General features: G+C 36.5%; 1 protein-coding gene and 1 long non-coding RNA gene across 2 annotated transcripts; both read right to left on the bottom strand.

Moving 5' to 3' along the window:
- Positions 1-19569: 19569 nt before the first annotated feature.
- Positions 19570-20304, bottom strand: LOC117666291 (SCAN domain-containing protein 3-like). Its single transcript, XM_087871541.1, has one exon. The coding sequence runs from the start codon at positions 20302-20304 to the stop codon at positions 19570-19572; it is 735 nt and encodes a 244-aa protein (XP_087727667.1).
- An 8329-nt stretch (positions 20305-28633) lies between these two features.
- On the bottom strand, positions 28634-70050 carry LOC117671127 (uncharacterized). Its single transcript, XR_004592783.1, has 3 exons — positions 69924-70050; positions 31349-31417; positions 28634-28907 (listed from the first exon to the last, which is right to left on the bottom strand). It is a non-coding gene; the product is annotated as an uncharacterized LOC117671127 (long non-coding RNA).
- Between the last annotated feature and the right edge of the window lie 2039 nt (positions 70051-72089).

The following is a 72089-nucleotide window of genomic DNA, read 5'->3' as shown; positions in this document are numbered from 1 at the left end:
GGCGTTCGGGTGAAAGATACACCATGCCTTGGCCCGAATCTATAATTGCTCCCAGATGCAATATCCTCTTTGTGGGCACTAGATGACTCTTGTCCCAATTTATCGTAAGTCTGTGGTCTTGTAGGGATTTGATCATCCATTTTCTGTCCAATTGTGCTTGATCTATTGTTGCAGATAATATTAGAATGTCGTCCAAATAGCAGACAATTTTGACTGACTTCTCCCGGAGAGTTGCTGCCACAGCTGCCATCAGCTTCGTGAACGTTCGAGGGGCCGACGAAAGGCCGAAAGGCATAGTCCTGTACTGAAAATGTTGGTTCCCGTAAGCGAATCTGAGAAATTGTCTGTGAGCTGGATATATCGGGACATGAAGATATGCCTCCTTTAGATCGATGGATTGCATGAAATCGTTCGAACGAACACAACCTAGGAGCATCCTCAAGGAATGCATTTTGAAGCGGCAGTACCTCACATGAAGATTCAGCTGTTTCAGATTGTTGTGGCCCCGCCCTCTGAGCCTATCCCATCAGAGGAAGAAAGCTCCGAGCATGAGGAAGAGGAGTCAGCCAGGCCTCCCTCTCCAGGCCCCTCCCCTCTGGCACTGTCTCAGGTGCCGGCCGAGGGAGAGGAGATTAGCCGGGAGACAGGTGTCTCGGATGAGAGTGAAGGAGAGACATCATTCCTGGACGCACGCCTCCGAAGGCGTGATAAACGATTGCAGCAGCTCAGGAGGCGTGTTAGGGATTAGAACTGAGTCACTGGACCACACCCCAGAGACTATATAATAGAGGGTGTTGGCCAGTGATCCTTGTGACGAACAAAAATAAACCTTGGATAGTCACTAAAGCATCGTCCGGAACTGCTGAGAGGAATATTATTTTCTGTTGGACTCTTGTACGCTGAGTATATTATCTTTCTGTTTCTGTGGAAATAAAAGCACTTGGCAGACGGTGTGTATATCGCTGCCAAGTTGGAGATAAAGACCTGGGTGTGTGCCAAGTGCTTCCTTAACCCTCGGCTGGCTGTGTTTGTGTGTGTGTGTGGACGGGGACAGATCACAGATTGAGGATACCTCGCCATCCACCCGAGCTTTTGGACACAAGAAATAAGATCGAATAAAAACCCATGCCCACCTGATGCCGGGGAACAGGTTCGATGGCTTCTATCTCCAGTAAATGCTGGATTTCCAAGTCCATGAGATGTTGCTTGGACGGTAGAGATGGGACTGGACACCGAAGATAACAAGAAGGGGGAGACGACAAGAACTCCAACTGAAGGCCGTCTGTCACAGTCCGAACAATCCAATTGTCTGTTGTTGACATTTCCCATTGATAATAAAACAGTTGAATTTTGCCGCCAATGGGAAGAGACATCAAGGAGTCATTTTCCACGACAGAAGGAACGATAACTCGTTCCTCTGAAGGGGCGTTTGATCCCAGTCTGGCGTCTTCCTCTATCATGAAAGGAAGACCTGTCCGTAGAATTGTTGTATAGTTGGGAAGCGGGGCGTGGAAAATAGGATCCACCGGGCCCCTGCTCTGGGCGAAATGGCTGACGAGGAAAAGGAGAGAAATGGCGATCCGGGCGCCTGTAAATTGAAGGTAAGACTTTCTTCTTATCTCTTCCTTCCACTAGAATGGAATCCAATGATCTACCGAAGAGTGATTGCCCTTGATATGGTGCTGTTGTCAGGCGCCATTTTGATTTCATGTCTGCGCGCCATTGGCGCAACCACAAGAGACGACGAGAAGTTACTGCCGATGCAAGTGCTCTAGATGCAAATTTTGTGGCATCTAGAGAAGCGTCCGCAGAATATTCCGCAGCCGCAATTAATTTGGCCATATCCTGTTGAAGACGGCTATCTTGAGGCGGGACTCTGTCCTTCAGTTGTCTGAGCCACACGAGCGAAGCTCGATTAAAAAATGATGCGGAAGTAGCTGCCCTGATTGCCCAGGCTGCAGCTTGGTGGGTTTTCTTAAAAGTTAGTTCCGCTCGCTTATCTTCCTGTTTCAAACCATCTCCCTCATCTCCAACCAATACCGATGGCGAGTTGAGTTTGGCTACAGGCGCATCTACAGATGGTACTTGGAGGAGAGCATCTAATTCAGGAGATGCACAATAAAGCTTCTTGTCAAAGTTATTGGGAGCTGACAGAACTCCTGGGCGTTCCCAAGGCTTTTGAACTACTTGGGCAAATAGATCAGGACATGGAACAAAATCACAATCAGTAGAAGGAACTGGAAAAAGGTTACTAATCTTCTTAGTTGGATTACTGGAGGCGGTAGCCTGACCAGGACCATGTTCCATTTTCGTAGCCACCTTTGCTTTGCGTAGGAGTGACTTAAACAAAGCTGGTTTAAAGAGGCCTTGAAAGGCCAGCTTATCTGCTACCTCCCCATCATCATGGGACAATTCAAAATCTTCTAGGTAATCCTCCCCTGGGTCTGTCAGATCTGCAGGACTGTAACCTTGAACCGAATGCTGATGGTCACTTCTAGATGCTTGGCCTTGTCCCGCGGGTACAGCCACAGGTTCTATAGGCACAACAGGGAAGCCAGACTGTTGCAATCCCGCCTGGAAAATTCGAGTGAAGGTCTGGACCAGAAAGGCCTGGAAGTCTATGGCCTGGCCAGGCAAAGGATTCTCCTCAACTCTAAGCCCTGCCACAGTCGGCGTAAAAGAGGCCTCTGAGACCCTCTGGGGCAATCTTCTAATAAATGGAACATCTTGTAATAATCTTGTAATAAATGGAATTTGTACCTTTTTGGACCTCAGTGGTTTAGGTGAGGGAGCCCTGGGAGGAGATGGGCTTTGTTCTAAATCCGAGGAAATTGCCTCATCTGTCATATTCTCTAACCCAAACCTCCTTAGTATAGTATAAAGAAAAGTAAAGGTTGATACTTTCCTGTAGGATGTGAATTCCTGTGTATCTTCAGATAGGTAGTATGAAGGACCCAAGCCAATCACTGGTGCAGTCCTTCAAATTCTTACCACCAGCCTCAATCCTAAGAAAGAGTATGTGGTGGGATAAGGGCGCCAGAAACCGTCTCGATGGAATGACGGTTAGGCGCAAAAACGGCTGTTGAAAATGGCGGCGCTACTGAATCTCCTCAGAAAAAGCGCCCACTGAGCCATCCCAAATGCCGCTGGCTTTTTTTCGCTTCGAAAACACCGCCACAGTAATCAGCTTCACAGAAAAAACCCCTGCTGTTAATTGTTTGTCGGCAAGGCAGGGACTTCAAAGCCGCTCATTAACAGGAAGGGAGACAGAGAAGCTACGAGAGCGAGGGTGGTTCTGCTGGCGCGCCAGTTAACCAGCTCCTCGCTCACGGCAAATAACTGCTGAGGAGAAAGTCCTGACTTCCCTCAAGCTCTGACAAGCCTGTGAAATTAAAGCGGCAGCAGGCGCCCCAGCCGGGAAATGCCTGATCACGCAGCGCACTGAAATCACCAAGAAATTGTAACTCTCTGCAAACTAAGTCTCCAGTCCAAATTTCACAAAGTTAAGTTTAGAAATAGTCGCTAAAGCCTACAGAGAAAGGGCACTCCAGTCTGACCACCAGCGACTGAGTGAAAAGACTGGACATGCGCAGTTAGAGTGGAGGGGACCAAGGTGTGGAGGAAATTTTGAGTGGCACCCAGTCGGTCTAATGATGGTGAAGAAGAACCCATTGAGTGGAGTGTCGGAGCAGCGAGGAGGAAAAAGAATTTGTGCTCCTTTCAAAAAGAAAATTTTGATTTCGAACCAAAAGCCTTTCTCCTGGGAATTTTGAAAACTGAATATGCAAAAAAGAAAAAGTATTTAATTATACATATCCTGACAGCCGCTAGAATTTCCTTTGCCCAGTATTGGAAAGAAAAACAAATACCACCTCAAGAACATGTTATTGGAAAAATATTGGAGTGCGCCGAAATGAACAAATTGACTTCAGAAATTAATGACAGAGAAGATTCGGAATTTTATAGCGTGTGGGACATGTGGTACGAATGGATGGGGAAAAGAAATAAAGAAGGAAATAGAGATTAAATATTAATTAATTAACAAAATTCATATGAATAGTATTATATTTAGTCTTAGAGATTTGAGCACTATTATCTTTAAGTGTTTTGAAATTAAATCTAGCTTTAAGAAACAATATCAAATAAAAGACAAGTAATAATGTATGTAGATGTATATATGTATATAATCGCACCAATGAACCGAAAATGTACCGAATGTATCACTATGTGTTATAATAAAAATCAAATTAAAAAAAAAAGTATACTGAAGATGGATTGTATTGAAGGATATATGGGATGCTAGGTACCAATATATATATATAGAGAGAAGTCACCAATACAAGAGGGCATAATCCAGGAGAAGAAAAATGCTAAAATTAGAAGTGTCGTAGAACACTTTTCTAGAATACTCTAAGACAGAAAATAGATGGAAAAATAGATGAAGAAATGTTTATATGTCTGAGGATCGTAGCTGAAGCAGTGCCTATTTATTTGCATTTGAAAAAAATAAACAAATATTATATTACAGCATTCATGATAATCCATGCTAATAGAGTTAAAACAAAAAGATGTCAACATGTCATAGGCAAAAAAGTTCATTCTTACTATGGTATTTCATATATACTAGATTATCATCAGAATCAAGAAACTAGTATGCAAAATGCTAGAAAAAAGTCAAAATAAGACAATATATGTTCTAAAATATGTATGTATGATATTTTAAATAAATAGAATAGTTTTCTGTTCTTTGTATCAAAATTATCATTATGTGTGTCTATGTATATCTATGTCTATGTCTGTCTATCTATCTATCTATCTATCTATCTATCTATCTATCTATCTATCATTTAGATAGATGATAGTATAAGATAAATAATAGATATGAAATAAGAATTTATTAATAATTGTATACTGTTTCAAAATCATACATATTCCTTAAAATAGCCAAACGAGTGGTTATATTGAACTCTCAGCTCTCAAGCCCACAGAGGAACTTCAAAGCATTTATATAAGAATATCCACACTTCTCCAGATATTATAATACAGTTCACACTTTAAAAAAATGTGCTAATTTTACTTGCAGGAAAATGATATGAAAAAAAGTTAAGTATTTTGTACACCAAAATGAACCACAAAAAAAGAAAAGAATCGAAAAATAGATATGAATTTTGATAGAGATTAGTTCAGTGGTGAAATTCATTTTTTTTTACTAGCGGTTCTGTGGGTGTGGCTTGATGGGCATGGTATGGCTTGGTGGGCATGGCTTGGTGGGCGTGGCAGGGGAAAGATACTGCAAAATCCCAATTCCCTTCTCACTGGGTGAAGGATGTTGCAAAATGTCCATTCCCACTCCACTCTGTGACCAGCCAGAGGTGGTATTTGCCGGTTCTCCGAACTACTCAAAATTTCCGCTACTGGTTCTCCAGAACCTGTCAGAATCTGCTGGATATCATGCCTGGATTAGTTTAAAAATTAAGCACATGTTAAACAGGAAGCCAGTGTAGATTTGGAAAAATAGAAATCTACCGGTAAGTGAAATTAACTTTTTCATGTTTTATTTATATTTTAATAAAATATAATATTTAGATTGTTGAAACTTATGTAGCGGTCACTCTATTTTTTCCATCAAGAACATCAAAGAAGGTAGTGAGTGTAATTTTTAAAATGGTAAACCAATTTTTGACATACTTATTTGCTTAAGGTGTTTATTATTAAGAATCATATTATTTAGCAGTATAATAAATACATTGTCTTTTTCTTTTATTTAGATTAAAAACTGAACTTAATATCTTCTTGAGATATACAGAGGATCCCTTTATCTTGAAGTAAGACATAATATTTTATTCTTAAGACCTATTGTCTCCTTTTCCCCATTATTCAGATGTTATCATTTTTTAAAGGGTTAATATAATGTTAATAAATTCAATTTCTTACTTTTAGCTTCTTAACTGAGACAAGAAGGGAAAAAACATAGTAGCTACTAGGGAAAATAAAATATAAAACTGGGTTACTAGAATAACATTGAACAAAATATATGTATAAAGAAAGATCAAACAGGAAAAATAGGAAATGGGAAGGAGAAAAGGGGAGATACAGAATCCCAAAATCTAGGTGATGACAAATAATTGTTCTAAAATGCAGGGGGAAATGCCATATACACTATAATTAAAAATGTGTAAGGTATATTTCAGCTATGAGAAGCAGACTATTCCCTTTGCAGGTAGTCATGACTTACCAACCATTTGTTCAGCAACCATTTGAAGTTACAACATTGCTGAAAATCTTTCAGCAAATTTATGACTCTTTATGACCTTCATATCACATGATCATCATTACAGTCAGTATGCATTATTCTGTGCATGATTTATAGTTTTTTCTTCCAACCCCTCCATTGCAGAGTAGAGATTGGAGACGAAAGGACTGCAAGAGAGTTAGCTCTTTGCTGTTCTATACATCAAAAGCAAAGCAATTGCACCAGGAGACAGAAATAGACAAAAGAAAAATTGAGTAGAAAGTTGGATCTTACAGCCATATGATTCTATGATTCATTCTTCCTAAAAGCCAGTTTAATAAAGGCTGATTATTTTTTCAGTTTTATTAAAGAGACATGTTGGTTCCTAGGTAACTGTAGGATATAGATAGTTTGTACTAAAAGCTACAATTATATCTTTAAATTAGATATGGGCAAATTTATCAATATTTTGATTTTACTAGTATTCTCATTTTATGATGCCGAGTTTTGGGCCCGTTTTTGCATCAGTTCCTAAATATTGCATTTGAAAGCATATTGTACCATCAAGTCCATAATTATTTGTCCTTAATCTGGTCTTTTATGTCTTCCTATTGTGCACTCATCACTACTGTAACTGATTTCATCCACTTTGCTGATAATCATCCTCTTCTTTTCTTTCTATCTATCCATCTTTCTAGAATTAGAGCCTTTTCCAGAGAGTGAGGTCTTCACTTAATTGTAGGATTTTTTGAACTTGCTCATTAGTACCACAAGTGGGTGATTTGTTTGATGATCCATTAGTTTATTTTCTTGGCTGTTCATGGAATCCTCAGGAGTATTCTCCAATACCAAATCTCAAAAGTGTCAATGTTCTTCCTATGCAATAGACTACAGTGAAGTAGCAATTTTTCAGGAAAGAAATAGCACATTCTGGGGGTGGGGGTGGAGACAAAACAAGAGGCAGCATAGCCTGGAGCTAGATAGGAGCAGACAAAGAAATTTAGGATAGCCCTTGCCTAGAATCTCCCAGGGTTTATTCTTTGGGTGAGATTAGTAATTTTTTTTTTTTTGCAAGATTTTGTCTTTTGGATGTAAGTAATTAAAGAACTGAATGTTGGGTTTTTGTATGGCATTCGTGGGCTGAGTTTGACATCCTAGCCTGCTTTTTTAAAGTCCAACTTTTGGTTCCATAGGAAACAACATTGCTTGCACTATTCTCCCTCCCTCCCCCCCCCTCTCTCTCTCCATATAGGAACATACACCGATTCTTTCACATATTTCCCCTATTTTTATATAGTTGGACATTCTTTGTTTAATCTACACATTTTTACAAGTTAATTAGCCATATATATGTGTGAGTGTGTGTGCGTGTGTTTGATTTTTTTTTCACAGTTTTCTTTATCATTCAGTAGTTATATAATTAGGCTCACAATACTGTGTCAGAGAAGCAGTTATAGATCCTGATGTAACATGTTTAAACAGAATAAGGATATGTTCAAATCCTTCTCACTATGTCTATAGAGAATAAATACTGGTAGAATTTATGACTAGTTTGAACTAGATTTTCATTAACAGATATCGTATTGTCACTTTTCACCTTGCAATGTGAGCCTTTGAAGCAAGAAATGGGAGGTTTCTCATGCATAAAACAGCAGCCACAAAGTGGGTCATGAAAATATGTAAAGCTATAAAAAGTTGCACTCTTCTCATTTTTAAAATACAAAAATTGAAGTTTTCTCTGAATCAAAGAGTAGTAAGCTTGATAAGGAAGCTTCAAGAAGTAATGTTGGCTATATATTCAATTTGATTAATTGATTTATTTAAATATGGTTGGTCTCCTCTTTATTTATATATTCATAGGCATATTTGCTAGCATATGAAAAGCATTTTCAATGATTTATATCCTTCAAATTGTCACCATTTTTCATGCCCACTTTAAATCTAAGTGTCTTAAATACTGCATCAAGAGCCGAGGTGGCGCAGTGGTTAAGAGTGCAGCACTGCAGACTACTTCAGCTGACTGCTAGCTGCAGTTCGGCAGTTCAAATCTCACCGGCTCAAGGTCATATCAGCCTTCCATCCTTCCAAGGTCAGTAAAATGAGGACCCAGATTGTTGGGGGCAATATGCTGACTCTGTAAACTGCTTTGAGAACGCTATAAAGCACTGTGAAGTGGTATATAAGTCTAAGTGCTATTGCTATTGCTATCTAAAGAAGCTGAAGCAACAATGGACCACCTAGTTAGCTGCTGCAAGAAGATCACACAGACTGACTGTAAATTTATTTATTTATTTATTTATTTTCAATTTATATACCGCCCTTCTCCCTGAGGACTCAGGGCGGTGCACAGCCAGAATTAAAAACATGAAATACAAATATTAAAAACAATTAAAATCTATTTAAATTTGGCCCAAAATTTAAAAAAAACCACAAACCAATTAAACATTTAAAAATCTTAAAAAATTTCTTCCTAAGCCAGCCTGGCTTGCTGGAAAAAGTGGGTTTTAAGGGCACGGCGGAAGGCACTGAAGTCTTGGATTCTCCTTATCTCTGGGGGCAGCTGATTCCAGAGGGTAGGTGCCCCCACAGAGAAGGCTCTCCCCCTGGGGGTCACCAGCCTACATTGTTTGGCTGATGGCACCCTGAGGAGGCCCTCTCTGTGGGAGCGCACGGGTCGCTGGGAGGTCGTTGGTAGCAGCAGGCAGTCTCGAAGATAGCTAGGCCCTATGCCATGGAGCGCTTTAAAGGTGATAACCAACACCTTGAAGCGCACCCGGAAGACCACCGGGAGCCAGTGCAGCTCGCGCAGGAGCGGTGTTACATGGGAGCGCCATGCTGCTCCCATCACTACCCGCGCTGCTGCGTTCTGGACCAGCTGGAGCCTCCGGGTGCCCCTCAAGGGGAGCCCCATGTAGAGAGCATTGCAGTAGTCAAGGCGAGAGGTGACGAGGGCGTGAGTGATTGTGCACAGGGAATCCCGATCAAGAAAGGGCCGCAACTGGCGAATCAGGCGAACCTGATAAAAGGTCCCCCTGGTTACAGCCGTCAGATGTTCCTCCAAGGACAGCTGCATATCCAGGAGGACTCCCAGATTGCGAGCCCTTTCTGTGAGGGCCAAGGACTCGCCCCCAATAGTCAGTGATGGAGTCAACTGACTATATCAGGATGCCGGGAGCCACAGCCACTCAAGTCTTGGAAGGGTTGAGCTTGAGCCTGTTCCTCCCCATCCAGATCCGCACAGCCTCCAGGCACTGAGACATCACTTCAAGGGCATCGTTGGGGTGGCCTGGGGTGGAGATGTACAGCTGGGTGTCATCAGCGTACTGATGGTATCTCACCCCGAAGCCACGGATGATCTCGCCCAGCGCCTTCACATAAATGTTGAACAGAAGGGGCGAGAGGACCGATCCCTGCGGCACTCCACAGACGAGAGGCCTCAAGGTCGACCTCTGCCCCCCTGCCAACACAAACTGCGACCAGTCGGAGAGAAAGGAGGAGAACCACCGCAATACGGTGCCTCCCACCCCCAACTCTTCCAGCCGGTGCAGCATGATACCATGGTCGATGGTATCAAAAGCCGCTGAGAGGCCTAACAGGACCAGAACAGAGGAGCAACCCCTGTCCCGAGCCCTCCAGAGATCATCAACCAATGCGACCAATGCCGTTTCCGTGCTGTGCCCAGACCTGAAACCCAACTGGAACGGATCTAGATAAGATGTTTCCTCCAGGAATTGTGGAAACTGTCGCGCGACCACACTCTCAACAACCTTCGCCATAAAGTGAAGGTTGGAGACAGGACGATAGTTGGCCAAAATTGCTGGATCCAGGGACGGCTTCTTGAGGAGAGGCCTCACCACCGCCTCTTTCAAGGCAGCGGGGAAGTAACCCTCACTCAACGAAGCATTGATAACACCCTGGAGCCAGCCTCGTGTAACCTCCCGGGAAGCCAGTACCAACCAGGAGGGACACGGGTCCAGTAAACATGTGGCCGTACTAAGTCTCCCCAAAATCCTGTCCACATCATCGGGAGTCACAGCATCAAACTCCTCCCAGATAACATTCTCAAGACTATTCCTCGTCACCCTGCCCTGATCTACCCAGTCAGAGTCCAAATCCCCCTGGATCTGAGCGATTTTGTCATACAGGTATTGTCTGAAATCCTCCGCCCTGCCTTCCAGGGGATTCTCCTGCACTCCTGGATGGAGCAGGGAGCGGGTCACCCTAAACAGGGCGGCCGGACGATTCCCTGATGACGCAATAGAGGCGGAAAAGTAATTAAACTTTGCCGTCTTTATCGCCAGTAGGTAGGCCTTAATATGCGACCTTACCAGTGTTCGATCAGATTCAGCGAGATTGGCCCTCCAACCGCTCTCCAGGCATCTTTTCCGGCGCTTCATTTCCCTCAGCTCCTCAGTAAACCAAGGAGCTGCGCAGGATCGGCACCGGATCAGAGGCCGCAAAGGCACGACTCGGTCCAAGGCCCCACCAGCCGCCCGGTCCCAGGCGGCTACCAGGTCCTCAGCCGAGTCATGTGCTAGATCCTCAGGAAATGGCCCAAGCTCCATCTGGAACCTATCAGGATCCATCAGGCGCCTGGGGCGGACCCATCTTATTGGCTCCGCCTCCCTGTGGCGGGGTGTAGCGGTTCGAAGGTCCAGGCAAAGGAGCGAGTGATCTGACCATGACAAGGGTTCCATGTCTATATCCCCTATAATAAGATCACTCAACCACTGGCCAGAGACAAAAATCAAGTCCAGAGTGTGTCCCCCCCTGTGGGTGGGGCCATGAACTAGTTGGGTCAGGTCCATGGCCGTCATGGAAGCCATGAACTCCCGAGCCGTCTCAGACGTTTCACCGATGGATGGCAAGTTGAAATCACCCATGACCATAAGCCTGGGTGTATCAACTGCCATCATGGCTATCACGTCGAGGAGCTCGGGCAGGGCCGTTGCCGCGCGGCAGGGAGCCAGGTACGCAAGCAACAAGCCCATCTGAACCCCATGACCCCATCTCACAAAGAGGGATTCACATCCGGCAATCTGTGGCACAGTGGTCTCCCTCGGACTAAGACCCTCGTTAATAATAACCGCCACCCCCCTGCCCCTCCCCTGGGCCCTCAGCTGATGGAATGGTCTGAAGCCTGGTGGGCACATCTCAACCAGAGGGACCCCTCCCTCCGGGCCCAACCAGGTCTCCGTAATACCCGCCAGGTCCGCTCCCCCCTCCTGTATAAGATTGTGAATGAGGGGGGCCTTATTTACCACGGACCTGGCATTGCACAGCATCAGCCGAAGGCCCAGGTCCTGAGTATCTGAGCCACCTAGTATCCGAGGGGAGCCTTGGAGACCGGGGCGCGCAATAGCTCTCAAACAGCAAGTGCGCACCCCCGACATGTAATATGGTCTCCTGCTCCCGCCATATCTGCCCCTCCCATCCATCATAATGGCATGACAAAGGAACAACAATAGTGCATTGGAAGATCTTCAAGAAATACCACTTGCCTGCAAGCAAGAATGGTGGGACTACAAAATAGACAAAGTAGTAGAAAATGAAGAAGTAAAAATGCACCATGACTTCAGAATTCAAACAGATAAGCACCTGCCTATAACGGCCAAGATCTAACAATTGTCAGCAAGAAAGACAAAAAGCCTGTATAGGTGATATGACAGCATCTGGAAACAATATAATAGAATAGAAAGAACTGAAGAAATTCACAAAAGACAAAGATCCATAAATAGAAGTAGAATGACTATGGCAAAAGAAACAATAGATAGCACCAATAGTAATAGGTGCCTTGGGTGCAATCTCCAAAAAATCGGACCACCAGTTGAAAACCTTCAGCATTGACAAAAATCACCATCAGTCAATTGCAAAAGCAACTTTCCTTGGAACAGCTTACATCCTGTGACAATACTTTAACATAATCAAACATTACCTATCTCAGTCCTCAGAAAGACTTTATGATAAATCCAATCTAAACATGTGACTTACTGTGTGATGAACCATAATAATAATAACTCATCTGCTCTCACAGCACCTTTTTCATCCCTCTCACATTGAAGTAAACTTACATTACATATATTTTAAATGCACTTTCCACTTTTGTACTTCTTTAAATTTTGAAACTAATTTAGAATATATGGGGGGAAATTAAAAAAAGAAGAATATTTCAGGTACATCTCTATATCCTGATTCATATTCAGTCCTAGAAAGAATAAACTGAATGAATGATCCAAATATATATCACCACAAAGCTATTTCCATGAACTGCAACTCCTGTTTATTTTCTGATTTCAGATCAGAAATAAGAGAAATAAAACCTCTATGAAAGGGATTCTTGACTAAATATTAAGAGGCATATCATAAAGATAAGAGATACTAGGAAAACCAATTTACTGTTTCAGAAATTATGATTTTTCTTAGGGAGGGAGGAAAGCACAGACTTCCAGTGAATTAAAAATAGTTTTGGTTTTCTGCTCTATGGGCAGTAAGGTCACAGCAAGCACTGTAGCCAGAATTGGATTATTGATGTGGAGGCAATAGAATGCAAAGGCAGAAAGGCAATCTTGCTCTGTTTGTGAAGCAGCCACAGTGCTATAGTCTTAGATTCTACAGATGCCACCAAAATATGTTTTTATCTTTTTGAACTAGCAAAATCATACATCTGAACCCCAAAATTGCTCATCCCTGATTTATAACATGTCAACATCAGTCCAAAAATTGGGTAAAACCAATCATTCTCATAGGAATCTGGAAATGTCAATATCAAAATAGTACCTCATGTTTCGTTTTCCATTTCTCAAAATTAAAGTTCAAAATTTAACATTTGACTGAATGCATTCTCCTTTCTATTATATAGTTTGAAAAACATTTCTCATTTTCACTGCTTCTCATGCATTTGAGACAAAATCTTATATTTGGGGCAAACACTATTTTAATAATAACTAAAATTTGTGATACATGATATGAAGTAAAATGACCCTTCCTTTTATAAACCATTATAACATTACAGAACAAGCAGATATTAATAATAATGTAATATTCTGGGTATTATCAATATTATAAAACAAAATTGCTGTGTTACCTATACTTGTAGAAATAATATATATTTAATCTGGAAGATATTAAAACAAGAGGTTTACTGCTTCCAAAAGTACATTTAATATTTTCTCAAGTTAAATGTGCCTCTGAACTTCAGGATACAACAACTCCTAATTCTAAATTACTTGTTATTGTTGAAATTAATAACACTAGTTGGCAATCATATTATCAGGTTTGGGCTCAATAGATTTTCTCTTTTTTTACCTCAACAAAACATAAATATAACTGGCATTATTCATTTATTGCTACTGGTACTGGAGAGATAAATGAAACCCTGCTGAAAATTAATGTATTAACTCTGAATACATATTCAGAAAATATTTTTTAAAGAAATTTTTCTATTTGGATAGACATTTTATCAGCCCTGGATGGAGACATATTAATAGATTTTCTGTTTGTATATTGCAGTAATAAGAAATTTAATTAAAAACCATGGCTAATAAAAGTGTAGAGAAGCTAGAAACAATAGCCATAAAATAGCAGTTAACTTTTAATCAGATGATGAATCAAAGAAGGAAATGGAAGCCTTAAATAACTTTAAAATGAAATGACTTTGTACGGAATCCTAAATTTTTTGCAAAATGATACTTTGGGTATTTCTTGATAGTTTTACATAAATTGAGAAACAGATGTAGTTTGCATATACTTTAGCAGACACACTTTTGTATTAATTGCTATCTTGTCATCTGAATCTACATTGGGACATACTAATAAGTGATAACCATTCTGCTTAAAAAAACCATTCTGAGAACTGATGAACCATTTTTGCTTAAAAGTTCTGTGGGAATTTCATTTGTCTGCATATCATTGTAGATAAAATGAGAAAAGGTAAGGGTTGGCACATAGATAAGTTTCATTGTCCTAGATCCTCATGGCACCAGCTATCTTTTATTCAAATAAGAGAACCCTTTTCATATTCTTATACTGAATAGTTAGAGTTCTAAAAGTTTGGAAAGCAACTTTCTATAGAAACCCCTGCCCTATGGAATGCTCTTCCCCCTTAGGTTTGGCAGGCCTCTATCCTCCTGCCCTTCCGAAAAGCAAAGATCTGGGTTTTCTCCCAAGTGCCGGAGTAGAATGAAGTGACTGCACATCAGAAGCTTGACTTCACACCAGATTTTTGTTTTTAATGTCTATGAATTTAATATTTTTATGTTGTTTTAATTCTTAATTGGAAGCCATCCCAATTAAGAATTTGGTACAAGGTGGGTGGATTATAAATGCAACAAACAAACAAACAAATAAATGACAGCTAGGTATTTGGGATAAGGATGATAAAAAATAGCTCTTGCATTCCACTTTAAAGTTTAACTGCTCCTATAGATAGGAAAATACTAAACAGATCTGTATTAAACTTCCCATCCCTTAAATCTCATAAAAATATAAAGCAGACTTACTAGCCCAGGAAGATAAATCTATCTCAGCATCTACTTCTGTCCTAATACCAGAGCACCATTGAAAGTGTCCTGACATACGGCATTCTTGCATGGTATGGGAACAGCTCTGTAGCGGACAAAAAAGCTCTACAGAGAATAATTAAAACTGCCCAGAATATTATCAGACTCCAGCTACCAGCCCTGGACGACATCTTCGAATCTCGCTGTTTGAGAAAGTTGCATAACATTCTCAGAGACTTCCTATCCTGCTTACAATCTTTTTGGACTGTTGCCTTCTGGCAGAAGATACAGAACAATTAAAACTCAGACCACACATTTTCTGAATAATTGAGCTATAATTGCACTCAACAATGAATTAAAGGTGAGTGAGCTGTTGGACAGTATTACTTGTTCTGTTGTGTGGATGTTTGGGTGGTTTAGGGGTGGAGAATTGTGGTGGGTGGGAGTGTGTTTGGGGATTGTTATGTGTGTTGGACCTGGTCTTTGGATGTTAAGTGAATTTCGTTGTATGGGTATGCTGTGTATACATGTACAATGACAATAAAGTTATTTATTTATTTATTTAGAGCTCTGGGTACATCTCATCAAAAAGCACAATACTGAATCCCAGAATAATGTGTACATCCTAGAGATAAAACAAGTGGATGTGAAAACTACGTACCCTAGAAAATGAAAGAGGGAAACCAAAGAGAAACTTTATCCCACCTTTCAAGGGTAGGGTGCCTTAAGATCAAAATGTCTCTGTCTTTTAAAAATGTATGACCTTTATTTTGAAGAAAGAAAAAAAAAAGACCTGTAGGACTAAATCTTCAATTCCTGATCAAGAACATGCTATGAATTTGAATTAGACTACACAAACCTTTCTGCTGAAAATTGTTTCTGCACTTTTACTTGGAAGTTACAGTAACAAATAGCAGCGAAGGGCAAAGCACGTTTTGGCAGAAAATTGGTATAGAAAATCCATACATAACTCATTTCAAATCATCTCTATTTTTTTCTTCAAAATAAATAATACAATGGCTCTATTTTGAACTTGTATGTTTGTCTTTCATACCGGTACTTATCTTCATTGATGCGCTGATACATAACAATTTGTTTCCTAATTAATCTACCTGTATTGAGAAATACCTACAGTTCAGTTTCCTGATTCTGATTGTCCACATCAATACACTGTATTGATGTGGACAAAAGACATTTTGGCTTGATTGAGGCAAACTGAAGATTTCCATAGGGCTCTATATTTTTCAACATGTTAAAATAAGAAATAAGAATATTTAATTATTTAAATAATTTATTGGCTGCCCAAAGTTATGAATCTGGACAGGCCTTCATGGCCACAATTAGTTCTCTTTCAGACTTTCAATTCTAAAAAGTGCCACAAAATATTGCTATAGATACAGTAGAATTATTTTCAGGTAATGTCACTGGATCTTTTATGTATTTGAGTATGTAGAAATACATTTCTTTATTTGCATATCTGCTGCAAAGATTCCTGAGAAGCAAACTGATATATATATATATATTTTCTCAGGTTTTCGCGGGTGTTTGTATGTAGGTGAGCCTATGGAGCTGACTATGGGTCTAAGTGGGGTTCCTTCTCACACTTCCTCACACACCTCAACAGCCTACACCCCAAAATACAGTTCACCATGGAAACAGAAGCGAACAACCAACTTCCCTTCCTGGATGTCTTAGTCTACAGAAAATCCAATGGCTCCCTAGGACACACTATCTACCAGAAGAAAACACACACAAACCGCTATCTGCACGCACTCTCACACCACCACCCTGCCCAGATCAACTCTGTAGCCAAGACACTCATTTCCAGAACAAAACGCTTAGCTGACGAACAACACCTAAAAACCGAACTACACACTCTCACTAACGTACTAACATCCAATGGATTCCAAAGAAATAAGATCACCAACCTAATCCAAAAAGAAACCCCCACTAAAATCCAAGACAGAGAACAAGAAAACGGCAAAGCCCTCCTCCCATACATAAAAGGCACCACAGACAGAATAAACAAAATCCTCCACAAACATAACATCAAGGCAGCATTCTGCACAAACCGAAAAATATCCAACATCCTAAGAAACCCCAAAGACAAAATTGAGTTAGAAAATCAAGGAGTATATGAAATCCCATGCACCGCCTGCCCCACCACATACATCGGACAAACCAACAGACGAATAAGTGCACGCATAGAAGAACACAAGAACTCAGTCAGAAAAGAGGAACCAACTTCTTCCCTGGTCCAACACCTTAAAGCCACAGGACATGATATTGACTTTAAAAAGACCAGAACTATCGCCAAAATTGAACACTTTAACAACAGAATAATCGGAGAAGCCATCGAGATAGAAAAACGCCCACACAGCATGAACAAACGAGATGATACCTCCCGCCTACCAGCCATTTGGAAACCCGCCCTTATTGACAAACGAGTCCCTAACACGACGAATGACACCAGACCCACACTCACGAGAGCCACACAGGATGTCACCACCACACATCCACGCAGAAAGCAGACTCAAACCCACACTGATAATGAGCCACAACCAAGGACCAGAAGCCAGACCGCAGCTGCATCATTAGCCACTTTAAACCCCTCCAATCCATACATGAAGCAGACTGACACCCACCATGAAGAGCTCGCACGGCCACAAACACGAAGCCAAACAACAACAATGCAGCTCACCAGCTCAAATCCCCCTGCAACTCAGACTAAGCTGAGCACAACCAAGCCCCCACCCAAACAGAACACACCCCTAGCCAATCAGAGCACAACCAACCCCCCATCCAATCAGAGCACAGCCAAGCCCCTAACCAATCAGAACACACCTCCACCCAATCAGAACACAGCCAAGTTCCCACCCAATCAGCTCACACCCCCACTAGCAGTTAAAAGGAAGAGACAGCTGCGATCTCACATTGCTCCTGGAAGCACGAAGCCGAGAACACCAGCCTGAAGATGACGAATGAGACTTCGTCGAAACGTCGCCAAGACACTTCCAATTTTACGTGGGAGAAGACCCGAATAACCAAAGACCTACATATATATATATCAATATTGAAGTACCAATTGGCAGGAGATTTTAAAAAAAGTAATTAACAGTTCATCATTTTAAGTCAATTGAAAGAAGTGCTTAAAAGTAATTTTAAAAAGCAATGTGGGCAGCATTATCTGTATTGCATTAAGGCAACCACCTAGAAAACCTGACTTCCAGAAGCACATCTCCCTAGCTGATTTTAATATGAAGTAAAACTTTTTGAAGAGACATTTTCTCAGCTGTCCTGTGACCAAAGCATTTAGATATTTAAAAATAATATATAACTTGCATTATATCTGTGAAGAAGTTCATGGCTCAGGTAAAACAGCAAAAATTCCTGTGTCATGATCTCAATACAATGGTGGGCAACCTGATTACAGTTGACTTATTACTGTTATTTGACTTATTACTGTGTATAGACCAGTGGTTCCCAACCTTTTTTTGGCCATGCCCCATCTAAGCATCTCTAAAATCCTGATGCCCGCCCCCGTGACATATAATTCTTACTATTTAAAAAGTAAACTCCTACTCACACGGAGGAAGCCTAAAAGGCCATTAACTTGGTTTAAACAAGGTTCCAAAGAACATGGCATCCATGAAAGAGAAAAATAAAAGAACTAAAGACGGTAGAAGTACTGAGGAACTTAAAAAATAATAGTATGAAGGGATATGAAAAAACAGCAACAATTTTTTTTTTCCTTTAAGATGTTAACTGATGAAATTTGGAATTTATACTTATTTTATACCGGATCAAACCCTTGCTCTAAAAAGATGCTGTTTTATGTTTTATGTTTAAAAATAAATAAAAAAAATTTCAAAAAAAAAAAAGAAAGAAAGAAAGAAAAAAAAGAAAAAACAGCAACAATACTTTATTGAAGTAATTCAACTTTATTGAAACAATAAAGTTTCAAAATGTATAATAGAGAACTGAAATGCATAAATATAAAATAGTTTTAATGAAAGCTTTTTCTGTAATACTTTGATCATATTAATTACTACACATATTAAAATAAAGGTACCTAACAAATTCAAAATACAATTTGAGCTCGCCTCAAGATCATATTTACAATGCAATCCTATGCATGTCTACTCAGAAGTAAGTACCCTTGTCTTCAATGGGGCTTGATGGGACTCCTGGGAAAATGTTTTGCAACTTTAGAATTGCAACTTTAGTCTACTTAAGTTAGTGAGATGCTTGGGCTTGATGCCTGCTGCAGAGAGATTTTATATTAGGCTCCAATTTAGTCAGCTTCATTCTCAAGTCTCCTCGTTCAGTGATATCCAATTGATTTCTTTTCTTCAGTAGCACATCATTTACAGCACTAAAGCCACATTCAGCTAAATATGAAGATGGGAATGGTAACAGCAGTTTTCTTGCAAAGTAGGTTGAATTTGGCTATTTAATTTCTGTCTCATCACAAAGCCATGCCATCGCTCCTTTTATATTGAGTACAGTTTTTAATGACTCATCATTTTGCATTCCCAAGAGTTCTTCTTGGTACTGCATTGAAACATCAGATAGATCCACCAGCACTGGCTGCACTACCCATGTTGGAAAATCAATTTGTTTTAAATCAGAAAATCTTTCTTTCAAATCAGAGACCAATATTTTCAGATGATCCACAATGATAAGTACAGCAGCATCAGTCACCTCACATTTTTTAGCCAATGAAACATGCCAAAATTTTTGTCAGAAATATGCTTTTGACATAACTCTATAAATGTAATAAAGTCAAATATCTCCGCCTTTGCATCAACAAGAGTTTTATTTGTTCCTTGAAGTTGTTTATTCAACATATTTAGTTTTTTCATAGATATCTGCTAAATAACTCACAAATGCTTTACCATCAACAGTTAGCAGCTTCTTCATTTCAGGGTTGTCACTTAAAAAGTCACTAAGAACATCAATTAGCTCCATGAATCTTTTCAAACCATTTCCTTTTGAGAGCCACTTTACCTCAGTGTGAAGTACAAGTCTCACGTGGTCTGCATTTTTATCTTCACAAAATTGCTTGAAGAGACGCTCACATTTGGCATTAGTTTTGATAGCTTTGATACATTTTATAACTGATTTTAATACCTCATTAAGAACAGGAGAAATATTTTTGGATACTAAGTTCTCTCTATGAATAACACAGCGCACAAGACACATTTCTGGATTTTCATCTTTCATCAATTTTAAGCAGCCATTTTTCTTGCCCATCATAACAGGAGCACCATCTGCTGGTGTTATGTTTTCCATTGATATATTATTGACATCTAAGTAATTTTTAAGCTTACTATATATATCAGTAGCGGTTGTAATGGTCTCTAATGATTTGCAGAATAACATTTCTTCAGCAAATTCACCTTTATCAATATATCTTGCATAGATTAGCAATATAGCCTTATTGTCTCTCAGAGTTGATTCATCCATTTGTACTGAGAATTTTCTTGATTTCAGCTTTTCAACAAGTTGTGTTTCAATATCTTCACTCATTTCATCTATTCTTCTGCTAACAGTATTGTTACTGAGTGGCATGGCTTTCACATCTTTGTCATCTTTTTCCAGAACTGTTTTAAGAAATGCTAATATTGATGGTTTAATTAAATCCTCCCCTATAGTATGATTTTTCCAGATTTAGCAATGAGTAAAGAAATTTCATAACTAGCCTCAAGAGTACGACTGACAGTAACAGATTGTGCAATGAACAGAGACTTTATTGTTGATCTTTTTTCAAACTTCTCCTTTAAAGACCTGAAGTAATTTAAATCTGAATTTACATACACGCTATGTTTCGCCTTCAAATGCACCTTAAGATGACCTTGTTTCATTGATTCGTTGGTCAAGCATTGTTGGCATAAGAGGCAGAAAGGTGACCATTCATCATGGGGAGTGGGTATGAAGCCAAGTTTTAAATATTCTTGTGAATACTGACAAACTTTTTTTTTTTGCTTGCACTACTCATTTTATGCATAGGGTTTGTAATTAAAAGAAATAAATGTGAGAAAAATTTATGAAATGATGCAAATTATTTAAAGAAATAACTACTAAAAGAAGATGGCGCAGAAAGAGGGAAATTTAAAAAACATTCTTAGCTTAATTTATGAATAATAAGATTGTCATGAACGAAAGGGTGTTTGTAACCTATGACTCACCCACTCGGTTTGAACCTGCAGCTTAGTGGGGAAATGCTTTGGTAGTTCAGTAGGTGGAGGTGAATCATACAGGCCTGGCAAGCATGGCCCAGGCTCAGCATGGCTCTGAGAGGAAAAGTCTTGTAAAACACGGCCTGGGAAAACACAGACTAAAAATAACTGTAAATCTAACAATTTCTTACTTAAACTTGGGTCCTGGTTCTGTATCCTCACTGCTGGGCTTCCCCCAGCAGCCATCCACTCTGTCAGCTCTCCCTGCAATCACCCAGCAGCAAAGCCCACAGGAAAGAGAGAGAGAGAGAGACTCTGCCAGTCCCATGATCCTTAGTGGGAACACATCTGTTTGGCTGGCAGTTGCTCCCTCCTCCCCCCAGCTGGGATATCCTTTTCAGACCAGGCCCTAGAAAATGCACTTTAACAAAGACAACAATAAGTAAATGAAATAGAGCTGTTTCATCACAAATATATAGGAACAATTAGCAGGCTTTTAAAAATTCAATTGATAGCTCATTTTCAAATTGCCCCCTTTAAAAATCAAATTGCCCCCCTGTGGGGCCTGGGCCCCACGTTGGAAACCACTGGTATAGACAAACATTAATGTATAGAAAACTTTAAGGACAATATGAAGATAACACTCCCAGATAATGGGAGGGTGCTAGGCTTTGAGTTATGCCATCTGTAATCTTCCTATCATGTAGAAGAGGAATCACTGAAACAATATCTCCATTGTCCAAACAACCACCGACATGTTAATGGTAATAAAAGACACTAAATGATCAAGGTCTACCAACTGAGTCACAATCCTATAAATAGGCCTATAACCCATTTCATTTAGGACTGACTAAAACTGAAAAGCCAACAGCTGTTTTATTAACTTCCTCAGCCATGACTTAAATACTGGCTTGTAGTAATACATTTCTGAAAGTCCAAGGAAATATTTCTTTAAAATCTGTTTAATAAGGGGGTCTCACAGCCCCAAGCAGCTTCTCCGCTTTGTCAGGAGTTAACAGTTGAAACTGATCCATTTTTACCACATATGGACACCTCTGTTTAAGGCTATTAATTTAAAGCACTGTCACATCATTTTTTATTGACAAAACAGATACAGTTAAATACATAAATTCATTAAATTAATTTTTTAAAAATTGAAACTATCACACAAGAATATGGAAAATTTTAATTACACATTCATTGAGATTGCAGAATGCATCTTAACTCTTTGTACAAATCAGCTCCATGAGAGTGTACAAATGTGATCATAAGCAGAGATGCACCATCTTTTTTCTGTCGATTAGTCACAGTATAGGCTCACAAACAAGCTTATTGTATCATGTCAGAATGTGGGAAGTGTTCTGCCATCTATATTCTAGCTATTCCCATTGTCACCTTACAGAATTTGTCTGTAGATCTTGGGCCTGATCTGACTTTGAAATAGTTTAGAGAGGATGGTTACTGGAAATTATGTTAAGTAAGTTCCTTATTGTTGAATTTAACCAAAGTATTGACAGGATTTCCTGTAGAATCTACAGATTTTATTTCTTCTGTGAAAGCCACTGGATTCAACTGCCTTTCTGGATGGATCAGTCTATGCTTAATGGCTATAAATTCAGCCTTTACCAGATAGTGCTCTGTTTATGACAATGGGATTGCAACAGGGATATTCTCCATTGAACTCCATCCAAGCCAGGGAAACAGACCGAGCATGTGCTGTTCCTGAGATGAATTTGTTTTCATGGGTACTATAAGCCTCCAAACTAGCCCAAAAAATTAGGCCTAGGAATAGTCTAGCAATTCTAAGTCTAAATATGTTTGGTCATTTTAGCCAGGAATCTGTAAGATTAGTTAGATATTCAGCACCCAAAAACCATAGGCTCTCCTTTACTTCTGTACAAAATACAAATATTTACATATAAGGAAAATCTTTGTCTGGAATTCTGGCATGGTTTCACTATTGAACAAATGTGATTTTGGACAACTAACATAGATTTTAAGATACAATATAAAATATATATCTCACACTTAATTCATCTCTCTAGTTTGTTATATAAGCCAATTCAACTTCCTCATCCAGAATGAAATCATAAATGAGACCATACCTAATTCCCGATCTAATGATTGGTTCTGTTGTTGATAGTCTCTTTCCTAATTTCAGCTGCCTTCTTCAGACTAAGAGTATTCTTGCATTATCTCAACCTATCAACTTTATTTTAGCTATTCACCCTTCCTTATGAATTTAGCTTCATCCATCCAAGTTCCAAACTGAATTTATATGCTATTCCTTAGTGCTATTTCTGAGTTTATGAACTCAGGACACATACACTAATTCAGTGTTACCAGAGGCACCTCTCATGATTAACAAGAGGGAACTATTCTTCCTTCCTTCCTTCCTTCCTTCCTTCCTTCCTTCCTTCCTTCCTTCCTTCCTTCCTTCCAAAAATTTGTATGGCCACCCATCTTAAACAACTCCGGGCAACTCACAATAGCAATACAATCAATAACTATAAAACATAACCATAAAACAATCAAATAGTAAAACAATCAAACAAAAACAAAAATATCTGCAGTTTAATCACCCTCTTAGGATGCCCTACAGCAAGGTCCAATCCCTCATTCCATTCTTTCTACTCTATTCTTTCAAACTCAGATCAGAATGCTATTTCAATTTTGTTTTCTATTGTTCGCTCACACCCCTAGGAAATAAAGTAGCACCAGAGAAAGAAATGCCAAATATAAGTATTGTAAAAACCTTTACAAAGAATCTCAGTAGCCTTTATTTAAATTCTGCCTGGAAAATAACATTTTCTGGTTCTATTTCAACATGCTATTTAAAAGCTAAGTGCTATCTTACAATGAAACTTTCATCCCAGGCTTAATGCATGTTTGTTTGTTTTTGAAATTATTTTGCTTAAAGAACTGATTTGTAGAACTTCTTCCTGCAGATATGTTTTCTTTATTTCTGCTAGACTAAATGAGCATCTATAGGAAGGTATCAGAGGAGGCAATGGTGGATATCATTGCATGTGGTCATAGTTTTTGTGTCATTATGACTTATAGCACCCACTACTGCTGTTAGAATGGCTATGACAGGGGCACATCAAAGGTAAAACTAATCATTAGTTCGTTGGCAGTCCTAAAAAATTAATCAAGGGTATGGCTGGAGAGTTATCCTAGTGGAATTAAAAATGATACAATTGTTTCAAGTTTAATTTTTTCGTCTATGGGTTAAAATAAGACTCATTGTCCCACAGATATTGAGAAGCTCTATGCCTAATTAAAATACCTCCTTTCTAACTATAAAAGAGCAGAAGGAGGAGGAGGAGGAGACCTGATGTCTCACCAGCTTTTGATACTGTCAAATGTGGGATGGAAATTTAGAAAATGTCTGGTTGCTTCAGTGCTACTGCACTGTCACACTGCCAAATGGAGGTTCAATAAACTAGTTCCACCGTAGCACTCTAGTGACTAGGTAGACCAGCCCCTTCTTCAGCTGCTGGCAGTCAGGTAGATTGATGCCCCCATCAGCTGCTGTAGGGACAGGTAGTTCATGCTGACAGGTAGTTGGAAATAACTCCTGGCCCCACTGCTTTTTTCCTTGTCCCGGTCATTCTGTTTCTCTGTTTAGGTAAGGAAATATCTCTGAAAGACTGATTCAATGGGTATGGATTGTCCAATTATTACTATTATCATGATAAAATGTAAAAAACAGCATTCTAAAAAGCTCTAAAATTAGAATCTGAGTATCCTTAACAAGTCTTTTATTCTAAACAACACTGAAAGCATAATGTGTTATTTATTTATTTGCGTAAAATGGTAGCCTTTTTATAACAGTTGGCAGCGAATCAATGTTCTTTGCACCATAGAGATAAAGTTTAACAATTGCAACGATGCCAAAAAGACCTGTATACTATAAGACCCTTTTCCTCATGCTTATGCTTTTTTTTAATTATTGGTAGAAAAGGCCAATTTAATTGAATATTAATTTGGAATTAATTATGTACATTTGAAAATGTTGCTACTTCTTACAAATAAAGAATTAAGGGGTGACCAAAGAATTCTCACTTTTCTTTTCACTATGTCTTGTATTCAGGCTTTTCCTTACCATTTTTTTCTATTTTACAATTTACTTCAGTTTATCTGAAGTAGCCCTTTCTCCATGTACTTTTGTGTGAGTGAACCAAAAGGCTTTTTTAGTTCATCCACCTTACTATACATAGTATTTGTTCATAAATGTATAACAGTCTGGACAGTTACAAAATTGGTTATAAATTTAGATATATACTGGTGGATAATTGTGGTTTTGGGGATTGGGGGCTAAGCATTTCCTCCAAAGTAATATCTGGGCATTAATGGGTTAAACATGGATAAATGCATTTGGGATAGTCAGATTTTTCTGGATTAATCTTATTTTTACACCTGAGAGTCAATGCATCTGGCAACTCATTTAGTGAAAGGACAATTATTAATCACCTCCCATTATTTTAGTTATGATGTATGAAGTCTTTCACACTTGTGAGATTTCAGAAGTATTTAAAGCTGATGCTTCCCTCTTACTAATTTAAAATCTATTACAAATGGCTCCCCTGAGGAATACCACCTGTGTTCATTTAACAGCTCATGGTCACTCCAAAATTAATTAACGCTCTGCTAATTTTTTCTTTGTTTTCTATGAAGGAGAGTTTCCATCTGATGGTATTCAGATGCAGTGCCCTTCAACATACTAAGATGCATTTATTTTGAATCTTTCTTTTTAGAATTTAATCGCATGATTAGGAAAAGAACATCAATATGTATTTTCTCTGGCTCTCAGTTGAAATATGTGTCCCATGCATACATAAATATTCCCTTTTTGCGTAAACAACATTAGGTACTCCTCAGAAAAGGAATAAGAAATACTAAAAAAAATAAATGAAAGGTGTGAGATAAGAAAAAGAGAAGAATACATAAAATTGATTTACGCCAGTGTCATTCACAATACCTCTCCAGACCTTTCTGTCCTTGCAAATTACCTTGCTTTGAACATATTCACACTAAACATTGCTTCACAGAGTGCCTTTTTTCTTTTAGACACCTCACTTCTGTTCTTTTCAGAATCTTATCAATTCTATCCAACTATGAATTTCTCAATCTTCCCTTCCTTTTAATTCATTCACTCTTCCTATGTGGTCCTCTTCCTATATGGTTTTGCAATTAAATACTAATTCCTTTTCCCTATAAGTCTATACCAAGTTAGATTACTTTTTCCGCACTGTTCATTCATTTTGATTTTATCAAAAACATATTTATACATATAATTGTGCTGTTTGAGACAGCACGATTTGGTAGGGAACATGTGGGAAAAAGATTATTTTTAAAAACCTTCAAACAAAGAATTCAAATAATTTTTGTTAAGGAACTTAAAATAGGGTTGAAAACAGACTTCCTTAATATTTGAATTCAGGTTCATGTCTTCCTTAAGATTTGATTTTGTAAGAAATAGAATTTTGTTTTAAAAAATGAAAATCATACAAAAGCAACTGCTGACAGTTTCTTTTCAAAATAAAATAAAAATAGTGATGTACATGTAACTGACTTATTATGATGGACTCTGTAATATATTACGCATTAGTAAAGTAAGTTAGAGATGGAAAAAAATAGGATTTAGTAATACTTTTTTATTGGAAAATCTCTGCCCAAAACATTTACAGTTATTACATTTTCACAACCTATTTGTGGTGAGTAGTTGGCAGAAACACTATGCACAGAGGCAAATAATATGAACCTAATCTCATTTATGCCTTTTGCAACTGTTGCCTTATTCCACTTAAATTGGGACCGATTGGTAAGACCATCATCTAGAGCTTTATATCTTATAGGTAACTTTAATTTTTTTTAATCTAATTTGTAATTGATCCCAATTCTTTTATCACTAGAGACAAAATTCTTTGAGTAAATATATACAATCAGTACTAGGTGTCAGCAAAATAAAAAATTCAAACTCTTTGCTGCCATTGGTAGATATATGATTTTTTTCAGTCCAGATATTATATGACTATTAAGAGGTTCATATATTTTTTCCAGAAAATAGAGACTATATCTTGTGGTTTTGAAATATAATCCAGTTTGGCATTTACCATAGAAAAGACTGTAACTTTATAAACGTCTCAAATTTTAGGCCATATCATCATGCTTTGTGATATAAGGCATTGGAGAAATGACATTTTCTATTCTCAGTTTTTTTTTTAATCATTTCCCATTGGTCTCTTTCAATTCTGGGCATGCCTTTAAATTGCCAAAATCTTGCTTCACTGAGGGATAGCTGAGCAATATGTTTTTACTGTGCATCCTTTGGCCTTAAAATAGCTTCATTTGGGATTAATTTAACAGACAGATTAACAGAGTTGGAAGGGACCTAATAGGTCATCTAGTCCAACCCCCTGCTAAGCAGGAGACCCTATACCATTTCTGACAAATGGCAGTCCAATCTTTTCTTGAAAGTCTCAAGTGATGAAGCTCCCACAACCTCTGAAGGCAACTTCTGTTCCATTGGTTGATTGTTCTTACTGTCAGAAATACTGTCAAACAGTTACTAAGAAACAGTTTCACTATCTTCATGGCTTTCGGGCCATAAAGTTTAATATTTTCTTAACTATTCCAACAATGTTGCTGGAACATTTCTGCTATTTTCAAATTCTTTAATTAAACCATTTAATATGTTATAGATTCTATTGTGACTTTTGCCCCTGGAACAGAGCAAAATCTATGAATTACTTACTTTTCCTGAATGCTGTTCATTGTAAAATGTCTCTAATCTTGTCTGTCCTCAGATAAGATAGGAACTGGCAAGACAGTGGTCACCAAGGAGGTTAGTAGACAGAGAGGAATTAATTAATGATAGAAGAAATGAGCAACAAATTGAATAAACAAACCCTTAAATAGAAGATTGTTTGGAAATTAAACAATACATATATTAAAATACTCTTTTTAGATGCTTTGATATAGTTAAAATAAAGTAGGGCTGTTTCGTTGCATTTGATGTATAGTCTCCAAAAGTAGCAATCCAACTCTGGCAGCACACAATAATGTGCATTATCTGCTTAACTTCTGATCTTTTAATCAGTGGTGGGATTCAGCAGTTTGCACCACTTCGGGAGAACCAGTTGTTAACTTTCTGAGCAGTTTGGCAAACTGGTTGTTGGAAGAAATCATTAGGGCAGAGAACTGGTTGTTAAATTACTTGAATCCCACCACTGCTTTTAATGCATAATTTCTGATAGATCCTGTTACAGGCATCTTGAGCACCACAATTTGTATGTTGTTGTAAATATTTATATACGTGTGCAAAAATTCCTAAGGAATGGCATCTGACATTTTCAGTTTGGGCTAATAGCCTACATTTACTTACCATAGATCAGTATATAACAAATGTACAAGAACCTGAACGCATAATTATCTATTTTGTAAAAGGGGAAGCGAGACTCAAATATGGGTGCTGTTGTAGACATACCCCTGGGATTTATACACATGCAACAACAGATATACAGACTTTCCTTACAATAAGGAGTTCCTAATTACACTACACCAACCATATGGAGATGGTGGGTTGTACAACTATCGCAGCATTCCTAAATGTTTATCATCACACATTCCTTAAGTATAATCTTAATGTAAACACTTTCCCTAAAAATCCAAACATCAAAATGAAGATAAATGAGCGATAAAAAACAATAAAATGAAACTTTGGGGAAGGTGGATTTATTGAGACGATGCAATTAATAGGTTCTTCATGCTTCCTCTGGAGTTTGTCTGCACTTCCCCAGGGGAGGTACATGTATCTCACAGTTTGAAAAACCCTGAACTGTAGTCTTAAATATTTGTAGACCTTCTTTTTCATATATCTCTAATATTTGGCTTTGAGAATCGTGGAGAGTGTAATATCTGTTCCATTTATTTTATTTCATTTCCATACATACAAGGAGATCTTCTTTAAAATGCCTCAATACTTCTTTCCTATAATATACAGAATATAAAGTCCAAAGGAGGGATAGTTTAATATTATATATAATAGCTTTGCTGTAATGGTCTTAGTATATTATATATAATAGCTCTGCTGTAATAGAATTATCAGCCATAATTGTCTGATGCTGAGTTATTTTGAGTCCAACCATGTAACTAATGGCAATCCATTAAACACTATTTCTCCTCAATGAAAAACAAGTCACAACACTATCTCTTCAGTATGCTGAAACAATTCTTTCTTTCTTAAATATTTACTTAAATACCAGCCAAAAAGTGCATTAACTAAAACTTAGTGAAGAGATTGAAAAAGAATTGACTGGATTTTTAACATCTGATAAATTTACTTCTTTTAAATATTTTAAAATCAACCTACTCTATTTAATGTGCTTCAGATAATTTTTACAATGTACCACTTCCATCAAGTGAAGAATGATGGCTACAAAACAGAATCCTCAAAGCAATTCACTTGTCACTTACTTTAATTTCTTCTCAAGATCCAAAGAAAATATTTAAATTTCTCCAAGTTTTTAAAACGGGGTTGTAGCATTTAGTTTTACTTTACTCTTTTCTGTCTACACTTAATGTGTGAGAGTGACATTCAGGATTATCATGTCTTTTGAGTGTGAAGAACATCTCAGTTCAATGGCTTTCCAGATGTTGGATTACCATTCTCAACTGCTTGGACCTTTAACCATCCACGAATAATAAAAGTTAAAAACTAGCAATATTTGAAGGCCACAGATTCATTATTCCTATCTACACTATGCACTAAAGATGTAGGAAAAATAGCTAAAACAGACACACAGACACAGACAGTAGGGTATTTGTTCTGGAAGAACAGAAGATTATATCAGACAATAGTTATTAAAAGTCTATTTGGTTATTTGGCTTGAGCATTCCTTTCTGCAGCAGTTCTATGAAATACTGTATGTGCCTCAATATATTTGAATTCTCCTCAGGAGCTCCTGTGTCCAGCTTGAGTAGAACAATAGAGAATTTCACTCGCAATGTGCTTGCTTCTGCACATTTTGCTCTGGCTTTTTTCCATTTTGTGCTGAAAACATTGCACTCAGTCTCATAGAATTTAAAAGTATCATCACTAATTCATTTTGCACTCATATTTGCAAAAGCTCACATTTTAATCTGTGTGAAAAATGACACCTACTAAGTCTTTCAGTACTCCACATACATATTTAAGCATTGATAGTTTTTTTTCCCTCCAGTCAATTCAAAATCTTAATTACTGCAATGTGCTTCTCTAATGAGCTTCATTATAGCTGCTTTTTTATCCAAAAAGAAACATAGTAATATTGTTTAAGTATTTATGTGAATTTTGTCCAGAAGTCTGTAAGTTTCCGACAAGCAAAAAAAAAAAAAAGAGCCACCTTCATAAAAATAATCACTACAACACAAAATCTTAGCTTCAAAGTAGATATGATGATATTTGGTGAATATTGGTTGGACGGTAGTCACATGTTAGAGGAATGGGAATAGATAAATCAATCCAGTGATTTTAAGGTAATTTGAAAATTCAATGATTTTTCTGGTTTTGTGAAGATTTCAATGTTGCTATCAGGTTTCTTTCCATTTGTGGACAGAGCTAAAGGATATGGTTGACCATATCAAAGATATGATGTTAAGATGAGTAGTTAACCAATTTTGGTTAACGACCTTTTAGAGCATGGCTCTCAAGCTTCTTGAGGAACTGCTAATATTTTGTTAGTATTTCTATTAATACTCAATTGTATTTTAATTTACAATGTTATATTATCAATATCTATTCTTTATCAGATTATATCCACTGATTTTATAACCACACAGTGGAGAGCATAATATTACTCACTGTTCTCTTTTTTTAACCAAATTAGCTGAAAAGTGCACCTTATTGGTGGAACTTCTGAAACATGCTGCTATAGAGCAGTGGCTCCCAACCTTTTGGGCACCAGTGACCAGTTCCATGGAGAGAGGTTTTTCCGTTCACCGGAGGGGACATGGTTTCATGTGCTGCCTGCATCCAGTGGATGGGGCTTCACTTGTTTGCATGGCCCAGACCAATGCAGGTCCATGGATTGGGGTTGGGGACTCCTGCTATAGAGAATGAAAATCAGTTGCTTCCATCCTTGTGTGAACAAAAGTGCTGCTTACAAATCCAAAGCCACCTCAAGACAGAGCCCAATATAATTTCATCATTTTAAGTGCTATAGTAGGTTATGGAATAAACAATTTTGAAATAAATTACAGTATGCATTAATATTGGGTAGACAATTTAGTCAACCAGTACTTTTCTGGCATTCCCAATAGAAATATTTGATATCTGGGAAATCTTGGGGTTCAATGCTCTCTCCTCTCTTGTTCAACATCCATATGAAATCATTGGTAAAGCCATTAATCATTTCGATATTTCTTATCATTAATATTCTGGTGTTACCTACCTGTACAATCCCAGGATGTGTAGGTAAATCTGTCATTGTACTGTCCTAGTATCTAGAAGCTGCTTAGATCTGGATGAGAAGAAATAGACTTCAGCTCAATCCTGACAAAACTGAATGGCTCTGGCTGTTCAGCTCCCCTGTACTAGAATATTTCCACTGTTGGTTCTGGATTGTTTCTTCCTATTCAGAATAACAGAGTTGGAAGAGACTTTGGAAGTCTTCTAGTCCAACTCCCTGCTCAAGCAGGAAACCCTATGCCATTTCAGACAAATGGTTATCCAATCTCTTCTTTAAAATCTCCAGTGTTGGAGCAGCATAATTTCTTCACACAATTCACAGTTCTACTAATTGTTTTAACTGTCAAGAAATTTCTCCTTAATTCTAGGTTGTTTCTCTCCTTGATTAGTTTTCATCCATTGCCCCTTGTCCTGCCTTCAGGTGCTTTGGAAAATAGATTGAGCCCCTCTTCTCTATGAGCCTCTTAGATATTGCAACACTGCTATCATGTCACTCAGTAGTCTTTCTTTTCATTAAACTAGATATACCCAATTCCTGCAACTATTCTTTATATGTTTTAGTCTCCAATTGTCTAATCATCTTTGCAATCTTTCTAAAGTCTCAACACCTTTTTTTAACATCACAGTGACCCAAACTGGATGCAATATTCAAGTGGATATTACCAAGGCATTATAAAGTGCTATTAGCAATTCATGTGATCTTGATTCTATCCCTCTGTTAATGCAGCCTAGGTTGGCTTTTTAGGCAGTTGCAGCACACTGTTGACTCTTATTTAAAGACTTGTTCAAGATTTGTTTATCTCCAATTGAGATAATAAAATGAACATTTCAAACAATACCAAATTTCTGGGACAATCCATAATTATACAATTTTTCCAATATATATTTAAGGAAGATAAGACAAACTGAAGTGCTTTTAAAGAGGACATCAATAAATGGAAGATTAAGGAAAACCTTAAGGTCAGTTTTCAAATACATGAAAAATTATCATTTATTCTACACTCCGTAGCTTCATAGAACAAAATGCATGAAATCTGATGGAAATAAATTTTGGCTAAATATTAGGAAAGTACAAACAATTATAATTGGTTCTGGAACATGTTAATGGTGGGATGTTTTCAGCTGGGAAGATACTATAGATTCAGTGTTCTATAAACTGTGTATTAAGTAAAAAAGAGTAGACTGTTTTTTAAATTATTATAGAAAATACTGTTTTAGATATAGTCTAGTATCGGCAGGTAGATGAATTGGTGATGTTATTCATCTTTATCCTCATTGAACTTCTACAACTGAGATTGTTCTCAATGTAGTTATGCAGTAATGGTGTCACTGATAATCACATCACAATTTTAAGATTCCTGGCATATTGGCTTACAATGAAATATAGTAAAAATAAGATTTTTGTGTTGTTCCTTTCTACTCCCACCCAATTTTTGAATGGCTCTTTTTAAAAAGGTTACATATGCCTCTGAAAAGATTATTAAACTTTACTGGCAGATTTAAAGTGGCAGATTTTTACCTTCAATTTCTTAGTGCATCACTTTATTATAATTAAATTTTGTTTAGGACCATTGCCTTGCTTATTTAAAAAAAAAATGTTGTTGTGGAAGGTGACCTGTGCCCACATTTTTTTTTAATGGATGACATTTGGACTGGTTTATTGCATTGGGGAATTGCTTCATTTAAAATAATTGGCCGTTAGGAGGTTTCTTGGGCTTTATATATAATACCTATGTCAAAAATGAGAATTAAACTGATTTTTCAGCCAAGTGAGCCTTTGTACAACTTTAAAAGTGTAGTGCAAAATAATACACATTCTTAACCCAACCACATTTGATCCTTGCTTGGACAAACTATCTAGAATAATTTCTAGACAAAGTATACAGATATATTTATATTGTATTCTATAGTGCCTCACATATTTATAGTATGGTATAGTGCACAAGAAAATTATATACCGTATTTTCCGGCGTATAAGACGACTTTTTAACACATGAAAATCTTCTCAAAAGTCGGGGGTCGTCTTATACGCCGGGTGTCGTTCTCCTGTAACCAGGCAGACCAGCCCGAAAGGCTCTGATGAGCCTTAAATGGCTCTGACAATCCAAGCCCTGACGATCTGCTAATCAGGCAACTCAGTTGGGATCGCCAGAGCCATGGGGAAGGGAAAAACTTTTCTCTTTTCACATGGCTCTGACGATCCAAGCCCTGATGATCTGCTAATCAGGCAACTCAACTGGGATCGCCAGAGCCATGGGGAAAGGAAAAACTTTTCTCTTTTCACATGGCTCTGACGATCCAAGCCCTGACGATCTGCTAATCAGGCAACTCAACTGGGATCGCCAGAGCCATGGGGAAAGGAAAAACTTTTCTCTTTTCACATGGCTCTGACGATCCAAGCCCTGACGATCTGCTAATCGGGCAACTCAACTGGGATCGCCAGAGCCATGGGGAAGGGAAAAACTTTTCTCTTTTCACATGGCTCTGACGATCCAAGCCCTGATGATCTGCTAATCAGGCAACTCAACTGGGATCGCCAGAGCCATGGGGAAAGGAAAAACTTTTCTCTTTTCACATGGCTCTGACGATCCAAGCCCTGACGATCTGCTAATCAGGCAACTCAACTGGGATCGCCAGAACCATGGGGAAAGGAAAAACTTTTCTCTTTTCACATGGCTCTGACGATCCAAGCCCTGACGATCTGCTAATCAGGCAACTCAACTGGGATCGCCAGAGCCATGGGGAAGAGAAAAACTTTTCTCTTTTCACATGGCTCTGATGATCCAAGCCCTGACGATCTGCTAATCAGGCAACTCAGCTGGGATCGCCAGAGCCATGGGGAAGGGAAAAACTTTTCTCTTTTCACATGGCTCTGACGATCCAAGCCCTGACGATCTGCTAATCAGGCAACTCAGTTGGGATCGCCAGAGCCAGGGAGAAGCAGGCAGGGAGTTGTGGACTTCAACTCCCAGAATTCCTCAGCCAGCAAAACAAAGCTGGCTGAGGAATTCTGGAGTTGAAGTCTACAAATCTTAAAGTTGCCAAGGTTGGAGACTCCTGTTCTATTGGGTAAGTTTTTTTCCCCTTTGGGATCTTTAAAAAAAATAGTTAATTGGGGTTTTTTTTAGTTGTTCTTTTTTAGACCTAGCCATTTAAAGTTTAGGAAGTTTTAAATTTAGCTTTCATATAAAAATAAAATAGAATAATATTTGTGCAGATTTCTGAGATTTAGTATGTTTTTGTAGTGTTTCACTCTAACTACACAAACACACAAAATCTCACAAAGCTGTATGTGGAATTTTGTGTGTGTAAAGTGTGAAAGTTGGGTTTTTGGGCTTTTTGTGGCTGTGTGAGGTTCCTGCTTGTTTCAGGGGCCATTTTGGGTCTAGCACAGCTGCTTTTACATTGTGGGTGAGCCAGTTGTGTTGTGTTGTGTTGTGTTGTGTTGTGTTGTGTGTGTGTAAAGTGTGAAAGTTGGGTTTTTGGGCTTTTTGTGGCTGTGTGAGGTTCCTGCTTGTTGCAGGGGCCATTTTGGGTCTAGCACAGCTGCTTTTACATTGTGGGTGAGCCAGTTGATGTTTTTTAATTTTTATTTGGTGTGCGTTGGAAGAGGGGTAGTCTTATACGGCGAGTATAGCCCAAACCCTATATTTTAACAGGAAAATTCGGGGGTCGTCTTATAGGCCCAGTCATCTTATATGCCGGAAAATATGGTATGTGTGTGTGTGTGTGTGTGTATAGTATATATAGTTAGTAGATGTTTTGCCTCTCCTCATTCTTCAGCAAGATTGTCCATCTTTTGTATAGTTAAAGCACTGCTTGCCTATTTAAATTTAAAATATGAACACATACAAACACATTTCATACATTCAAGTGTTAACTAATTTGAACATAACAACTGGTATTAAATCTTCACAACAGTATTAGTCTTCTCATATGTTTTATATGCTTTAATAATAAGGGTGGAAACTAAGCATTCCTATTCATGTCTATGTTATGTGAACAGTTTACTGTAAAAGGTTAAATTTTAGGCAAATGTAAATCTTTTCTTTTTATCTTGTCAATCTAAAATAAAGTGCTTTAGCTGAGCATGTTTTAAGATTACTCCATGAGATATTCTTAGCAACAATACACAATTGTTTTGCCATTCCATTATCCTGGATGCTCAGTTGTATTCATTTATTTTTAAAATTGCATTGTAGTCCTGGGGATTTTTGCATGGCCTTTAGAATTCAAGCATTAACTAGGTGTGACTTTACTTAACTTTTTCTTTTTTGTGGGGGGAAGGAGAGAAATTGGGGAGAAATTGGCCAAGATACTGCTATCTGCTATGAAAAGACTAACCTGCTGCTTAAAAAATGTTTTAATTTGTTTAGTGGGTTACACATCTCATTTTGAAATTTAATATTACAAAGGTACTAAGAATACATTTGGAATAGTACATTAAATGCACACAATAATCTGCAGAATAAAATCTCCATGTACATTTTAGAATGATGTCTCTTTAAGAGAAATGCTTCATAAACTGCACATAATACATTAGGTTAATTTTTGTGGTAGAATATTTAAGAAGAGAAACATGATAGAAATTAGAACGTTCAGGAATCTTTCTACATTAATATTCTAGGATGGCACTAAAACACTCAACAGAATTCATTAAGGACATTTTTATTGTTAAATATGTTTGCTAGTTGCATGAAATAAATTGGTAAATGCTAATACATTTCATCTATCATTAATGTACATAGTCCAATCTGCCTGCTTTTTAATAGACTAATATCCCTTAGGTTGTGTGGAAATTGCCAGTTTAAAAGCTTGTAGAAATGTTTTACTAAAAATTGTTCCATTTAGTTCATATGCACAAAAATAGTTTTCTAGAGACAAATACAATAAAAAGATTATCTGTTCCATTAACATTAGAAGAGGCAATTATCATTGGGTCCAAAAGAGTTTTGAAAGGAAGTAATTATATTTGGAGTTGGGTGGATTGCTCTCTTTCCAATAAGGCACTTTTACATTTTACTGGCATCCAATAATGAAAGGGAAAAAAAATCTAGACAATTGCTGTTCTCTGCAGCATGCTAAAATATTTTGATATTATCTTTGACTTTTCCCCCCACAAGATTGATTAGTTTGCCCAACCATACAGTCTTCATTCTTTTAATATTTTATGTTCTTTTTTTCCTACTTTGAAAATGCTGATTTATTTTTTCGGCATTTCATGCTTCATTAAACTTTACTTTCTAATGTCCTTTCTTTACCTTTTACGGCATTATCCTGTAAACACAGTTGTGTTCAGGAAGATTTATTCTCAGATATGTGATTATATGATGCAGCATTCAGCATTATCTTAACCTTTTCTGAGTGAGGTTAAGTAGAGATACAGGAGTCTCTCCACCAGGGAATAAAAAAATGGCTGCTGCACTATTCAATTTCTAGCTGCCATAGAAAATTCTGTATGTATAACTATTGATTGTGCTATTTTTGCAGTGATATTCCCCACACGTTGTATTTTAGAGTGAGATGCATGATATAAGCAAGGCAGCTTTAAATCTTCTGGACTCCTCATCCACCCCAATAGGAGGCACCACCAAGGCTTGCAATATAAAGCTTTAATTTGCCTTAATTCTCTGGCATGAGTTATTTCTTTTCCAGACAGTTAGAATCCCATTAATCATAACTTTTACTTTCACAAATGGAACACTGTCAAACATCATATTAAATTTTCATATGTACTCTTAAGTTATCATATTAAAATGGTCATGCTACAGTGCAAGTCATGGAATAAAATATTTAAATTACATAAAGATTCTAACTGAAATATATTTAAAAAGTATTCCTATGTTAAGAGCAGTTTTTAATTATTCATGAAGTTTTTGGGCTCTTCTTTACGGGATATTTGTGCCCCAATCTGTTGTGGCACAAATTTAATTTAATTAAATCCCAAATGTATGATTCTATAACTCCCTTTTTATCTTTAATTATACCAATTAATTTGCTTCTTCCTATTACATCATGTTTATGTATTCAGAGGTTATGCCAGAAAATCAACATCTAAACCAATGGTTTGATTAAACCTAGTTTGCCCAGTACAGTATGGCAGGAAGAAGTCCATGATAATCCACTTCTGAAAATGTTACTGAGAAATCTGCATGAACCTGTCTAGGCAATTGCTAGGAGCGAAGACTGATTTGAAATTTGAGAGCAGATTTGATGTAGTAGTTTAAGGCACAAGACAAAAAATCAGGAGAGAGTAAGGTTTCACCCTCCATTAGACATGAAACCAGCTGAATGACTTTCAGCCATTCTTTCTCAACCATAAGAAGCAGGCAATAATAAACTACTTCTGAAACTGCTGCCAAGCAGTTGTGGCAGTCGTTCCCCCCCTCCTCCCCCCCCCCGATTTTGAATGCTCCATTAAGATCTTATTGGATCTTATCAGGATTTATTTATGTATTTTTTCAATTTCTATAGGATTATATTTCCTCCAATATTTTTAACTTTAAAGTAATTTAAAGAGTAGAAATTACTTGTGTAAGGGCAATCGATATATGCTACTAATTATTGGAATCTAAGATAGCATAAGTAGAGTGAGCATATTTTCTTGAAAAAATAAAGGACAAACTTGAAAAAAGAGGCAACTCTAGAAAAGGTTAATAAGGATAGAAAACAAATTAATTGAAAAGGGGAATTCAAGAACAAAACCACAACAATAAATAATTTTAATAAAAATAAAGAATAGCTTCATGAAATAAAGTAATATAATTTATAATAAATGCCATATGGTTGCTGTAAGTATACATTATGTACAATAATTATGTATTATAATATCTGCTGTACACTATATACTTCATTTTATATTTTACATAATTATACTCATTGCAAATAAAATGTAATTTTCCTGACTCCTCCCCCAAGATGGCTGCTGAGAGCTAGGGGAATTTTTTTCTCCTGCCAATGATCTGCTTGTTAGGGTTCCGACCAATGCCCTAATAAAATTAAGAGTCTCGAGCCATTTAGCAAGAAAAATCCAGTTGTTTATCAGGAGCGCCTTGTCGGCACTACCTAGGTGAAGCCAGTTCTGGCTTCACCCAATTCGTGCTTTGCCTCTGACCCTGATTGCCTCTCCACCCCAGAGTGTGTCACCAGTCACATTCCCCAGCGAAGCAATTTTATGGGTCATAGAAGTCACTCTCTCCAGCTGTTTCAGGTCTCTGTAGAGATGGCCTTGACTTCGGTCGGCTAGGCTGTGTCTTGTTTTGATTGAGGTGTGAATTCCTTGGTGCAGCTGTGAGGCACGATTCCCCCTGCCTATGGCAACTCGGGAGCAGGTCAGGAAAGCTTCGCTAGTTGACACTGCTGATTTTGCTGCCAAAGATGGTTCTTTGATAGTGCTTCTCCCAGGATCTGAATGGGAGCACTTAGGAATGACCCCAGATGACTTTTTGGACAACCATGGACCCACCCGGGAAGAGAAATCTTGAACATTGTGATTGCCACCTTCTTGACTTCTTTGACTTTCGTAGGTATTTATCATACATACAGAGACACGTAATAGAAATAAGTACTGTATATATGCAGGTACAGATGATGCTCTATTCTGCCCCAGCTTTGGATTCCCGAGGATATTGACACACACCAATGGTCCTTATCAAATTTATTAAGTAGCAAAAATAAACCAAAGTCCGGCAAAGGTTGGCAACCAGCCCAGAAAACAAGATATGATAAGACTTTTCCAAAAATGCTCTGATGATAATTACAAGTTGTTTCTAGCAAGAAACTTACTAACGGCATGTGACTTAAATAGGCTAAGGGAGTGGCCAATTATCCTCAAGCCTTACTCTTGAGGAGACCTCCTCCTCCTGAGTAGCCACTCCTGCCTTTTGGTAGCCCTGCGTGCTCGAGCATTGAGGAGAGGCTCCTCCACTTCGCTATCTCCACTTGAAGGAGCCTCTGGAGGTTCTGAAGGTCCTGGCTGAGTCTCTGCCTCTGGCACCACATCCTCTTCAGCCTCCTCACTGTCCGACGTGAGCGCCAGATGCACTGGTGCGCAACACCACACCAGCCTCCTCGTCGTCGGGATCAGCCACAACATCTGCACAGGCCACTGGCGGGCCACAACATCCTCCTGATCTCTTGTGTACATGAATGAGTCATTGAATAAGTCTGGAAGTAATCTTAAGAAATGAGGACTACTATTTTTTATTATAGCAAAGTGTATATATTAAGCTTGGTATATTCACACATATAAGGCAGAAGCCAAAATGCTTCACTGAACAAAGGAAAACAAAAGAATATGTGATTGCAAACATAACACAGAAGGGAAATGCTCATAGGCAAGACAGTAAAACAAGAGAGGAAATTGAACAACAGAGTGCAGATACAAAACATAATTTCATAACCCTCAGCTATTGGGAAACTCATTCTTTTTAAAAGCAACAGTCATATTGCCCTAAATTATTATGGCAATATTGGTGCTCCTAGAATGACCTACCCTGATGCTCATCCCTAAAATGTCAGAGTTTAGCTAATATCCTATTGCAATCATTAATACTTCTTCCTTTTGTGAGTTCTTTCCTGAGCAGGTTGTTGGCCTTAGAGTTAAGATGATAATACTCTTGATCTAGGCTGCATGAGAAGCATCTCGAGATTGGAAATTCAAAGACTTATTCTTTTTATATTTAAGGGTTTACCAAGCTATTCTATGTCCCAAAATAAGCAAAATAATGCATTTTATATAACACAGAGTGGGAAAAAAGAGTACATTGTCTAAGTCTGCTTTCTATCGTAATTGTCTTCTACAATAGAACAGCAGAACTGCATATACTGTAACAATATTTGATATTTTTATCATACGTATTTAGTGGATTAATAAGGCTTTTTAATCTCAAAAGACTCATAATATACTAGTCATAATTTAATGCTTTTAAAGGTATTATATCCAATGTTGTACAATCAATTTTTCAGTGTATTTGAATATGCTAGTTAACAATAAACCCATGACTTCATAATGTTTTCTAAAGTAATGATAGCTCGATATAGATATCCCCACAGAGATTTGGATGACCTCTACACTAATAGCCTTCCATAAGGCACTTAAAAACTGGCTATTCCCACAGGAATTTGGGCTGAAAGATTAATGAGTGTGCTAATTGGTTGGTTTGCCGATTGATTTATTGTTACTTTGAAAAATTGAGAATATTTTTTTTTGACCCTGGATCCTATTTATTATTTAATTGTTTTATGTTTGATTTTTAATGTTTTGTACATCATTCAGAAGCTTTGTTGAGATGAGCATCCATATAAATTATTTAAATGAATAAAATAATAAATAAAAGTTCATAAAAAGTAAGTTTTCTTAGTAGTTGAAGTCTCAGTAGAACACTGAAAACACAAACAAAAAGGAAAATAATTGTTAGATTCTTAATCGTATTCCAAAAATGGAACCAAGTTCACTAAATTCAACAGCATTTATACTTTGGAATTTCATTCCAAACTATCAAAAAGATGAATACTGTCTTGGTTCTTTTTCTCTTTGTCCTTTCCTCCAATTCACAGACTTATTCTTGTGCCATATCTGTCATCAGACACTAGCAATCATATTGATGATCCTATTTTTATCAATGCTGAGTTTTGTCCAAACCAGTCCCTTAGATTTTGAAGCCATGATGTTTTTCTTCTGCCTGGACCTTGTTTGCCTTCAATCTTTCCCTGGAGGATTAAGTGAAGTATGGCATATTTTTTTGCGTGTCACATCACGTGTCCAAAATATTTTAACTTTTGCTTTTTAATGGTTTTGATTATTTCCCTTTGCTTTCCCAGGCATCTTATCACCTCCTCATTTCTGATTCTGTCAACCCATCTTATACATAACAGCCACCTGTAAATTCACATTTCAAAGACTTATAGATACTCAAATTGGGTTAACTAGAAAAGTATTATTTTTTTCAGTACAAATTGAAATTATATTTAAATCCTTTTGAAGCAACATTGGATACAGAGGGGAAATATATGAAATATATTTTAAGATTAAGATTATGTTTCTTGGTGGAATGGCAACCCCTTTTGTGTCATAGCTCCTGGACTTTTGTAGCTACATTTTGATATATAGGTGGTCCTCAAATTACAATCACAATCGGGATGGGAATTTTGGTTGCTAAATAATGCAATCATTAAGCAAGTCATCAGGTGATCAGACCCAATTTTATATCCATTTTACCATGGTTGCTAAGAAAATCATGTGGTCCTTAAGTGAAACATGTGGTTGTTAAGTGAACCCAGCTTTCCCAAATGACTTTGCTTATCAGAAGCCAACTGGGAAGGTAACAAATTATGATCACATGACTGCAAAATGCTGCAACTGTCATAAATTCGAGCTGATTGCCAAGTGTCCAAATTAACATACATTGCTACTGTGATTATGGAAGTGATGTAAGGTTGTAACTTCAAGGATGGGTCATAAGTAACTTTTTCGGAAGCCATCGTAACTTTGAATCATTGGTAAAAGAAGGTTGTAAATTAATGACTACCTATATGTGATAATAGCTATCACATGTGATAACATATATCACCTATATGTGATAAGAGATATAATAGTTGTTATGGCTGTGCATTCTTTGGAAGTATTCATTCACTCTGTTTCCTTTTATTGGTAATTTTGATTTAAACACAACCAATGTTTACAAGACTATTTATATTAAAGTGACAACATTTCTTTTACAATATCTCTCAGAAAGCTTTGTAGAAGCATGAAGAGGCTAATCTTTTCCTTAATAGAAAATGAAAAGAGTCTGCTTGCTCTAATTTAGGTCAGAGCTAAGAATAATTTTCTTTCATCTACTTTCTAAATGTTTGGTTACCAAGGATACATTGCGGATGTTAAAATAATCTGGATTTTGTTTTTTTCTTTTGAAAATATTTCAAAGCATTTGGTGTACATTGCCTTTGGGCCACCCAGACAAAACGAATATTGATTTTTATTAACATTTTTTAAATCTAGAGGCCTAAAGTCTATAACGCTGAATACAGATTATAAGAGTCAAAACACCAGTTCCAGAGAATCCTTGAATAAATAAGAATCTGGCCTCAAAACTTTGATTATCAGTAGTTTCTCTTTACTGCTACAGATGTTTGCAGCAGGCCATATTTGTATCACCAAATAAATCTATTATTATTTCATAACCTGAAATAAAAATTCTCTTTGTCTCTCCCAGCAGAGCAGTCTATCTGATTATAGTAATTACTAGCACAATGTTCTAAAGCAGTGTTTTTCAAACTTGGCAGGTTTAAGATGTGTGGACTTCAACTCTTTGTTGGCAGAATAATTCTGAAGTCCAGTTTGAGAAACACTGTTCTAAAAGAGCTGACAAATTAATTTCTTATAATTTCCTGAGGTAGCGTATTCAAGGGTACAGTGGAGATAGGGTATGCTTCTGATATAAGTGGACACTGCTATTAAAACTAAAGAACAAATATTTTAACATTTAAGGTGTGTTTGGCTAAATAAGCATTACTCAAGCATTACTTGTATGCATGTTTGTATTTATTAAATAAATTTATACAGTTGTCCAACTCCCACACAGTGACTCTCAGTGGCATACAATATTAAAAACCCACAGTTAAAAACCCACAATTTAACCCCCACTCCACCCCATTGTGACAATGACAAAATTAAAAGTCATTTAATAGTTCCAAATGGGATTCCCAAACTGGCTGCCAAAACTATGTCTTCAAGGCCCTGTAGAAAAGCAACAAGGTGGGGGCCAATTTTACCTCCAGGGGAATGATGTTCCAAAGGGAGGCACCACCATAGAGAAGATCCATTTTCTAGGCCTCACCAGTTGTGCTTCCTTGATAGTTGGGATCTGCAACATGCCCCTCTTTCCTGCTCTAGTGGGCTGGGTAGGTGTAATTTTGGACAGGCAATCCATCAAGTAACTTGTACCCTAAGCCATGTAGATCTTTAAAGCTTTAAAACCAACACTTTGAATTGCACCCAGAAATAAATTGCCAACCAGTGCAGATCCCACAAAAGAGATCACACGTGCAAAATTGGAGTTGCATAAAACCATGTGGACCACTGCATTTTGAGCCAACTGAAGCATCCAGATGCTTTTTGAGAGCAGCGCCAGGTAGAGAATAGTCAGAATGGAAGATGACCAGCCATACGCCGATTGGTCCAGTAATGAACATAACTGGCACATATCACACAGTTGATGTAGCCATGATTGCCACCTGTTCCTTGAGCAGGAGTTGTAAGTCCCGGAGAACTCTCCAAATTATGTACAGAATCTCTCTGGGACCATGCAACCCAATGCATGAGCAAGGATGGTAATTCTCCAAGAACCAGAGCCCAGATCCAAAGCCCCTTAACCTGTTGCTCCCATTATAGATCTCAACAGCTTCCAGGCACTGCAAAACAGCAGTTCCAGCATAGCTTAACTCAGAGATATACAACTGAGTATTATCAATATATTGATGATATCTCATTCCATGGTGACAGATGATTTCACCCAGCAGTTTCACGTAGATGTTAAACAGGGATGGAAAAGCATTGATCCTTGAGTGATCCCAAAAAGAAGGGGCTGGGGTCAGACCTCTCACTCCCAATCAACACCAACTGGAATTGGCCTTGAAAAAAGTAGGAAAACCAGGACAACATTGTGCCCCTCATTCCCAGTCCCAAAGCTGTTCCAGAAAAATACTATGGTCAATGATATTGAAAGCCATTGAGAGGTCAAGTAGAGCCAGGCTGGATTCACTACCTTGTCCTGTTCCTACCAGATAACATCAGAAGTATGACCAATGCCATTTCCATCCCATATCCAGGATCTGGGTCCAGATAATCCATTTCTTCCATGATCCTCTGCAGCTTCAACATGACCACCTTGTGAACAACCTTAAAGGGTTGGGGCAACCTCCCGCCATTCACCTTGTATCTGCCTTTGCATTATGAAAACTTTTCATTCTGTGGCCCAGTTAAGCTGACAGTAAAACTATTGTCCAACTGGAATGGAGTGATTTACTTTGAACAGTAATCACATTCACTTAGAAATATTGATATGAGACAAGAAATGAAAAACTATCATTTTTTCACATTAGCCAAAACAGATGTATCTGATCTACAATTCTGAAAAATGTCCAGAAAGCAGTGTAAAAGTAAGGATTTTCTAAATCTATTTTCCCACAAGTAGTGGCCACCTAATTGAACAAAATTATTCTACTCATTCAGATAAGAACACAGTAGCCATTTTAAACAGAAAGGTCTGTGATGAGATAGAAATATTGCATAATATGTTTCTAATAAAAGTTGAACAAAAGTCAGACCAGCATATGTTACTGAAGTTTCTCAATATGTGGATATATCTATTCATAGTTTTTTTATTAAGTAATTTGCCATTCATAGGAAAATATATTCCTTTATGGTAGGTAACTGTAGAAACGTACGTAAATGTTGGAGTTTGAATCATAGTAACTTAATTATGTGCTAAATGACTTTGGTGCATTATGACTTGGGGAAATATAATTAGTTTGATTTAGAAAATAAAACTTTTAATTAAGGACTCTTAGCCATAGAGGATTTTCTTTGTTTTACTTCCTAAAATTGTATTATTTTACTAATGCTTCCTTCTAGCAAGTCAGAGATAAATTGCATGTTAAACTACTTCAAGTGATTTCCATATGCTTAATATTATGAAAAGCAATAATTGGCTAGCAATATTTAGGGACCAAGAAAGCAATGGTTGGCTAAAGCATGTCTTACAATTTGGTTTTCAGAAGGCCATAGCTTAATGATAGTATTTTATAAATAAACATTCTGAGGTTATTAGCATAGGGCTTGGAAAATCTATTATTTATCCAGAGACCATAACCAATCAGTGGAAAGTAGATATTTTCAGGCTAAACTATGAAAGTTTTGGAACAAATTATGAGCTATAGTGAGGTGATTTAAAACAAAACATCAACAATATAATGCATCACACCTCTAATATTAAACATACATCATTCTTTTTAGAAAAGAGATGCATTATTTCCTTCCTCCATGTGGTTTGAAGCCCAGTACCTCTGTTGCTACAGTGACCTCACTATAGGCAGTTTCTTATTTGGTGTGTTGAGAAATAGGTGGTTTTCTGTTGGATAGTTTTCTCTAGATTCAAACCCAGAAACTAAGATTGGGCTAATAAAGTCAGTTTACCCTTTCTCAGTGATTTTGCAGATATAAGGAAGAGGGGAATGCAATCATTTGGGTGACAGTTATCCATTGTACTTTCTTTGTCCAATTGAATATCAAATTAAAACATTTTAGTTGTTTTTCTTTCAATTGGTTTCCCAGTGACTTATCTTCTGTTTTTGTGCCCAGTAACTTGTCTTTTTTTTTTTTTAATTTGATTTATATGCCGCCCTTCTCCGGAGACTCAGGGCGGCTTACAATGCGTTAAGCAATAGCCTTCATACTTTTGTATATTAATATAAAGTCAGCTTATTGCCCCCACAAACTGGGTCCTCATTTAACCTACCTTAGAAAGGATGGAAGGCTGAGTCAACCTTGAGCCTGGTAAGATTCGAACCTGCAGAAATTGCAGGCAGCTGTGTTAATAACAGGGTGCATTAAACCACTGTACTACCAAGGCTACCAAGTCTTCTGTCCTTCAAGAGTCCAACTTCCTGAAACTGTCTTCAAAATAATCTCCTTTATTACTGTCTGTTGCTGCTGATACTGTTTTCATACTTGAGAGTACACATACTTGAGAGTAAACAAGGGGATCAGCCATATTGGATTTAATTGTCACTAATAGAGATGAAATGATAGAAGGTGTTGAAGCTACAGGAACCTTGGGGGCAAGTGATCATGCAATATTGGGATTCAACATTATGCAAGCACAAGTAGTAGAACAAAATCAAACTAGAGTCTTGGACTTTAAGAGAGCTCATTTTAATAAACTTAAAGAGAGCTTGGGAAGGATTCCATGGATGAGAATCCTCAAGGGGAAAACAACTCAAGAAGCTTGGGTAATTTTGAAAAGTGAGATTATAAAAGCCCAGGCTAGCACAATACCAATGAAGAAGAAAAATAACAGCTCTCAAAAGAAATCAGCATGGCTGCATAAAGAACTCTTTGACAAATTGAAAGACAAAAAGAATAAGTATAAAAGTGGAAAGGGACACATAACTAAGGCAGAATATCAGCAAATAGCCCAAGCTTGCAAAGATGAAGTAAAGAAAGCTAAGGCTCACAATGAACAAAGCCTTGCAACAAAAGTAACAAATAACAAAAAAGCTTCTTCCAACATGTTAGAAACAAGAAAAAAGTCAAGGACACAATTGGTCCATTGCTGGGAGAAGAAGAAGTGGCAAGATGGTGACAAGCAACAGGGAGAAAGCAGAACTACTTAACTTGGTTTTTTTTTCATCGTCTTTACACAAAGGACAAAACAGTCCAATCTATCAAAAACAGTACCACAAAAAACAGATTAGAACACAAGTTAAAATAGGGAAGAAAATGGTAAGTGAACACCTGTCTACCCTAGATGAGTTCAAATCACCAGGACCAGATGGATTACACCCCAAGGTTTTGTAGGAACTGGCAGATGAGATCTCAGAACCACTGAATTATATCTTTCAAAGATCCTGGAGCACCGGGTAACTGTCAGAGGACTGGAAAAGAGCTGATGTAGTTCTTATCTTCAAAAATGGGGGGGGGGGAATCCAGGAAACTACAGACCTATCAGCCTGACTTCAATACCAGGGAAGATTCTGGAAAAGATATCAAGCAACAAATCAGCGAACACCTAGAAGCAAACAAAGTAATAACCAAAAGCCAACATGGGTTTGTCAAAAACAGATCATGCCAGACTAATCTCATTGAATTCTTTGAGAAAGTGATAAAATTAGTGGACCAGAGAAATGCTGTCAATATAATTTATTTGGACTTCAGTAAGGCATTTGACAAAGTAGACCATAACCTACTACTAGATAAAGTAGAAAAATGTGGGTTAGACAACATCACCACCAGATGGATTTGTAACTGGCTGACCAACCACACTCAACATATAATCATCAATGGAACTGCATCTACATTGAGGGAAGTATGCAGTGGAGTACCCCAAGGCTCTGCTTTAGGCCCAGTGCTCTTCAACACCTTCATCAATGATTTAGATGAGGGGATAAATGGGGAATTCAAGCTGGCAGAATTAGCCAACACTCCAGAAAATAGGCTTAAGATACAGAAGATATCAAGACAAATTTAAACACTGGGCGCTACCTAACAAAATGAAATTCAATGGTGAAAAAAAATAAGGTTCTACATTTAGGCAAGAAAAACAAAATGCACAGGTACAATATATGTTGCACCTTGCTCAATAGTAGTAACTGTGAGAGGGATCTTGGAGTCCTAGTGGACAACCATTTAAATATGAGCCAGCAGTGTGCTGCAGCTGCCAAAAAAGCCAACACAGTTCTAGGCTGCATAAACAGAGGGATAGAATCAAGATCACGTGAAGTGTTAATACCACTTTATAATGCCTTGGTAAGGCCACATTTGGAATACTGCAATCAGTTTTGGTTGCCACGATGTAAAAAAGATGTTGAGTCTCTAGAAAGAGTGCAGAGAAGAACAGCAAAGATGATTAGGGAACTGGAGGCTAAAACACATGAAGAATGGTTACAGGAACTGGGTATATATAGTTTAATGCAAAGAAAGACTAGGGGAGACATGATAGCAGTGTTCCAATATCTCAGGGGCTGCCATAAAGAAGAGGGAGTCAAGCTATTCTTCTTGTCCTGCACCTGAGGGCAGGACAAGAAGCAATGCATGGAAACTAATCAAGGAGAGAAGCAACTTAGAAATTTCCTGACAGTTAGAACAATTGATCACTGGAACAGCTTCCCTCCAGAAGTTGTGAATGCTCCAACACTGGAAGTTTTTAAGATGTTTGATAACCATTTGTCTGAAGTGGTGTAGGGGGATTGGACTAGAAGACTGCCAAGGTCACTTCCAACTCTGTTATTCTATTTTATTTATCATTACTATATATCTACATATTTGGAGTATTGTTCTATGAATAGCTTATTTATGAATTTAAGAAAGTTTCGTGTTTTATGTTTATCAAAGACTACAAAGGGTATAAATGAGTTCTAAATGGTAATGAAAGAGCAGAAATCACTCATAACTAACAAAATTTTTAAATGATTTTAAATTTGTTTGTCTTTTTAAATTTTGGGCCAAATTGAGATATTTCCTTTTAATCTGTTCTTAATGTATTTATTATGTGTTTTTATTTGGCTGTACACCGCCCTGAGTCCCTAGGGAGAAGGGCGGTATATAAATTTGAAGTAAAATAAAAATAAATAAATAAATAACTTGATGCTAAATGCAAAATAAAGTGTCCTGCTCTAAATCTCAAAAGCAGGCAACTTATTTTGTTAATTGTACTTGGTGAGCTGTTCCAAGACGTTTTAATGCACGGTGGCTGCTTTATTTCCTTCAGTTATACAAATTCAAAATTAAGCTTGGATTGAATTTATTTTGAGCCTGCCAATAACTTCAATATAAATATTCTATATTTATACCATGTATATGCATGAAAATGGAGACAATTGGCAGCATATTACAGCTTTCAATTAATACCTTAAAATGATGTCAGAGGGTGACTTTTTAAAACTCCCCTACACACAAATATATATACACACACAAATAAATATCTGGTTCTTTCATCAATTGTGGGGTACAGATATAAATAGAATTAAGAAATCACCAAATCGTTACATCTACCTGGTCCAACAGAGCAGCAAGACAGAATATGTTGTGGTCCCATCTATCACTGTAGTACATGTTCTGTATGTATCTATTTTGTGCGGGAAATTCAAATGCTCTGTGAATTGTGATTGGTTAACGGTTGCCCCTGAAAAGTATATAAAGAGGGCTGTTGCCTGTGTTCCTTTGCTGAAGTCTTACCCTGAATTAAAGAGCTGTTGTCACTAGCCTGCTTGTGCCTCTCATTATTCCCGCACTACAACAGTACATCTAGTGGGACCAAGGAAAAAAGTCTTCTTTGTGGTGAATTCCTTCCTATAAAATATCATTTTCCTAGGGATAAGAATCGTTTTACAATAGGCCCTACAAAATATGGTTCTATCAGCTGGCTTGGGAACCATAGGTCGATATGGAACTTATCAAATGGTTGGTTTGATTGTCTATTGCAGCCAGGTGGCTGTTGGGTGGAGGTGGGTGGGTGGAAGGCTTATGTATCTTTGTATTTTTAATTTTGTAACCTGTTCACTATGTCACTATGTGTGAGTTGGGCAGCCATATTAATTTGCTAAATAATAATAACTTATTTTCTTCAAGAGAACTAGTACAGATAGATGCATGTGTGTTACTTATATGAATATCTCTGTATTTGGAAGGTACAATCACTTGGGTGCATATATATGGTTTTGGTGCATGTTTAAATGTTTTTATTATCCATTCATTTTATTCTGAAGTGCTTTTGAATTGATAAATGCACTGGGAAACGCAAAGTTGGCTGCATATATTCTGTACAGTTCTTTGCGATGAAGAAGGATGAGAAAAGGCTTACAATGAATTAATTGGCAACATTTTGAAGTTATGTTCATCTTGGACAGCCGTGAATTAAGATTTGAATGGCACGGCTATTTATGGTATGGTAAGGTTAAAGTAAATGTTGATTTCAACAATCACTTTGTTAGATATGCCATTCTAAAAGTTTGGAATAAATATAAAGTAAGGTTCTCTGTGAAGATGCCCCTTTGAGTGTCACTCCAGGAAGATTTTTTTTAGAAAAGAAATAGTGGCAAGGCCAGATTGGTGGATTTATGGTCAAATAATATCTTTTAATTATGGAGACCCTATCCTCAAAACTAAAGAGGAGTTGGAATTTTAAGGATGTGTTTGCCATTGGTTTACATATTTACAATGGAAAGAAAGATTTAAATTAAATTTTAAAAAAGCTATGGATTTGATTTTGTAAAAAATGAATAGGAAATCCTATTGTATGGTACTGATGAAAATATTATTGCTAAGGTTTATAAATTGCTGCTGAAATTGAACTTGGAGAATGAGTATATAAAATATTGTATGATTCAGTGGGCAAAGAATTTTGGATATCATATGAATCTTGAACAGTGGGAAGACATGTGGACAAAAGATTTAACATTTACATTAAATTATAATTTAAAAGAAAAGTTTTATAAGATGAAGTACCATTGGTATTTAACTTGGACGAATTGTGTTGTTGTTTTTTGCATAAAGTTTTTTATTTTGTAACATATAAAAATTCCATTTTTGGTTGAACAGTGTGTTGTCTGGGTACAAATGATTTTAGGAAATAATCATCAAAGTGTTCACAACAATGTTCACTACATTGATATTCATTCTATCATCATCATCATCATCATAATAATAATATTGATACTTGCTTATCCGTTTTAACAAACCTCCCTTTTTTCATTGGTCCTTTTCTTATATTTCCATGTTTCTTACTTCTGTTTTTGCCAGCTAATCATTGATAAAATAAGTCCCAAGTCAAAAAGTATTCAGTTTCTTTCTTTTCCTTAATTGTAAGTGTTAATCTATCCATTTCTGCACATTCTAATATTTTTTAAATCACATTTTCATCTGTAGGGATCTCTTCACTTTTCCATTGTTGTGCAAATACAATTCTGGCTGCAGTCAATACATGTAAAATCAAATATGTATTCCCCTTCTTATACTTATTCGGTAAAATGCCCAACAAAAATATTTTTGGTTTTAAATCAATATGTTGCTTTACCATTTTTCCCAACCACATATACATTTTTGTCCAATTTTATTTTATTTTTTTGCTTTTGGGTATGTACGGTGGATGAATTGTTAAGGCTATATAAAGATACCTCAAATGAATGTTGTAAATGTAACTGTAAAGAAGGAACTTTTTACCATTTCTGGTGGACTATTGGAGTCACATCTTAATACAGAAGATTCTTAAAGTGAATAAAAAGATAAAACTAGAGACTTTTCTTTTAGGCTTAATGGATAAAGCACTTGCAAAAAATGGAACTTTGATGTTATAGATGCTGGCAGCAGCAAGAATAATCTATGCACAAAAATGGAAGAATACTTTGATTCGCACAGTGGACAAATGGCTGCAGAAGTTGATGGAGTTAGCAGAGATGGCTAAATCCACTGCTTTGATTAAAGAAAAGAGCACAATTAATTTTGTTTCTACTTGGAGATGGCTTTTGGACTTGGGCTTGAGATAGATAAAAAATGAAACTTTGATTTTAGGTTTTGCTAATTAGATAGGTTTGTGTTATAGAAATGGCTAATATATATTATCATATAAAAGTAAAAAATTGAAGATTTATGTTATTATCTTAATCTACTGTGTCAAAAGGAGTCAATGCTTTTCTTTTTCTCTTTACCCTACATTTCCCCTCCTTCCCTTCCCCTCTTTTCCCCTCTTTTCCATTTTTCTTTGTATTTCTGTATTTTATATTTTGATAAACTAATAAAAAATTAATAAAAATGAATTCATATCCATCTGTTTCTCCTAAACAAAAGAAGATTTTATTCTTTATTAAGTGAAATGTTATTTGAGAATATTTTTCTCTATAGACCCCTGGTTTTAAACATGGTATATTTGTTTTTTCCAGTTTCTTCTCATAACAAATTTGGGTCCTGTTCCATTTTATTTTTGGAGAATTATCCTGCTGATTAAAGCACAGACAGACAACCATTTTCCAACAAAAGTTTCCAACAGTCTGTATCTATTAATGGGTGTATCATATAGATCAAAACCACAAAAATACTTCTGTGGTGGCTATATTTGAGCAACACTAGTACTTATTTGTTGGGATATGCCGCCCTATCTCCACAGGACTCAGGGCGGCTCACAACAATTAAAACAGAACAAACCATTAAAACAGAAGTCTAAATTAAAATTAAGAAATTCAATAAAACCCAGATTAAAATCCCCATCAGTCCAAGGCAGCCATGTGAAATAGTCAAGTTTTCAGCCCACGGCGGAAAGAGCAAAGGTCGGGGGCCACCCGGAGCTCCAGAGGGAGTTGATTCCAAAGGGCGGGTGCACCCACAGAGAAAGCTCTCTCCCTGGGGGTCACCAGCCGATACTGTCTGGCTGACGGCACCGTGAGTAGGCCCTCCCTGTGGGAGTGCACTGGGCGATGGGAAGCTGTTGCTGGCTGCAGATGGTCCACCAAATATCCCGGGCCTAGGCCACTTATGTTATGGAAATGAACTCTTCTCTGCAATCTTGTGCTGTTAGAAGAACTTTTTTGGACAAAAGAAAAAAATAATAATTGAAACCACCTGCCTAGCACACATTATCTACAGTGATTGGTAGTAGCTTTTCTTATTGTTGATGTCTGAATTTCAGCCAGGGGAAATCAAGAACCAAACCCAACACTCTGAAAGTTGCCAGTTGCCAGTTGACAAGAGATGTTCCAACACAGGAAAAAAGCATTGCAAAATTGCTATGTAGATGAGCTCGAAGTATTTGGTTTTTCTTCTTCTTTTTGTTGTTATCTTTTAGAAGCAGTTGTTTTCTAATACATTCTTTGCAATTGCCTCAAATATATTCCAGACATATTTCTATTTTTTACCACTACATTTAGCAAAAATAAATATAAATTAATGGACTGGTAGGAGGTAAATAAGATTATTGTAAAGTATTAATTAGAGAAAGTCAAATTCTATTACCCAGGAAAACCAATCTACCTTTAAAGTATTATGGCATATTATGGAAGATAGTACTGAAAACAAAGGGAACGTAACTCTCAGATATGATCACCCTGGGATATTTGAATTTTTTACCCATGATATCATAGAATGGACATTTTGAAGTTATCTGCTTAGTTGTATATTCATTAATTTATATTATTTAAAGTATTACTTTATTTTAGCCACGTTTTATTTCTACCTATAGATCAACTCTACTGGTCGTTTATTTCCAAACTACAAAGTATCATTTTGGTGTTTTATCAAATGGATTTGGACAATTGTGTCTTGGGAGCTATTTGTTAGTGCTCCTTTTCTAAAATAAACTATTGTTCTAATAAGTCACCACCATTTTGTAAAGAAATCAACTGCATTATTTTACTATTATATTATATTGTACAATATATGGCACAACTGCACTGGATCAGTTAGCTTTTGGTGTGCTAGGTTTAGAATTGTGTCTTCAGAGAACACAGTCAACTCTAAAGTATCAGGAGGACATGATCTTCAACAATTGCACAGATGGTGACTACAGATTATAACTTATTGGCCCTTTTTGTGCATCCCTCTTTTACAATATAAACTGTCCAAGGATATCACTTTGCTTTCCTAATGAGGTAACTAGAGAGAGGTTTGTATTTTAATCAGGGGGAACTGTTAGAGATGTGTCTTAATATTCTACTGTTCTGAGGAGATTGCATGTTCAAATAAGTGCAGATTAATAGAGAACAGAAAAGCAGTTAAGTCAAGGTAACAGAATCGTTCACTCTGCCTTCATTTATTCATATGCTTTTGCTTGCCTCCAGCTTATTATGGTAAATTTATGGATATGGATATCTCTAGTTGTAAACCTCTTCAGGGTCATCATTTCCCTTCCCTATTCCTGATCTTACTCATGCATAACCTACAGCACTTAGAGCACCAAGGCACAATCCTTCCTTATGCATTGCTTTCCTCAAGTATAACAGGTAAAATTATTTATAATAGTTATTTTTCATTTACTTGCATGTGTAAGTCACACATACAAAGTAATGATACCTTACAAATCCAAAGCCACTGTTCAATTGTCTTTCATGCAGAATGATGAAAGTCATAAAAATTATCTCAGATAATTTGTTAATAATTATCTCAGATAAAGTGTAAAAAGAGGTAAGGGATACCAAATCATATAATCATGCTTCTTTCTCTCCCGCTAGTAGCCTTTTTACTTTAGCACCTTTTGTTTCTTAACAAAAATCTAGGCTTCTCTCCAGAGGCCGTTTTTCCCCAGGTTTGGGGAAAAATCAGGTTTGGACTGATTTTTCTGATTTGAGTTGTCTTTAAGGATTGATCCTCATAAACAGAATCCAACTTTCAAATCATTGGGATTGTTTCTAAAGACTTTTGCTTACAATTTAATAAAGATATCTTAGTACAGTAGGTTTTTATATTATCCTTTCCATTATGCTTTGTTTATATTCTCTACATCTTTTCTGTTTACATACTGTACTCTGTTTACCTTCTCCACAACCTAATGTTATCTCTTCTATTTTCCCCATGGCATCAAAGTTTCTGGAATAAGCAGTAGCATTAAGGAGAAAAAAGAATAAACCTTAGCTTTGAGTAACTGTAACACTGTACCCTTCACAAAATTCTAAACATCAGAAAGAAAAAAAGATTTTAGATGGTTTTAGATTCAGATGTTGTTACTATTGTTACAAGTGAAAATATTATAACATTGTTCAAATATTAAATTCCAACTAAATATATATTCTTCTACATATGTAATTAGAAAACAATAGTAACTATCCAGTATGGCCAGGTATTCAAATGCCCTTTGCAGCTACTGTTTCAAGACACAAGACAACGTAGTGTATTTAGGAATTCTAGTTAATTGCAAATCACTTGAAAAAGATCAGTGATTTTACACTTGCAATGACCTTTAGTTGATGTTTGAGTCTTATTTGCAGCACCAAAAATCTGTGGAAATAGATTCATTCATTCATTCATTCATTCATTCATTCATTCATTCATTCATTCATTCATTCATTGTTCTTTGAAACTGATTACATAAGAAGAATAAATGTACAACTTATCCAGCATTTATTCTGATTGACCTCAGTAGACATGTATTTAATTACAATGCTGAATACTTATAAAACATATCTGAATTCTGCAGATGTTATTTCTAAAAAGTCAAATAATTTCCTTAATCTGTTACCTGCAATAAAGTGTTATTTATTGTATTGCAATCAATAAAGTATTCAGAATACTTTATTGCGTGTAACAGATGGCTTATTTATCTTTACAATATACACTATCAATAAGTTCTGTGTTGAGTGACAGAAGGATATGTGCCTGATAGATTAGAAATCACAGTTATTGACTTTTACCCACATAATAAATAAATTGATTGTTTGGAATTAACATCTGATTCTTAACAATACTTTTTTCTTTTCCATATCATGATTTATGGAATTTCGCTTTTTATTAAAAATGCTATGTTCATACTAATAGGATTTACTCTGCAGTAATACAAAGAAAAATTAATTTTAGGAATGTAAACGTCTTCTTTGAATAATGGAAACCTAACTGATTGCCAGCATGATTGTTTTTAAATTAAAAATTAAAAAGAAACTCTTGCAATCAAATCACAGAATAACCAGACCTCACTCAATTCACCTTGTTTGCTTGAATGACATAATTTGATGTTATATAAGAAACAATTGGTAATCATTTTATTGAGTATTACCATCTACAATTTTCTTTTTTAGATGAATAATATTGGTATTATTAAAACAGTGTTGTTGTTGTTATTGTTGTTGTTTGCCTCCCCCCTTCATTTCTCTAAAAATATGAAGGTGGTTGGATAACCTGGCATGGGTCCAGGTTACTTGAGGGACTGTCTCACTCCACTTGGATTGTCCCGTCCCACTTGTGCCAGTAAAAGAGGCATGCTGTGGATCACATCAGCCTGGTTATCCAACTCCTGCCCCCTGGAACATCTTGCCTTCTGATGTGAGTTGGCCCCAACCCTCCTATCCTTTCATAATGGCTTAAAGACCTGGTTCTGCCAGTTGGTCTGGGATCCCAAAGGAGGAACAGCACAGTGGAGGTGGTTGATTAACAACAGATCCCACCTCCCTCAATTCCACATCTGTCCTCCCCACATGTCCTAATCTTTGATTTTAATTTATTTATGTTTTAATGTAGATATATATTTATTATTGTAAGCTGCACAGAGTTGCCTTATGGCAAGATTGACAGCCAATAAATTCTATATCTATATCTATATAGTATCTATATCTATCTATATCTATATCTATATCTATATCTATATCTATATCTATATCTATATCTATATCTATCTATCTATCTATCTATCTATCTATCTATCTATCTATCTATCTATCTATCTTTTATTTCATTGTCTACTAGCCAATAAGTATTGCAATGTGACAGAATTGTTGTCAGTAATGCAGTGTTTTACAATCTTACATAGCAGATATACAAAGAAAAAAAGATTATCAGAAGTATGGGATGTATTTGGCAGGCACATAAGTCCTTACTGAATGTGACAGCATAGCCATAGGTTCCTTTGTTAAAAGAATTCATTCCATTTGGTTCTGAGTAAATATTCCATGTCTAGCACTTCTGCCAACCTTCATTTCAGAACTGAGTTATTTTTCCAGAAACTAAATCATCACTTCAGCATCTTGGAAGAAAGCCCAGGCCAGGTAATAGACATATGTTAAGATTATCAATATCAAAGGAATTCTTCAGTTGTGTTATAATATCCCAGCCATTTAGAAATTTAATTGGCAAATCGGCTGTTCTTCAATATGTAACACATGTTTATGCGGATCTGGACATAATGTTTTATGTCTTGTTTATTTTACTTGAAATCAGCACTGGTCAGTTTTTATTCATGTGAACATAAATGGCATGCACATATTTGGAACTCTTACACTATGGTCAATAGCTGGCATTTGTATGTGATGAGTTGTGTAAAAGATATAAGGAATTGCTTACATTTCTCACTGGACTCTTACAGCTATTATTATTATGGTGTTGTTGTTGCTTCCATTGGAAAGTTGTTTAAGCACAGTAGGAATTTTGATGCATGTACTGCTTATGAATTCTTGTTACAATCTCAGAAATGAACCAGCAAGAGTAAAATGACAGAAAAATATGGAAGACATTATTTAAGGAAATAGGGGGTGGTAATGAAGGTTTATTGCTATTGGCATCTATGTATCTTAGTGATGCTTGTAAAATTATGAATTCCAATGATTTTGACATGATCCAGAAAGAATAAAATCTTGTTCTTTTGACATATACATTGAAAAGAACAAATATGACCTTATATTGGCTGTAAATGCATTGTTGTTTATACATTTAGGAGTTCAGTATATTGTTTAATTTGGTACTCCTTTGGGTAGGAAAATCGTAGTAGCATCTTCAACTGGATCCAGTTCTGGAACATGCCTTTGAACTGCAAACAGGTGTTTGCACTTCTGCACTACAACTGATGTTACTAGTGGATCTCATGAATTCTGTTTCCAGGGATGATTTTAAAGTATATGAAGATCCATATGAGTGAAAGTAAGATCCAGTAAAAATGGAATATGGAATTCTTTTGTACCAGAATATTGTCCATTTCCTGCTTTCATATAAAGCTCTAACTTTTATAGATAAGGCAATTGCTTTTAAATCACCAAGATCTAGGGTGACGGGGGAGAAGACAGATAGACAAGGGAGGGAAGGAAGGAAGGAGGGACAGAGGAAGGCATGAATAGTTTTAAATAGTTTTAAACTATTTAAGACCTCAGTATGTGTAGTACATAAGGGAGAATAGTAAAGCAGGAAGTATATAAGTTAATTTTTAAAGTTAATAGCATTTAAATAACAATTTATTTCTTTTATTGAATTAAATGTAATAAAATATTACTGGATTGTACCAGCTGTTGTTCAGAATTTGCCACTTTACAAATTGATATCTAGAATAGGTAGCTTATACGTACAGCCTCATACTCTTGAAAGCAGTGAGTGAACAAGGATGGTATGAATATTATTATAGAAGATACAATAAAGAACAACTTGTTTGATGACCAATTTGACTACCATGAAAAGGGTACAAATATTTCCTTACAGAAATATTTCTGTAGCCTTTAGGATAGTTGAGGAGACATTTCTGTGGTGAGTTAAAGTTGTACTTAGACACTCCATATATGTACAATTCACTGAATTAATTCATTTTTCACTAATGGGAAGTTGTGGAAATTGGATAAGGTCAAATTGTTGTGCTACATTCATCATATGGCAGTCTGGACAATTCTTGATTGTTGTAAAACACTGAATGTTAAGTAGCAAAGAAACTTCCAAGCACTGAAAGTTGTAGGGTTCATCTCTGTAAAATGGATATCCATTAGAGTTGAAGGGATTAGTCCTATTTGAAAGAAGAAATCTTAATCAAGAACAAGATATTAATAAATGTATTCTAGCCTCTAGCTTCCAGTAATATTTCAGCATTTGAAGCCCAATAAGACACATATAAAATAGCACTTAAAAACATAAGTGCAGATATCTTAAAAATGAATGTTTTCCAGAAAGGCAAAGTAAGAGAAAGGGGTCAGTTGAGATCTATAAAAATGTTATGCCAATGACTTAGCTTAAAGAGTTTAGCTGCATGTATGTAATTGCATCTCTTAGTTCAAAAAATCTTTAAAACAGCAACTGTAATCCTCTGGGCATTGGATTAAATAAGTAGATCATTTCTTCTACAGGGAATACTGCTGTTATAATAGCAGCAAGTGAATCATTTTCTGCATGTGTGCACTTTCCCACAACAGCCTTAAAGAAAACTCTGCTATCTTTCTAGTCATTCTTTCCTTTCTTAAAAACATTTATACCTGTGGATGAAACCCTCTCAAGTTTTTCTTCCCTCCCCACCTCCCAAGTCTCAATATATGACTGAAAATATTTCTACTCCGCTATTATGTTAGATAGTATTTTCTGAAAAAGCTTTTAGGTATCAAGTAATATTTTCCTATAAAGAAGTATCTTATACAGATCTCTAGATAGGTTTTTTGTTGTGTATCTGAGGCAATATATTTAAAAATTGAGAAGTGAAATAGTAATGTGATATATTGTAGCAGTCTTCAGCAAGTTGTATGTTGTGTATAACCTCCTCCTCCCACTCATAAAAAAGTTGATGAATCATTATCATCATCAACATTGTCATCGTGTTTATTGTGGATCTACATTTTTTCTGTTTCTGAATGATTGCTATTGGGATAAATTCATCCTAAAGAATCTCTCTCTCTCTCTCTCTCTCTCTCTCTCTCTCTCTCTCTCTCTCTCTCTCTCTGTGTGTGTGTGTGTGTGTGTGTGTGTCTGTGTGTGTGTGTGTGTGTGTGTGTGTGTGTGAGAGAGAGAGAGAGAGAGAGAGAGAGAGAGAGAATGAATGAGAGAATTTTAAGGAAATTGTCTTTGCTGTTAGGTTTCTTCAGGCAGTACCTTAGGAAATGTTATTTCAGAGGCAGTGATTGTTCAGCACTTCATGACCTACTGACCACAATGGGCAGTGGGGTATTGAGACGAATATTTATTCAGTATACAGTATATTATTTCTGTTTAACTTTGTTCGCCCTTGCTACTCTTGGGTCACTTCTTCCTTTGTTTCCAGGTACACCTGCATGGAACATATGCTCTCTGACTCTCCTCCTGTAAGGATAGGTGCTAGTTGCTTAAATAAATCTCATTTCTGTTATAGTTATATTTTCTGCTTCATTAATCATTGGTCAGGAAGATGCCTACTCTTGTGAAAGCTGACATACATAAACAAAACATTCTACTTCTGACTATGAAGATAAGGATGACCTGAAACTGTTCACCCTCTGCATTCTACATCTTATCTAAACTTTTATTTTATAGTATCTCAATTACCAAACTTCAGATTTGTATCTTTTATATCCTTGCAGGTGCAAATTCTTCAGAATTTCTCATCAAATACTATTGTTTATGCAAAGACTTTATTGCTGCAGTTCATATCTATAACAGTGTTCTGAGATGCTTTCCGTGATGTGCTGAATATGTTATTACATTGGGATATATAGAGGTCATCTACCACCTGGATGAAATGCAGGCTCTAATTACAACTGCAAAATTAATCCCTATGTATATGTATTCATATGCATGTTGTAAAGTGTTTTTAATATTGGTAATCATGATTAATATGGCCAGTGTATTGGTGACTTCAGGTTTTTAAAATGCATGCAATTCCAGGTCTGTTACATTTATAAAGATATTAATTTGAATTTCATATAATATAGTTATACTAACTTACTTTAATGTACAATTTTGTTTACAACAACATATATGGCATGGCATTTACATGCAACTTTTCTTAAAATATGCTTTTTGAGACACAATTGCCTCTAACATGTTGCTCTTCATTATATCATAAATAACTTCCCCAACTCTGCTTCTGAGGGTACCTACCCATCCCACATGTTCTGACAGGAAAAACAAATTATGGGCCCCTTCACTGAAATGATGCTCTCTTGTGGTACCCAGAAGGCATGATTTCTCTGTGGCAGATTCTGCCATTTGGAATGATCTTCCCCTAGACTTAGAGTTGCTCCATAGCTTTAGGAAGGTGGTTCAGATTTGGCACATCCCTAAGTTTTTGGGCTCAGGTTGAATCGAATCTCAAATTGATAAGAAATATGTTCAGTTCTGTTCATCATTTTACTAGTTAGTATGCTTTAATATTTAAATATGTATGGATTAGTTGTCTGTTATAAGGCTGAGTCTTATCGCTGAGTGGCTGTAAAAATGCAGAAATAAATAAATAATGTATGGCCTTCTCAGATACATATTATTCTGAATAATTCTTTTTCAAGTATGAGATTTCAGAATTTCTCAGTAAATGAGAATGCAAGCAGACTTTGGAGATCCATGTTAGATTTCTTTTAGCTTCATATTTATATCAGCCCCTCAAGTGGAGTGCTAATAAGTTTCAAGGGCCTGCTGGTTGTAAAGTCATTGTATACTGAAACATGCAATTTCAAATATAAACATTCAAGTGAATTAGTTGGCTATGGATCATGTTAATTTTAGTTGGAAATGCTTTGAAATGCAACTAGGACAGACTTAATCAAATTACAATCTTAGTCAAAGTCCAGTTCTGATATTTTTACTATCTTAAACTCATAGACAAATGACCTAAAATGCTACAAGAAAAGGAGCTTTAGTAAATGATTATGTTTTATTGTATATTGTACTATATGAAATTATAGAATCAAAAGAATCATAGAATCATAGGGTTAGAAGGATACTAGAGGATTTCTAGCTCAATTCCCTGCTCAAGGCAGGAACTGTTATATCATCTCAGACAAATAGTTATCCTAATTTCTGCAAACTTTAATATTGCTTGCTTTAAAATATTAATATATCATAATATTTATATCATAATATTAAATCATAATATTTAGAATTTAAGAATAAAATATGATTTAAATGATGAACTGATCTGTAGTTTGCTATAGAATCATCTCTCCAGCAAATTGTTGTAATAGCATGAAAATGTACAAGATTTGATTACATTTTTGAATCAGATATCAAACAAATGAAAAAAAAAAGCCATTTTCCAAGCATTTTATTTATTATGGGATCTGGCATAAAATCTTTTATGAAGGATTGCATTACTGTAACATTACACAGTAGGAGGTTCAAGCATGTTTCTTTTCCCGTCTTATATGTTGTAAGAAAAATAGGTAGATGATAATTTTATACAAAATGAAAAATGAGAGAAAATAGTGTTTTTCAAGGATAACTCAGGTGTTGTACAGAATACAACAATGTATTGTTAAATTTTTTAATTAGCCTGAAGTATCTTTAAAATGCAGGATACCTCAGGATCCTGCTGATCACTGCCACTTGTCATTTTCACTTTTCATTTCTGTTTCTGTCAGTGATAGAGATTCTGAGGAAAATGCTAAAAATGATTTGGCTTTCTTGTTGGAGGGATTATATTAAATTGTATGCTTAGCGACAGATATTAGTATATCACAATTGTAGACAAATAGTTTTAATACTTCTACCAATAAGAAATACACTAATTCACATTAAATATCACAATGTAACTTATTAATAATATTCTGTTCAAATATTTTATTGAAAGAATCCCTCGTATCAAGATTTATAAGAATAAAATAAAAAGGGGGGAAATGATAAAGCACCATAACAAAATAATACAAAGGAAAAAATATATGATATAATTATTTATGGTACATTATTGATTAACATTGAATGTGATTATTTTTACCAGTGAGATCTCTTATTTGTAGATAATTAGTGCAACAATTACTCAGAGATAAGTGCTAATAGTTCAGCATGGATAGGATTTTAACTGAAAGCTGCTATACTGTTGCTATGTACTTGGAAGTCCCACTGAAATCAGTGGTTTTTATTCTGAGAAGCCATGGAGAAATTGTATTGGATTATACTGTGGAAATATATTGGACTGCACCATTAATTAAATGTCCGTTCCAGTATTCCAGATATCATTTTCAATTATGCAAATCACGTAACCAAGACATAGATTCAGTAAACCTTACAGCATTTTTGTCATGTCATACAGTTAGCTGCCAGTGGTTATTATTTCAGAGTCTTGTATGCAGCAAACCTGTTACCTAATCTTTCTTTTTCAGACATTATTTTTCAGTTTGCAAATTATGTACTCAGTGAAAAAATTTCTCCTTCTACCTGAATTTACATATGTTGTTCTGCTATCTGCAATGATGCTTGTTCTAATATCCCCTTACAATTCAATTATGTCTTTAAACAATTTCTCATTAGGTTTCTGGGAAAATATAAATTCATTGGCCAAACCTGTGCCTATACTGATATGAACACCAGGGTAGGAAAAGAAATCTATTTTTTCCTGTATTGAGCATGTACTAAGCACAAAAAGCTCTTCCATCCAATTAAATGCATATGCTTTCCTCCCCATTATATTCTTCTATTTATTTAAGTTTGTACTGAAACTATTCTTTTGTGGGGCCATAAAGCTGATGGAGGGCAGATTTTCGGGGTATGTATATATGCATGTGGTGTGTGTGTTTGTGTGTGTGTATGTTGGGGCAAAATTTGACGAAATTTTCAGAACATACATGGTTTACATTTATTTATAGGTGACTGAAATTATTTTGCTATGATCATCTCCATGTCTCATTTCTCTCATATCTCTTCATTTTTAGAGACTTTCTGACCCACTGTTGATGAGAGGAAAACCCCCTCGCTATTATTATTTTTAATGCAAGAACTTTGAGAAAATATATTATAATTATATTCCAAGTAGATATACTGAAATTATATGCACCCATATAAATGCTTCCTTTTACTTTGAATATGCACTAGACAAACTTTGTTTCTCAATCAGCAAAAATATATAGACAAACTTTCAAAATATGAGTGAGATTCATAGATCAGTAAACTTTCTTAAACTCTAAACATGCACACGACAGTGCTGGGTTGCTACTGGTTTGCCCGAGTTCAGGCGAACTGGTAGCAGCTGTGGTGGGAGGCTCCGCCCATGCGCCCAGATGTCATCAAATACGCTCTATGCATGCATGAGCAAACCAGTAGCAAAGGTAAGTGAAACCCACCACTGGCACATGAGTATAGAGTATGATTTAAAATTAAGATATAGGTGTAGTGTATTAGTTTTATTTCCTGCGTACTATTCATAATTGCTTCCAGATATTAGATTTCTTGTTTCTCTTGTTCAGTCAGACTAACTGGAGTTGGGCTTGATGTAAGTGCTAAACCTTTGACAATCTGTTTCTTATTCGCTTGGGGGTCTTCTGGAAGGGGCCCCAATGGGGGAATATTATGCTGGAGGTCATTGATGGACCTCTCCCCCCATGTTTCCTGTTCCCTCCCCTCCTATCTTTTAATACTAATTTGTATTGTGTGTGTGTGTGTGTGTGTGTGTGTGTGTGTGTGTATAGATACATACATACATACATACATACATACATACATACATACATACATACATACATACATACATACATACATACACTGTGTGTGTCTCTGTGTGTGTATATATGGATTTACTGTTTTTAATATTGTAAACTGCCCAAAGCCGCCTTGTGGTGAGATGGGTGGCAAGGAAATTTAATAAATAAAATGAATATAAATAAGGAGTAAATTAAGATTCCTTAATGATCACTTCCTCTTCAGAAGTCTTCCCCTGGATTGTGTCTTTGAATGCTTTATGAATCTTAGACAGATTACAAATTAATGAGAAGCACAGAAGCTGCCTAATCTGTTTTAGTATCATTAGCTATCCCTTCTCTGGGTTGAAACCCTCTTCAATAGCTACAAGAACTGCCTACAAGAACAAGAATATGCCTGAAAGCAAGTTTATTATAAATGAGATTCATATATTTTAGCATCATCTGTGTTGCTATAGATCTCTTATGCTATTTAATTAGCCTTTATATATTATACATTTATTTTCTTTCTACATTTGAGCCAAAGTTTCAAAAAAAAGTCATGGAAAGGGCAATCTTTTGTTGTAAATTTGAGGCACTTCAGATGGCATAATTTTTAATTTTGTTACAAGATAAAGGAACAAAGTATATTCTTATATCAAATGAAAAAAATGCCACTTAAATGTTAAGTGCCCGTAGAATTAAATGTTTAATAGGATTTGACTTGATACATCATATTGCAGCAAAATCAGCTTGCTCATCCACTTAAAGTCCTATTATTATTAAAGAGAGCAGAGAATTTATGGCAGAGATTTTTCCTTAAAAAAAAAAAAAGATTTACCAGTTACTCATGCAGAACAAACCATTTTCTGTGGGCTTAAAATGAAAACTATTTATCTTTTCTCTTCTATCCAAATTATATATCACAGATTGTGAGACACAAACGGAAGAATCTTTTGATAAAACACTTGTAGGATTTTCTCACAGTTAAAAAAAAGAGGTTCTTGTATACTAGTAATACAAAACGTAAGCAGAGAGAAAAGTAAAAATATTGAATCTTGTAGAATGAAGAAATTATGCAGAATGATAGCAGACTGACAAAAAAAAATAAATACCACTCTTATGCTAAATATAGTAAAATGATTTCTAAGAGCCAAGAAATGTTCAACAAAATGTAGATCTATCTTATTCTATACATTTATTCTTAAAATAATACTTTTTAATATCATGCTGATATGATACAGAAAAAATGTATCATTTTCACAGTGAAAACCTTCTTTAAACATTTCTGAACATCCAAAATCTATCTGCAATGAAATAGTAGCATGTGTGTGAATGAAAATGATACGTTTTATCCATATGGTATGAATATGTTACATTAACTAAGTAGGTGAATATTTTTATTTTTAGCTATATATATAGAGCCAGTACAAGAAAATAGCTGTCCTAACAATTACCTACCCACAGTATTACTTTCTGAGACTTTTTGTAACAATGCCGCATCTTTATACTTTTCTTCAACTTTTGCTAATTTTGTTGAACTCTGCTCTCAAATAGAAGACATTTGAGCTTCTCATCCATCTTGCCATTTATTGCCAATCTTTGTACCTACCACCACAGAAAAGAATATCAATATTCTTTCAAATTAAGGAATAATTCCCTCCTTATGGAACAGGAGTTGATTTTGATTTGTCTTGACAAAGACCTGCACTCTATCAAAATTTCTTGATATTCCATTTCAAACTGACTCAAGATCTTTTGGACCCCTCACAATTTGTGGCAAGTGCTGTCAAAAGTCATGAAATAACTTTATCTGAAGGATCACAAAAGGGCACTATATGGAGGCAGCTACATTAGATTCCTAAAGACAAGTAATAGACTCTCGTACAATGTTGCTGGACAATTTACCCTACTGGCATATCCTATTGCAGTGAAAATATGGAGCCTCAGTTTCAGAATATATGTACTATTTATAGTTAGCAATAGCAGTAGCACTTAGACTTATATACCATTTTACAGTGCTTTACTGCCCTCTCTAAGCATTTTACAGAGTCAGCATATTGCCCCTAACAACCTGGGTCCTCATTTTACTCATCTCAGAAGGATGGAAGGCTGAGTCAACCTTGAGCCTGGTGAGATTTGAACTGCCAAATTGCAGGCAGCCGGCAGGCAACGGAAGTAGCCTGCAGTACTGCACTCTAACTACTGCACCACTGAGACTGTTTATAGTTACTTCAGGAACATTTTGGATTTGATCTAGCAGCTGATTCTGATTAGTAGATTCTGATTAGACCTCACTTTTACAAATTGAGAATAGATTGATTAAAGAAAAGTTGGCCAAACTCCAGATAGTGATCTTATTCCAGCTCAATTACCAAATCCACTATTAATCGGTGTGTGTGTGTGTGTGTGTGTGTGTGTGTGTGTGTGTGTGTGTGTGTTCCTATTCTTGTATCCTCATAAGGTTGGAAACAGGATCTGGCAACACACCACTGGCCTCCCTTATTCTGTAGTGGCCCACCCCATTAACTACCATATTTCCCCATTCCTGACACATCCCAAAACTGTATCTCATCCCTCATCAATACTTCATAAGTATTGTTCAAACATCCAAAATGATGTTCAATGTGTTATAAGTGACCCACAATACTCCTACCACAACACCACAACACTGCCAAACCACAGTTTCATCTTAGCTAAGCAAGTATTCTGGAAATGTACTATAGTTGGCCTGCTAGGTGGAATTCTGTACTTATTCAGCCCATACTTTCCTCATCAACATTGCACAGTTCCTCACTATACTCGCATACTATCATCCACAGCCCTTCTTCATTATTTAACTACTTCTCAGGGCCACCTCTTCATCACATTACAAGTATTCTCTCCATTTTGTTTTCATTCAAAGGGGGTACCCTCAACACCTTGTCTACGATGCAGGAAGTGAGCCTCAGTAAATGCCTTAATTGATCTTACTTCATGACAGATACAATTAGATGCAAACTACTTCCTGATCTCCTTCCAGCAAAGATTTAAAATCTTCTACTCCACTACCTTCCACCCACCAAAAATAAAAGCAATGGTATGCATGGAGATAGACAAGAGGGTAGAAAAATAGTATTTTGTATTAGTATTTGGCTAGGCTTGCCTCTTTTCTATGAGTCATAGTGTTTCATACAATTCTGATGTGGAAGTTTAGTGCAATACCATGATTTTGCTTTTGTCATTGTAATTAAAAGCAGAGAGATTTTGCAGGTACTTTCTATTACCAAAATGTTCTCATTACTGTGCCCTATCATATTCATACAAACAGACCAGCAAACCCAAGAGTTTATCACCAGAGATAATGCTTAAATTATATTGCTGTTATTTTAAAATATATACATATTTGGTTTCGCTTAGTTCTTGTTGAGTTTTGTTACACACTTTAACTGTGTTTAAACAAAGATTTAAAAATAGTTATTTTAAACTCTCTAACTAACCCTCCCCCTCCTACACATTAAAGAGATTTAATAAAGTAGATTATTCTGAAACTCTGAGTCACACAGAGAAAGTTATACCCTAATTTTTATAGTGATAGACAATGGTGCCACTTACCCACAAGAGCAAAGCTATTGCCAGTTGAATTAGAGTTATACTAATTCAATTGTGTCCTTCAGGGATAGAAGAAAAATAAATCCTTCAGCTCTGGAGTGAACACAACATGTAATCCATGGCATTATCTGTGCCAAGTACTTGCTAGGAATGATCCCATTTATCAAAGGAACAACTTGCAGGAAAATCTAAGTAAAGTTGTTGCTCCAGGCTGAGTATCTAATGGTTTAGTTTTGTGTTTTAAATAAATAAATAAATAAATAAATAAATAAATAAATAAATAAATAAATAAATAAATAAATAAATAAAGCCATCCAATCCCAAATAAAAATAATGATGCATTTTGTTCAGTACCAAAGAAAACAGAAACTGCAAATACAAGTAGTCCTTCACTTATGATTACAAATCAGCTCAAAATTTCCATTGCTAAGCAAGACAGTTGTTAAATGCCCCAGTTTATTATCTTTCTTGCCCCAGTTGTTAAGTTAATAACATGGTTAAGTAAATCTGAGTTCCCCATTGACTTTGCTTGTCAGGAGGTCACAAAAGGTGATCACATCACCCCACAACATTGCAACTGTCATAAATATGAGCCAGTTGTCAAGGGTCTGAATTTTGATCATGTGACAATCGGGATACTGCAATGGTCATAAGTGTAAAAAACAGTCATAAATTACTTTTTTAAAATGCCATTGTAACTTTGAATGGTCACTAAATGAATGATTGTAAGTCAAGGACTACTGCATACAAACATAAGAAACAATATTTAATAGCTATAACAAAGCATATCTTTTTATAGGTGAATATTGTGATATTGTAAGATCCTTTTAAAACCCTTCCTACTCTCTTTACTCAAAAGATTATTCAATAAAACAGATTACTTGTGTGTCACTTCCCAAATTGAATAACTTTAACCTAAATTGCTAGGAGCAGATATGTTATTGAATTAAATAATTAAAGGATAAAGATATGATTAAATACTAAGTTATATATTTCTGACAGACTTTAGATTTTAATGTTTAATTCTATATATTAACTACATTGGCTGAAATAGTGAATGCATTAACATGAGCTACAATAATTTTCAGAATCCAATCCAATCTTAATCAAAGTACTTCACTTTAGTAAATGAAAACAATCAGGTTGATTAACAAACATACTAAAACGTCTATTACAGATAAATTTAAAAATGTAGTTCTTCTAGCTTCTATTATATTAGGGGTTGAGGCAATTATTTGACAAAAAAGAATGATTTTAGATGTTGCTAGGGGTCATGAAATCCAATATTCTCATTTCACATTGTTGAACGATGTAAACAGAGCTTATATTTTGAATTCTCAGATTCATATTTTGAAATATTTAATATAATAGTCTATCAATTAGCACATAAGAATAAATGAAGTCAAATACTTGATATGCAATGGACTAAATGGAATTCTACCTCACTTCTTTTCCTAGTGACTCTAAAACTGTCTGGCCACAGTTTTATGAAACAGAGGTTAACCTATTTCAGTCTCTGAGCTTTAACTTTCCATTCACCTGTGAAATTCCTTGGTACATGAGATTTTGGAGGAACAAGAAGCTATAGTATCTGCCTGAATAATGTCCACATTGCCCAGTTACAGTCCAAAGTAATTTGATTTTTTTAAAAAAAATATATATCTCCTAACAGTATAAAAGAAGCAGAGTTTTTTTTGTAAGACCCACACATAGTTTCATTGAAGTCTATCTGTGCATGCATATCTGTGCAATTAATCACTTCATAAGCAGTTGTAGTGGAAATATTGTCTGTGCATTATCATTAGATAGTGAAGGCGATTTTTCTAAGCTGTCATGTATGTAAGACTTCCAGTGTATTTACTTGCTTTAGTACTTGATTTGATCATGCATTGTGAAGCATGCCTACCACTGCTTTTTGCAGTTCTAGTACAGAACTGTAGTTCTGGCAATTTTTTCCCCTGTTATGAAATTTGTGAAACAGAAAATGATTCTTGATTTAGAAAACATAATGTACAAGATTGAATTTGTACCTTCAAAGTCTTGATTTAACAAAAGGCAGCTGCATCATAAAGTATGGGGAAAACAGTTTTACTGTCATTCACCAGTATTACTACTGCCACGTATATAAATATGGAAAGCTAAGAGAATCATCAGGATTTGATGAACTATGAAAGGGACATTTGAGAATTCTTCTCTGTCTTGGATAATCTCAACTGAAGAAGAATCCAAATGCTTTTAAAACTCACCTGTTCATTTAGGTAGGTATTTCTGGGCCAGTGTAGTTCTCAGACTTAAGACACCTTCAGAGAATTGGAACAACCTTACACCTTACAAAGTTCAAGATATGCTGTCACTGTATTCAAATATAGCACAAGTAAATAGAGAAAGGTGGTATCATCATTTATGACATCACATATATGACTAGGTATGCTCATTCAACATCTACAAAAAAATGTTTGCTTGTATTCAGCTAAATGCATAATGTCCATCCTTGTTAAGTAAGACTCATATAAAGGACTTATGTGTCTTCAAGTGAACATGAATAACTAGATTTGTAAACATTATTCTCAAGCATTCCTTTGCAGTACAGTGTAATCTTCTCTGAAACAAAAAAAAAAAAAATCCTATGAACAGAAAATTTTATTTTCATTATGTCCTAAATGAAACTACTGTTTAGTTTCTCCTCTCATTAGAAATTAATAGAAAATGGTTATTATATATCTAATCATTCCTGTTTATTTAATTTCCATTTTTATCTAAACTTCGGTCTTCAGATTTTTGTACTTTGAGTCAGTTCAGGAAGCAGATATCACAAGATGTTTGTCTGTGGGTGCATGTGTGCATCTTCAATCAGTTTTTGACTCTTGGAGACAAATTAATCACTGTAGTTTTCATGGCAAGATTTTTTGGAAATTGTTTACCATTATTTTCTTCTAAGGACTGAGAGAAAGTCACTGGTCCAAATCACCTAGAACTCACAGTCTTTGGTTCCTAGCCTGATGTTTCAACCACAATGCTGCAACTGGCTCTCATCGTGACAGCTGCTACAATGTTAGTTACAACATGACAGGTTTTCATCTTTCCTCCCTCTTATAGCAAAAAGAGTAAAGATTGTGCAATCTTGAATTTCTTTCTTACATTTTCTTGTTTTCCTAGTTAAACTCATATTTATTTATTTATTTAGAGAATGTATATAGGTGCCTTTTGGTACTGTCCATGGGGTTTTCATGGCAAAGATACTGGAGTGGGTTTGCCATTTCCTTCTGCCATTCTAAAAAGCAGAGACATCATCCTGCCAACAAAAGTGCGTATAGTCAAGGCTATGGTTTACCCAGTTGCAATGTGTGGCTGTGAAAGTTGGATCATACGAAAGGCTGAGTGCCAAAGAATAGAGGCCTTTGAACTATGGAGAAGACTCCTGCGAGTCCCTTGGACTGCAAGGGAATCAAACCAGTCAGTCCTAGAGGAGATCAACTCTGACTGCTCTGTAGAAGGCCAGATCCTGTTGTGGTCCGCCAACAGCCTGCGGAACTGGCAGTGGAGTTGGACAGCGATGAGGCTGAGGAAGAACATGGGCCAGTCCTGGAGGCTGGGGAAGGCCCAGATGAAGGCTCTGCGTTGGAGGCAGAGATGGGGCCAGGGCCATTGGGGAGTGATGCGTGGACTTCGGAGCCTCCAGAGGCTGACAGTAGAGAGGCAGAGGAGCCTGTTCCTAGTGCACATATGAGAGCTGCCAGAAGTCAGGAACAGCTAAAGCAGAGAGGATGTCTCGGGAGTAGGGCCAAGAGATGATTGGCCCCTCCCATAAAGCTTAAAAGACCAGCAACGGCTCTTGGCCTCTTTGCTGGAAAATAATTGTTGAGAGATTTGCTTCCTGTTTGGATGTATTTATTTCTTGTCAGCGTCTTCTATTCCTGAACTGTTGCCAAGAAAAGCCTTTGGCAGTTTGCCTAATTATCCCAAAGTCAGAGATAAGTGAAGAATGGTGTTTTGAGGACTTTGCTTTCATTTAATTTGGAATATGCTGGGAATGAGTTAATTCTCAGCTGTTTTAATAAAATCTGTTTGTTTTTTGGAACTGTTTTGCATTTAATATTAACTACGTGGGCCTGGGTCACAACAGATCCTGAAGATGAAACTCAAATATTTTAGGCCACCTAATGAGAAGGAAGGACTCACTGGAGAAGAACCTAATGCTGGGAAAGATTGAGGGCAAAATAAGAATGGGACGACAGAGAATGAGATGACTGGATGGAGTCACTGAAGCAGGAGGCGTGAGCTTAAATGGACTCTAGAGGATGGTAGAGGAAGGCCTGGAGGAACGTTGTCCATGGGGTTGCGATCGGTCAGACATGACTTCACAACTAACAACAACAGCATAGGTGCCACAGCAACTCTAGACAACTTACAAA

The sequence above is a fragment of the Pantherophis guttatus genome, chromosome 5 (genome assembly GCF_059756535.1).
Source record: "Pantherophis guttatus breed Tessera chromosome 5, ASM5975653v1, whole genome shotgun sequence".
Lineage (NCBI taxonomy): Eukaryota > Metazoa > Chordata > Lepidosauria > Squamata > Colubridae > Pantherophis > Pantherophis guttatus.
This window is presented reverse-complemented; position numbering and strand designations above follow the sequence as displayed.

What these genes read in the sequence shown, in the direction of transcription:
- LOC117666291 (XM_087871541.1), bottom strand. Translation starts at nt 20,304, where the DNA reads ATGCCACTCAGTAACAATACTGTTAGCAGAAGAATAGATGAAATGAGT.